This window comes from Rhincodon typus, chromosome 13 (genome assembly GCF_021869965.1).
Source record: "Rhincodon typus isolate 14 chromosome 13, sRhiTyp1.1, whole genome shotgun sequence".
In the NCBI taxonomy this organism is placed as follows: Eukaryota; Metazoa; Chordata; class Chondrichthyes; order Orectolobiformes; family Rhincodontidae; genus Rhincodon; species Rhincodon typus.
The window spans coordinates 22,081,802-22,141,511 of NC_063344.1; the positions used below are offsets into that span (position 1 = coordinate 22,081,802).

Sequence of the window (59,710 nt, forward strand, 5' to 3'; positions counted from 1 at the left end):
TCAGATTTCCAGCATTCACATTATTTTTCTTTTAAGTAAACTAGATTGAAAGATATACAAGTAACATGCTGTAACAAAAACAGAAGTTTCTGGTAAAACTCAGCAGGTCTGGCAGCCTCTGTGAAGAAAAAATTCAGAGTTAACATTTTGGGTCTGGTGACCCTTCTCAGAAGTTCTGAGGAGAGGTCACTGGGCCTGAAATGTTAATTCTGATTTTATTCTTCACAGATGCTGCCAGACCTGCTGAGCTTTCCCAGCAACTTCTGTTTTTGTTCCTGATTTACAGGATCCGTAGTTCTTTCAGTTTTTATTTAAATAACATGCTGTGTCAGTTTGAAAGTGTACCTGGGGCCTTAGACAGTGAGGAGGGATAGGCAAGTGTTACACATTCTACAGTTGGATTGGAAGGTGCCAATGGAGAATGAGGAAGTGTTAGGTTTATAGAGGAGTGCACATGAGTGCCACAGAGAGAATGGTCCTATGGAAAGTATTTGGTCGGGGTGTACTGTTGCTGGGGATGGTGGAAATGGTGGAGGATTGCCCTTTGAACGTGGTGACTAGTGGGATGGAGAATGAAGACATGTAGAATGCTGTCATTACTCTAAAAAGGAGTGAGGATAGAAGTGTGAAAAATGGTTCAAATACACCTGAGGGCCTTGTCAACCTTAGTGAGAAAAGCAGGACGTGTTGGAGGCACTCCTGTCAGAAGTGGCACCATCGGAACAGACGTCTCAGAGATGGAGATACTGAGAGAATGGAATGGAGTCCTTACAGGAAGCAAAGTATGAGAAGTTCAGTTAATTAACTATGTGATTTGTAATGGATATTTGGTGAACAGCCTATCCCCAGAAATGGAAACAGTGAAGTCACGGAAAGTAAGAGAAGAATCAAAGATAAACGTCATAAATATGGGAAAAAGTTGGAGATTTCCAATTATGAATGACAGCATGAAGGAGCATCGACGGTATCATTGATGCATCAGAGAATGAGTTGTGTTGGAGGCCGGAGTAGGACTAGAATAAGGAATGTTCCGCATACCCGTCAAAGAGAATGCACAGCTGGGACACAAGCGGGTACATTTGGCAATAACTTTGATGTGCAGAAAGTGAGATGAATTAAAAGGAAAGCTATTTAAAGTGAGAATAAGCTCAGTCAGACAATGGAGTGTGGTGATTGATGGAGACAGTTCAGGCCTTTTTACCAAGGAAGCAGCAGAAGGTTTTCAGACCATTCTGATGGGGAATGGATGTATGAGGCAGCAAGGGTTTAGAACGTTGAAATTGTGAAACTGTCATAAAACGTCAGAAGAATCATGAATACAAGTTGGAAGAGATTGAACAGGAGAAGAAAAATAAAGTCACCATAGGATTAAAACTAGTTCAGTGGTGCAGGAACACACTGAAATGATGTGCCTGACAGGGCTGATATTCTGTAATTGAGAAAATTTTATATTGTTTCATTTCTGGGATACAGCATTCCAGGAAAGCTTTCATTTATTTTCCATCCCCAGTTGCCCTGGAGAAAGTGGTGGTGAGCTGCCATCTTGAACCACTGATGTCCTTGGGGAATAGGTATACTCTGCTGTTCGGGAGGAAATTCCAGCATTTTGATTCTGAAATGTCATCTGGAAATTGGAGTAAAGAATATCTGAAGGCTGTACTTTATATGTTGCTCCTTCAAATGACTCCAATAAAGTGACCTCAGCTGATGGAATAATGGGCATAAGGTTACATGATTTGTTGTGAGAAATGTTCTGATTAGTGGAGCTGTTATTCTGCAGAATGTCTCTGCCCAATTTTGGCATCAAGTTTGCAGGGTGAACAAATGGCTCAGATCCTATTTATGAAGTTGTTAATAAGGCCACTTTTTAGCACATAGGATTGTAAGAATTTAAATACACGTATTGAAAATATTTGGCCATGCTTTTTTCCCCCAGCAATATACAGAGCATTATTAAAATTTGCTGGTTTGCCCGCTGTGACTGTACTTCAATCAGATGCTGGGACATACAGAATACAACAAAGACTGCACTAGGACTTGTTAAATGCAATATGTGCCTAACCAAAGTGAGGCAATTACATCTTATCTGTTATCATAACACTTTTTTGGGTCATTAGTGATGATTGTTGGACACACTAGTCCTAGGGTATCAATTTCCCAAAATCTTTTTTATAAAAAGTGCAGAGAAGCACAGTTCGGAACTTGCAGTTATTAGATCAATGGTTTCCATGAGTTTAGATAATCGACGCGTATGAGAAAGGGAAATGAATCAGAAGTAAACGGAAAATTTCAGGGACACCCTTTCCTGACGTGAAATTGCGTTGTGAGAGCGGGTTTAAAAGGCCAGCCGGAGAGGAGCTGTCCATATCACCAGTGCTGAAACGCCGGGCATTTCAATCTATACTTCTTCGCTTTGCGCAGTGATGTGGTGCAGCCGAGTTCACTGTGCCCTCGCCCTGTTCTCCATCGCCCTGGCAGTGCTGAGTGCGGGTGCCACTCCTACAGCCGATGGGTATCGCGAATTCCTCGAGACATCTATGGATCAGGTAAGAAAGATTCCAACACAAAGTTCTCACTATCTGAAACAGAAAAGTTTCTACAGGAAAGGTAACGATAAATCATCGAATGGTTTCAGCGCAAGGCAGCCTTTCGACTTGTCGCGTCAATGAAAGCGCATTTCACCGTCGTGTCACTCCTACGCTTTCCCTCATAGCCCTGCAAAATATTCCCATTCGTGTCCAATTCCTTTTTGAAAAATCCGATTGAACCTGCCTGGGCCAATTCTCAAGCAGCACATTCCACATCCTAACCATTCATGCCATTGCTTCTTTTATGAATTTCATTAAATCTGTATCGTCAACCATTCCATCAATAGAGTCACCTTCGTGCCCCACTGGTCATCAAGAATTTAATTCCAATCCCACTTTCCAGGACTTGGCCTATAGCCTTGTATCTTATGTTGTTCCAAGTTCTCAGCCAAATGCTTCTAAAATGTTTTGAGTGTTCCAACGTCTACCATACTTTTAGGCAATAAGGTTTAGATGTGTATCTTTGTACACCCTAACCACATACCACCTGCTCCATCCTCCCAACCACCAAGCTGATCTCCTGTAAGAAATCAACTCCAGCCTATCTGTCCTCTCTTCATAGCTGAGACACTCCAGGCCAAGCAACATTCTAGTGAATCTCCTCTCCACCCTCTCCCGTGCAATCAGAATATTCCTTTAATGTGGTGACTAGAAAGGCACACAGTATTCCGGATGTGGCCTAGATAACGTAATATAGCTCCATCATCATTTCTTTGCACTTGTATTCAATACCTTAACTAATAAATGCAAGTATCTCATCTGCCTTCTTAACCAACTTATCTACTGTCCCATTGCCTTCAAGGTTCTATGAATATGCCCACCAAAGTCTCAGTACTTCCTCAGGTCCCACCACCTAACATTCACTCTCTTGCCTTGTTATTTTAACTAACATCCATCACTTCTCTCTTTTCAATATTAAATTTCATTTGCCACTGTTCAATTTATCTGACCAGCCATCTATATCATCCTGTAGTCTAAAGTTTTCATCCTCACTATTTACCATGCCACCATTTTTCATGTTATCTGCAAACTTACTAACTATACCTCCTACATTCATGTCTAGATCATTGACATACACTACAAACAGCAAGGGAACCAACATCAAACCCTATGGTGTGCCACTGGACATCAGCCTCCAGCCACAAAACACCCTTCAATCATCAATTTCTGCCTCTAAGACAGTTTTGGATCTGGATTCATTTCAGTTTAATACTAACTACAATCTCCAAATTAAAGTGAATATTTACAAAATAAAAGCAATTATTCAGCTACCTTATCCAACAAATTCAAATACTCTGAATTGATATTTGTCTTGTTTCTCTTTTATCCCTTCTTGTCATATTCAGTTAGTTTTATAAAGAGATTGATACCTCATTCGGGCATAACCATTGTTTCTTCCCCCTATCCATTTTCCTCCCCTGCCCTCCAGACTTGATCCTTTGTCCTTCTGTCTTTTTTCTTCTTCCACTTGCTGAGTAACTTTACATTTCTAATTTTCTTCTCCATTAATGAAAAGCTAATCAATCTAAAATATTAACTCTGTTTCTGAAATATAGATACTGCATGACCTGCTGAGTATTTCCACTTTTCTCCTCTTATTTCAGATTTCCAACATCCATCATATTTCATTTGTGTAACATTTGCATTATTTCCAGTTCAGGTGTAACATCAAAGGCTGTGCATATCTGGAATGAGAGTGATGAACCAATCAGTAACAAGAAAAGATACAGAAATACTGCAGGAGGAGCATTTTGGATGTTTCCTGACTGTGGTTGGTGACTGCCTTATAGGCACATAGAATTAGGCAAGAATAAGAAAAGTCTAGGAAAAAATTAGATGACTTTGAAATTCACTTATTAGATGACTGAGAAAAATGCAAAAGGAAAGGATGAATGTAAAAAGAATGAATCTATGATGTCTAGCCCATCTTCTTTGATGGAAATGCAACAATTAGATCCAATGTCCAGATTTATTCCTAGCAGCCTACTCAGAAATTGAATCAAAACTAGTACCCAGGTGTTATTGCTTAAAATACAAAGTGTTAATAATAATACAGTGATTGATAAACTAAAGCTAAGAGACTATCCATGTTCTTAGTTTCAGAATGAAATGAAACAAAGGATACAAGTTATTCAAATAATGCTCAACAAGGAATGAAAACTCAAGCAGATGAAAAGGTTAAAGTTTAAAATTTTGTTGCAGGGGACAAGGAATTTGTGTTGATAAATTTGTTCCCTGTCCTGGGGTACCATTAAAAGTAATGTTGACTGGACTTTTTAAAACTAAAAAGAAACATAATGATGGAAATTATCTAGTCAGAATTCCAAAGAGGAGAAAAGAAAAATCACTGAGTGTCTCATGTTATTATATTATTATGGGATAGTCAGAAGGAAGAAATATTTATGACAGAAATTTCTGGTTAGTTACTTTTGTGAAGGCTTTTTGAGAAAAAGTCAGACAGTTTTTACAGAACAGTGACCAACTTCAGTACAGGTTAAACAGTAAGGACTCCCTGGAGTATTAATAGAAGATTGTTTGTTCTGTGTGGGTTTTTGACAGCTACTACCTTGTTTTTGGTTCAGGATAATTGAAGATTAGCTGCAAAACATCCAAAGGCTAAATGTTTTTAGGCAGAATAATTTTCTTGATTGTCCTGAGTTATGTATGGTAAAATAAGACTGAGTTAGTCCGGGTTCATCAAGGGGAGTTCATGTCTGACAAATCTGTTCAAATTCTTTGAGGAGGTAATGAGCAAATGAAACAAAGGAGAGTCAGTGGATTTGATCTATTTGGATTTCTAGAAGGTCTTTGACATGGTGCCACCCAGGAAGTTGCTAAATAAGATAAGACACCATGGTGTGAGGGGCAAAGTACTAGCATGGATAGAGGATTGGCTGACTGGCAGAAGGGAGAGTGTGGGGATAAATCAATCTTTTTCAGGGTGGCAGCAGGTGACTAGTGGAGTTCTGCAGGGGTCAGTGGTGGGACCACAGCTGCTCATGTTATACAATAACAATATGGATGAAGGAACAGAAAGCATTGTTGTTAAGTTTGCAGATGCACAAACATACGTGGGGGGACATATGTTGAGGAAGCAGGGATGCTGCACAAGGACTTGGACAATCTGGGACAGTGGGCAAAGTGGTGGCAGATGGAAATCAATGCGACAAAATGTGAAGTTATGCACTTTGTTAAGCAGAAAAGAAGCTTAGTCTCTTTTCAAAATTGGGAAGGGCTTCAGAAATCTGAAGAACACAGGAACTTATGAGTCTGAGTTCAGGATTCTCTTAAGATAAACATGCAGGTTCACTTAACAGTTAGGAAGGCATTTTGTTTTACTCATTTGTAGGATGTGGGCATTGCTGGCTGGCCAGCACTTTTGCCCATCCCTAGTTGCCCTTGAGAAGGTGGTAGTGAACAGCCTTCCTGAACCACTGCTGTCCTCCTGCTGTGGGTTGACCCACAATGCCATTAGTGAGGCAATTCCAGGATTTTGACCCAGCAACAGTGAAGGAATAATGATATATTTACAAGTCAGGATGGTGAGTGGTTTGGAGGGACACTTGAAGTCAGTGCTGTTCCCATTATTCTGCTGCCCTTGTCCTTCTACATGGAAGTGGTCATGGGTTTGGAAGGCGCTGTCTGAGGATCTTTGGTGAATTTCTGCAGTGCATCTTGTAGATTGTGCACACTGCTGCTTCTAAGCGATGGTGGTGGTGGGAGTGGATGCTTGTGGATGTAGTGCCAATCAAGTGGGCTGCTTTGTCATGGATGGTGTCAAGCTTCTTGAGTGTTGTTGGGGCTGCACTCATCCAGGCAAGTGGGGAGTATTGACAGACTTGTGCCTTGTAGATGGTGCAAAGGCTTTGAGGCATCAGGAGGTGAGATACTCACCACAATATTCCTGGCTTCTGACCTGCCCTTGTTGCCATTGTGTTTATGTGGTGAGCCCAGCTGAGTTTCTGGCCAATGATAACCCCCAGGATGTTGATAATGTAGGATTTAGCCATTGTATCACCAATGAATACCAAGGGGCGGTGGTTAGATTGTCTCTTAGTTGTGGTAGTCATAACCTGGCATTTATGTGGTGTGAATGTTACTTGCCACTTGTCAGCACAAGACTGGATATTGTCCAGATCTTGTTGCATTTGAACATGGACTGCTTCAGTATCTGAGAAGTCATGAATGGTGCTGAACATTTTGCAATCATCGGCGAACATCCTCATGTCTGCCCTTATGATGGAGGGAGGTCATTGATGAAGCAGTTGAAGATGGTTAGGCCGCTACCCTGAGGAACACCTGCAGAGATGTCCTGGAGCTGAGATGATTGACCTCCAACAACCACAACTATCTTCCTATGTGTCAGGTATGGCACCAACAACTGGAGAGTTTGTCCCCGTTACCCATAGATTCCAGTTTTGCTAAGGTTCTTTGATGCCGCACTTGGTAAAATGCAGCCTTGATGTCAAGGACTGTCACTCTCCTTCACTTCTAGAATTCAGCTCTTTTGTCCATGTGTGAACTAAGGATGTAATGAGGTCAGGAGCTGAGTGGCCCTGGCAGAACCCAAACTGGGCATCACTGAGCAGATTTTTGCTGAGCAGGTGCTGATTGATAGATCTGTTGATGACACCTTTTCTCACTTTACTGATGACCTGGAGTAGACTGATGGTGTGATAATTGGCTGGGTTGGACTTATCCTGCTTAAGGTTAGAGATTGTGCTGGAGTACAATTCTGCTGTTGTTGATGGCCCACGGTGTCTCAAAAATGCCCAGTCTTGAGTTGCTAGACCTGTTCAAAGTCTGTCCCATTAAGCATGGTGATAGTGCCACACAACATGATGTTTATTCTCAATGTGAAGGCGGGACTTTGTCTCCACAAGGACTGTGTGGTGGTCACTCTTACTATTACTGTCATGAACAGTTGCATCTGCAGCTATTGGTAAGAATGAGGTCAGGAATGATTTTACCTCTTGTTGGTTCCCTCACTACCTGCTGCAAACCCAGTCTAGCAGCTACGTCCTTTAGGATCCAACCAGCTTGATCTGTAGTACTGCTGCTGAGCCACTCTTCATGGTGGACATTGAAATTCCCCACCCACAGCACAAATGCAGTGTTAGCATTCATATCAAGAGGGCTACAATACAACTGCTGGGATGTTCTGCTGAGGCTGTACAAGTGTCTGTATCTGAGGAAAGATATGCTGGCCTTGGAGAGGGTCCAGAGGAACTTTTCAAGAATGATTCTGAAAATGAAGGTCTTGTCATATGATGAGTATTTGAAGACTCTGGGTCGTGTTTGATGGAGTTTAAAAGGATGAGGGGGGAATATCGTCAAGACTTACACTCTGTCCAGGCCTCTCAATATTCTGTACGTGGAGAAGACAGTTCCACTAGTATGAGAGACTAACAACTGAAAGCACAGCGTCAAAGTCAAGAAACTACCCTTTAGAACTGTGAATTTCTTCTTCCAAAGGGTGGCGATTCTGTAGAGTTCATCATGGCAGAGGTGTACGGGCACCAAGGCATTAAGTGTATTTATGACAGAGATAGATCGGTTCTTGATTAGTAAAGGGATCAAGGGTTATAAGGAGAAGGCAGGAGAATGGGGTTGTAAAACAGATCATCCATGATCAAATGGCAGAGCAGAATCAATGGGTTGAATGCCTAATTCTGCTCCTACATCTTATGGTCTTTTGAGCAGGTTCTAAGAGAACATACTATGTTATAATACAGGTATTCTTTTAATAGCCACTTCATTTCCTGATGCACCCTTTTCTGAGGATTTGTCAGTCCTTCCTACTTCTGCAATAGGTCTCCCATTTAACTTCCAGCTATTGTCTTAACTGTGTTCAATTTAGCTGCAATGGAATAAAAGTAAAATACAACAGATGCTAGAATCCTGAAATAAAATCAGAAAATGCTGGAAAATCACAGCAGGTCTAGCAGCATCCGTGGAGAAAGAACCAGAGTTAATATTTTGAGGACAATATGACTCTTTTTTTGAAATGGAAGATATTCATATCAGATGTGAAATGTTAACTCCATTTCTCTCACTTTATTACATTGGAAACATGTTCTCTTTTCACTTTTAGTTTCCAGTCCTACCCATTTTTTATTTGGAATCCTTCTGTTTGTTCCCTAAAATTAAGACTCTTTCCATCCCCTGATTTTCTATCCTTCTATATCTAATTGACTTCAATATGACCATTTCCCCAAATGTAACAATCTGCATGAAGCATCATATGCATCTGCCAAAACTACTGCTTATCAGATGAAACTCATCAAAATAATTTAATTGGAATATAGTTTCAGCTGTTGGGTGATTTGTTTCCTTTCTAAAAACAATTAGCCAGTAGATGTTGTTTACTTGGACTTTCAGAAGGCTTTCATAAAGATCTCTCATAAGAGATTAGCGTGTAAAATTAAAGTGTATGGTATTGGGAGCACTGACATGGATAGAGAACTGGTTGGTACATAGGAAACATAGAGTCAGAATAAACAGGTTTTTTTTTCTGAGAGGCAGGCAGTGACTAGTTGGATTCCAGTTATTCACAATATATATTAATGATTTTAAAAAAAAACTAAATGTAATATTGTCAATTTTAAATGGCAATAGTTTGGGAAACTGGGAAGTGTAATGGTGCAAGGAAGTGTCACTTTACACCAGTCACTGAAGTAAGCATACAGGTACAGCAGGTGGTGAAGAAGGCAAATGGTATGTTGACCTCCATAGCAAGAACACTTGAGTTCAGGAGCAATGATGACATTTTGAATCCATTATTACTCTTAATCAGAACTATAAATTGTGGAAAATAAGTTCTCTCTTATACTTTTGACAAAGGCAGACGGTGACATGAGGGCAGATGATGTAGAGGTCCAATACAAAAGACCAGGGTATTGGTAATTGTAGAGAAAGAGAAAAAAAGATGTAAAAACAATGTAAACTAAGATGTGAAAGTGAGCAAATTGGTCCTCTCAACTAAGTGAAAAGTAAATAAGACACAAACATATCATGGCTGTATGTGGATGGGTGGGGAGTATGGCGATGTGGTGGTGGTGTGGTGGTGTGGGTGATAAAATGTATGAGAAATAGAGCATTGACATAATACATCAGTTTCTGAAGTTATTGAACTTAATATTGAGACATTGAGGCTGTAATGTGCCAAAAAATGAGTTGAAGTTCATTGAGCATGTGTTGTGCTTCATTAAAACATTGCAGCAGGTCCAGGACAGAAATATTTGCATGAGCTTCTGATGATGAGCTCTTGGGAAATTGAATGTAGATGTGGCATATTAATGATTTGTAAAGGATAAAAGAACAGGTACCAGGCTCACCATATTCCAAAACCAAAATTGCATTGGAAGTGGCCAGAAGCTTTTGCAGGTGGAGGAGATATCCTTTATTGGATTATAAGCTCTAAAACCATATTAGTGGAATTTGTGGAAGCGTTCAAGGTGGATTTTCCTTAAAAAAATCTATGAAGGTAGCAAGAATTAAGATATTGGCACAAAAGTTGTGATTGATGGAAGCACAAAAGCTACAAAGTACACAAAGTAGTGAGTCAATTGAGTTTCTGAAAATTCGTTTGCAGTCAAAGAAGCTTGAGCATGAAAGAAAAATGAAGCAGCTTAAAATGGAAAAGGCAAGGGAAACTAAAACAAAAACTTGAACTTCAGGAAAGAAAAGGTAAAGGAAAGAACATTTAAAAAGCTGGGGTAGAACTGCAAAGGAACAGGAAAAGCATTTAAAAACTTAGATTTAGACCGCAAAAGAAATAAAGAAGACAGGCAAGAGAATAAAAATGAAAGAAAAGTGATTCTAGTTTAAAAGGCTGCAGGATTGACAAAAGCCCTCAGATGCAGAGGAAAGCTCTGATGAGAACAAATTGACCTCCAACCCCAAGTCCAGTAAGGAGATGTTTAAATTTGAACAAACTGAAATGAACTTTGAGGAATAGGTTGTAGATGGATTACATAGAACATAGAATAGTGCAACACAAGAACAGGTCCTTCGGCCCACAATTTATGCACTGACCCTGATGCCATTCTAAACTAATCCCAACTGATTACACATGGTCTATATCTCTATTCCCTGCCTTTGATGTGTCTTTCTAAATGCCTCTTAAGCATTGCTATCATATTTACTTCCATCACATCTCCTGGCAGCGTCTTCCAGGCATCTACCACCCTCTGTTGAAAAAACTTGCCTCAAGCATCTTCTTTAAACTTTCCCCTCTCACCTTAAACCTATGCCCCCAGTACTTGACATTTACACAGTGAGAAAAAAATCCAACCACCTACCCTATCCATTCTTCACATCATTTTATACCTTCCTATCAGTTTGTCATCATTCTTCATTTCATTCCAGAATGTAGCAAATTGATGAAGTGGCTGAAGGAAGATGGGGCATCGCTTATTCAAAGCAGGTTGAAGGTAGAACAAAAAGATTTATGAATGATTTATAGTTGAGGTTCCTATGAATTGTGATACATTAAAAAACACCATTCCTGAGCTCCAGAGGCCAAAGTTTTGAAACCTAAGGAAACATAAGGAATACAATCCTACATTGCAATTGTGAGGATATAGTATAGCAGTTTTGACCGTTGGATATGGGCTTGAGGAGAAAGTCCCACATATGAACTCTTAATGAAATTTCCACCTTCAAAGAATTTTTAAAAAATCACTTCTCTAGTAATTTTATCTGCTGTTGAAGATTAGAGGATCGCATCAACTAGACAGGCAGCAGAGATGATTATAGATTATGAGTTGATCCATCCAATGAAATCTTTTGTTCATCACCCCCATTAAGCTTAGAGGATGGAAGATGGAAGACAAATAGCCAGAAGAAGAAAGGGTCAACTGGGAATACTCTGAGAATTCCTCTTCAGATCAGAAAAGAAGATGTGGAGAGTGGAAGAAAAAGCCAAAGTCCTAAGTAGTCACAAATATAACACTGAAGGTAAATACAGTTGTGAACGCAGGAGAAGTACAGACGTAAAATGAAAGATTGAAGAATTTTTGTCAAATGGAAAGGTAACCATTTTTTTCCTGATATGTCACAGATAAACCCACTAAGGCATTATGGGAAAAAGAAGCCACTCAAACTCTTTCACTGGAGAAATACATAATTTTTGCTCCAGAGTCCACATGGAAAGCCAAGATTTTTGACAAATAGAATCAGTGGAGAGTATATACCTGTTCCTTGGTCCAGAATGCACTTAAAAAGTAGCTTAGAGACCCATAGAGTCATGCAACATGGAAACAAAGCCTTCGGCTAACCAGTTTCCCAAACTAAACTCGTCCCATTTGCCTACATTTGGCCCATATTCCTCTAAACCTTTCCTATTCATGTACCTGTTCAAATGTCTTTTAAATGTTGTAACTGTACCTGCATTTATCACTTCTTCTGGCAGTTTATTCCCTAGACAAACCACCGTCTGTGTGAAAAAGAGTCGTGAACATGGCCCAGTCCATCATGCAAACCAGCCTTTCATCCATTGACTCCATCTATATTTCCCACTGCCTCAGGAAAGCACCCAGCATAATCAAACAGCCATCCCACCCTGATTCTTCCAATCTCTTTCATTAGGCAGAAGGTATAAAGTTTGAATACATGTATGAATAGATTGAAGAATGATTTCTCCTTCCTTGCTGATATCAAACCTTTGAACAGACCTCTCAAATTATTAATTCTGATCTCTCTCTGCCTCTTCCCTGCGGCTGTATAACTGTATTCGGCATTCTGTTCTGCTAACCTTTGTATAGTACAAACTGCCTGTATAGCACACAAAACAACATTTTTCACTGTATCTCACGACATGTGACAACAATAAATCAATAAATCATCAGAATTTCATTAATTCATCCTTGAAATGAAATGCTGCTGGAGCCTGATGAAGGCACAAGTATCCCATAATTCTGGTGTTCAAACTCATTGAACATGTTAATAGGAGATTGTTCAAATAGACAACAGGTTTGACATTTCCCTTAGCATTAATGAATAAGTTATTCCATGCTCAAGCTGCCAAATTTACATTCAATCAGGACTACTCGAGTATTGGACTGATTAATGAATCTTCACCTAGAATTCCCTGGTAGAATTAAGTGCCCTGAAATGGGGTACTGTCTCCATAGTGACAACACTTGTATAGCTGACTTAATGGCCAGAACAGGGAAAATATGGTTTTATTCAGAAATTACCAGTGAATGGCATTCACTCACCTCAAAATATTGATTAGGCTGAACAAAAATTGTAGCTTTGCTCGTAACCATGGAGTCAAAGTGAGGTTAAAGAGAGATAACAGGGTTGGGAACAAATTTCTAGTGCATCTGGTGGTCAGCACAATGCCTAAATATTGTCCTTAACCAGAGATTGAAGTGATATCACAAGCAGATATTGGGATAGTTGAAACTTTGTTTAATGATTGGGATAATTCAACAAAGTGTTTTGCAAGTCTAAGTTAATTTAGGGTTGGAAAGCAGATCTGGAAGTAAACAAGTTATCACAATTAGCCCAGACTGAGTCTGAGACTGAGGCTTTGGAAATTCCAAAGTGTTAACATGTTAAGAATGGAATGCTGATGAAGAAGTGAAGACATCCTCATAAAACTTCAGACAAAGTGTAGTCAATTCTTCCTCAGATTATGGTACCACATAGATATTGTGAGTAGCACATAAAATTCCTGCGAAAGGATATTCAGAATATTAAAAACTCAGGCACCAACTTTTTACAGGACAGGTCTTCAGTATATAGTGCAACTTTATGCCATACATGCAATGAAGTGAGAAAATGATGATGTACATGATCTCATAGAGACTTATAAAATTCTAATAGGACTGAAGAGGGTTAATGCAGGCAAGATGTTCCCGATGGTGGGTGTGTCCAGAACCAGGGGTCACAGGATGAGGTTTCGGGATAGATGATTTAGGATGGAGATGAGGAGACAGTTCTTCACCCAAAGAGTGGTGAGCCTGTGGTATTAATTACCACAGGAAGTAGTTGATGCCAAAACATTTAATGTATTCAAGAGGTGACTAGATATAGCACTTGGGGAAAATGGGATTAAAGGTTATGGGGAGAAAGTAGGATTAGGCTATTGAGTTGGATGATCAGCCATGATCATGAAGAATGGCGGAGCAGGCTCGAAGGGCTGAATGGCCTCCTCCTACTCCTATCTTCTGTGTTTCTATGTTTCTATCTATGCACCTTTAGTATCCACAGCAGTTTTGAAGATCTATTCAGCAGTGTGTTTGTAGAATATTACAGAATATTGACAAAAATGAAACCTGGACAACAGTAAATCCTTACTATTATGGGTAGATAGCTCAATTCCCAGAAACAATTCCTTCAAGGACATTCACAGCAAAAACGGCAGAAAAGAAAGTTTTCAATCATTTACAACTACCAATAGAAATACGGTCAGAACAAGATTCCTACTTTGTGCTAAAACTTTTCAAAGACTATGCATAATTTAGATATAAGATGTTTAAAGTTGACCGTATATCATCTACAAATGCAGAGAGATAACACCAGACCCTCAAGGTAATGATTAAATCAAATTGTCATGAATATCCTCAGGATTGGGACAAAGGTCTGGATTTTCTGTTGTTTGCTGCCAGATATTTCCAAGTAGAGATGACAATATGTCCATTCAATTTAACATATGGTCATGAAATGAGGGTCCATTGAAACGTCTAAAAACTTCATTGACAAGGATGAAAGAATAGGCATATAAACATGTTAAATCCAGAAACATTCAAACAGGAGATGAAGTGTGTTCACATTGTTACCTTTACAAGGAGGAGCTCTTACCACAATATTCAGTGGTCCATACAAGGTAACTATGAGGATCAGTAAAGTGAATTATTTGATAGACACGCCAAATCACAGAAATGTGTTGGTTATGCCATTTTTAAAAATTACGAAAATAATATCAGTGTAGAGAGGATGATAAGAAGGAGCAAGCATATCAGGTGTAAAGTGGTGGAGGATGAGTGAAACAGTGAGAATGTGGAAGAAGGGATGGAGATAATTCACAAAGTGAACCTCTTACTGCTGGATTAGCCAATACTGAAATACTGGGATAGTTAAACATAGAAATCTCATACTTAGAGTTGGATGTTCCCCATTCTTGCCTAAGATTGATCTACTGAAAGGGTATTGGCAAGTATTGTTGAAATTAAGAGTTAAAGAGATATTGGCTTTTGTTTCACCAAATAGAAGTCAAAGATAATCAAACCTTTAAGGTTTAAAAATGCTCCGGCTACTTTCCTAAAACTTGTGAATCAAGTCCTAACTCGTGTATAAAAATTTAGTTTGAATGAATTATGATACCTTAATTTAGGGCAATACATTGGAAGAATATGTAACAGAATTGAAAAAAAAACAGAAATTGCTGGAAAAACTCAGCAGGTCTGACAGCATCTGTGGAGAGAAAGCAGAGTCCAGCGATCCTCTTTCAGAAATTCTATTTTTGTTTTTGATTTCCAGTATTCACAGTTCTTTTTCTTTTAAACAGAATTGAAAGCCTTATTTGCACTATTATTTGAGCCTACCTAGAAATAAATTTTGCCAAGAGCGTGTTTTTGAAAGCAATTAAAAGATCCAATATGTTATCAATGACAGTGAAATTGAAGGTTTTGATAGAATTCCCAATTCCCAAAACTAAAAAGGAAATTATGAGATTTCTGGGAATGTGGATTTTCTATTAAAATCTTTCATCACATTTCAGCATGGTAGCTGTCCCACTGCTCGATGTATTGCAAAATCAGGAAATGGGAATACGTTTGAAAGAGTGCTAGCAGCTTTTGAGAACCTAAAAGCAATTCAAACAAATGAACACTTGTTGGCCATTGGGTCACCAATGTTTTTTAGATGACAATTGATGTTAGTGACTTGGAGGTGGATCCAGACATATTGCAAGAAAATGAATCAGGAACAGAAAAGCCAGTAAGGTACTTTTCCGAGAAATTAAATCAGCATAAAAATAAATATTTTATGGTAGAAAAGGAAACTCTTGAATTTGCCTCACACAGAGACGGAGAGAACAATTGCACCACTGCTGAAGGACATTTGTACCAGGCAAATTTACTGTACATTACATGACATCTAAAAGAATGTGTGCATTGAGGAGGATATAAAGTGGCTTCAGGAGAATTTAGACAGATTGGGCAAGTAATGGCATATGGAATATAATGTGGAAAAATGTGAAGTTATCCGCCTTGGTAGGATGAACTGATGTGGAAAGTATTTTCATATGTTATTCTGAAGTGTAGTTGTCAATGACCTACTGAAAGCTAACATGTAGGTACAGCAAGTAATTGGGACGCTAATGGAATGTTAGCCTCCATTGCACAAGGATTTGAGTACATGAGTAATGAAATCTTGCTTCAATTGTTTAAGAGATAACAAGGTGTAGATTTGGATGAACACAGCAGGCCAAGCAGCATCAGATTGTTTAATAGGTTGGTAAGTCTGCACTTGGAGTACTGTGTGCAGTTTTGCTCACCTTTTCTCAGTAAAGATATTATTGCATAGAATCATGATCTCCAATATGTAGATAACAATCAACTAGTTGATTGCAGAGACTCTGGCAGTTTATTTCATCAACCACATTCCCTCGCTTTATGCATATCAACCAGCATGCTGCTGCAAAGATTCTGCTTCCAGAAGCTGCCTGGCTAGAGAAGAGTGTTTGCTCTTAACAGGCTTTGCCAACTTGTTGCATCTTTTCTCAGTCAGTCCATATGGACTATAATTACAAGATAAGATGAGTTTTGTTTTGACAATGAAATACTCTAGGATTGATGTATCAAGCTAGTATGTTACAGTACTAGAAACATAACAGGCTTGTTCATCCCATCATGCTCATGCAGACTCTCAGAAAGAACAGCTCAGCTAGTCCTGTTCCTCAGTTCTCTGCAGACCTGTAGCTTTTTTCCTTCAACTGATAGGTGTGCGCAGGGTGAAGAAAAATTATGTGGAATGCCGCTGTGCCCCACATCCATTATCCAATGCAAGCCACCCAGGGATTCCCAAAACAAATTGTGACCACAGAGTGTTGTCCCATGCCTCCTTACTTGAAAGGAGCCAGGAATGTTCTGGATGCTCCAAAGACGCAGATCCACAGTGTGATCTGCATTGTAGTTATGCGTAAATCTATCACTGGTCACAAAATAAAGCAATAATGATGGCCAATGAACCTGGACCATCCCAAAATAAATCAAAATTGTTTCACAGATGGTAAAGTAATTGAAGATGCAATGACTGTGTCCGTAAACTGTTTATTCAAAGATTTTATGAATAAAGACATAATAATAATTGCCATCCAGTGCATGTTACTCCGTGCTTCTGCAGTAGCAAGAAGAGTGACTCTTTGTTCAAAGACATCTTTCAGCAACTGCAGCAGGACCTGAAGGACTGTGAACACTTCCCACTGCAGTTCAATGAATCCATCTACGTGACTGACATAATTATTTCTGTGTGCATAGTTTTTAAGGGCATAACAAATAAAGAGGATCTTCTCATCCCTTTTGCCCTTAAGGACAAAACAATTGATGAGGATATCTACATCAAATTCTCAGGTTTGTGATTGATTAAGAATTAAGAAAATGGTTTTCATCACAACTGATGGTTCATCAAATATATGTGGCACAAATATGAGGTTTGTTGCAGTTTGCAGAAATGATCCTGATTTCCCTTCTTTTCTAAATTTTCACTGTGTTATCCACCAGCAAGCAGTACTGAGTAAAGTTATGAACTTTTCTCATGGAATGAAAGTTGTTGTTAAGACAGTAAACTCAATTCAAGCAAGAGCCATTCAACACTGCTTGTTTAAATTCTTAAAGAGGAAAGGTTGAGTAGATTGAGCCTGTACACAATGAAATACAGAAGAATGAGAGGTGTCCTTAGATATTCTTAGGGGGCTTGGCAGAATGGATGAATCTAGGCTCTTTCCCCTTATAGGAGAATCTGCAACCTGAGGGCATAACCTCAGAATAAGGAGTTAAAATTTAAGACAGAATTGAGGAGGAAATTCTTTTTAAGAGGGTTATGAACTGTGGAACTCTTTGCCACTTTGGCTCATTGAGTATTTTTAAGGCTGATATTAATGAATCTTTAATCATTAAATGAATCAATTGTAATAAGATAAAGACAGGTAAGAGCAACTGATCATTATCAGACCAGCCATGATGTAATTCAATGTCGGAGCAGACTTGATGGGCTAAATGGCCTGCTTCTGTTCTTACGTCTCATGGCTGTGGGTCTTCCTCAATGAACTTCATGTTGCCTATACTGAACTAATAATGCTGAAGTGAGGGTGTTAAGTCAAGAGAATTTCTTCCAAAGTTTTTTGATCTGATGCTTGAAATTGTCACGTATGAAATTAAGGAATCAAATGTGTAGTGAACTGTCAGACAATGCGTGGTTGCTCACTTCAGGTTCTTTGCAGACACAACATCTAAACTGATCAAGCTAAACTGTGAACTGCAAGGAAAGGACAGAGACTTAGCAACATGTGATCAGTGTTGTGAATACATCCAAGTTGAAACTAGGTCTGCGGTCCTCCTCATTAAAAACAAAATATTGCAACACTTCCTGAGTCTGGAGAGAACACTGGAAAAAGTCAAATACAAAAGAAAATGCCTTAGCATCCCTGAGGAAGTTTGCAGAGGAATTCAGCGGGTATTTTCAGCGATGAAATGTAATAAATTGTCATGTTTATCTTAAATCCATTCCTTCATGTAGACAATGGTGGGTTGGCTAACTATTCCATCAGGTATTGATTTATAAAGCTGTGGAGCTGAGATGGATAGAATTACTGAGCAACATGATAGTGAACTGAAAGTCAGGTCAAGGGACAGCAATTTTTGGGGAATTATAAGCAGTGAAAATAATCACTCTTGTCATCTTGTGCTTTTCAAGTGAAAGCTTATTTTGACTCCACATATCTCTGTGAAACAGAGTTCACCCAAATGATGATAAGCAAGTCCAAGTGTTGCATCTGCCTCACAGACACCTATTTGATAGGCTACATCCAACACCAGTCTCAAACTACATCTCAGACTTCAAGGCACTGGCAGATAATGTGCAGTCACAGGTATCACATTGAGGCATAGTAAGTAGAGGACAAAATAAATATTTACGTACATTTGGTTTTAGAGTTATGTGGCACTAAAAATAAACTGTTTATTTCGTACTTTCTTAGAGTAGATCCTGGCTTGCACTTAAATTCAAAAAGTGATCTTGTGTTTAAAAACATTGGTGACCTTTGCTGTAGAGTTAGTGCAACAAATGTTCTCCAGGCTTGTTCCTGGGATAACAGAACTATCCCGTGATGATAGATTAGGCAAACTGGGACAGTATTTGTGAGTTTCAAAGAATGAGAGATGATCTCATTGAAACCTACAAAATACTTGAAAGGATGGACAAGGTATATGCAGGTTAGACGCTTCCACAGTGTGACTGAGTCAAGTTACTGCAGTGTATCGTGTATTTGCACAAATGTCACTGCGCATCAGTGATAGAGTCAATATTCAAGATGGTGGGAAGTGGTGCCAAGCAAGCAGGTGCCTTTGTCCTAGATGGTGTATGTTTCTTGAATACTGTTGGAGCTGCCCTCATCCAGACAATTGGGTTGTTTCCCATCGCACTCCATACTTGTGCTTTGTGAATGAAGGATAGGCTTTGAGGAGCCAGGAGGTGATTTACTCACTTCAGGATTCCTAGTCTTTGACCTGTTCTTGTAGCCACTGTATTTATACAACTGACCTAGTTCAAATTCTAATCAATGTTAATTCCCAGGATGTGGATGGTGGGGAATTCAACAACGGAAATGTCACTGAATGTCAAGGATAACAGTTTCTGTCTTGCTGGAGATGGTCATTGCCTGACGTTTGTGTTACATCCCAATTGTTAGTCCAAGACCTAAATATTGTACAGATCTCACTGCATTTTAGCAGTATTTAAAGAGTTACAAAAGTACTGAACATTGCAATCATTAGCGGACATTCCCACTTCTGACCTTATGATGGATCATTGATGCAGTAACTGAAGATGGTTGGGCACAGGACGCTACCCTGAGGATCTCCTGTCATGATGTCTTGAAGCTGTGATGACTGACCTCCAGCAACCACAACCATCTTCGTTTGTGGCAGGCATAAAACCAACAAGTGAACATACATTGTCAGCGGATGTCAGGCTTGAGCTTGCACTGGAGCAGCTTGTTTAGGGCCATGACTTGTTCTGAAGCACAAGTCTTCAGTATTATTGCTGGAATGGTGTCAGGCTCCAAAGCCTTTGCAGTATCCATTGCCTTCAATCATTTCCTGATAACACGTGGAGTGAATCTAATTAGCTGAAGATTAACATTTGTGATTCTGGGCATTCTGGAGAAGGCCAAGATGGGTAATAAATCCTGGCCTAAGCCACGGATATCCTGTGCATGAATAAAAGCAGAATTCAGAATGTCCCTGGGATTCTATTAAAACAGCCATGTTTCTTAGTGACAAATTGTAAGACTTACCCATTCTTTGAACTAAGTGACAAGAAACAAGACAAAATTTGTTTAATTCTTTGCGGTAAACACAATAACCATTTTGTAGGACCCTGTACTTGTGACTACATGCAGCATGAACCACTTTAGTGTCATTTGTTTATTTGTCTGTTTGTGTAGCAATAGCAAAATAGAAAGCTGCACTGTACACTGTAGTTTGATTCATATCCATTGCTTGTCATCAGGATAGCAACATAAGGCTACTCAGAATTTAGATTGAACTTGGAAGATATCACAAATTACTGTGAACACTTTGTTTTCCTGAGCCAGTGTTTATTACAACGAGAAATATTCTGATCATGTCCAAAGAGGGAATTTTGCTCAAGGATGGTATCTGTTGCTGAATTGAAATTGAAACTGGGGAGAGAAGAGGAACTATCATTCCTCTAATGGGCTAATGGTAAGATTACTGGGCTAATGGTAAGACTACTGGGCTAATGGTAAGATTACTGGGCTAATGGTAAGACTACTGGGCTAATGGTAAGATTATTGGGCTAATGGTAAGACTACTGGGCTAATGGTAAGATTACTGGCATAATGGTAAGACTACTGGGCTAATGGTAAGATTACTGGGCTAATGGTAAGATTACTGGGCTAATGGTAAGACTACTGGGCTAATGGTAAGATTACTGGGCTAATGGTAAGACTACTGGGCTAATGGTAAGATTCTTGGTAGTGTGGATGAGCAGCGAGATCACGGTGTCCATGTGCATAGATCACTGAAAGTTGCCACCCAGGTTGATAGCGTTGTTAAGAAGGCATACGGTGTGTTAGGTTTTATTGGTAGAGGGATTGAGTTTCAGAGCCATGAGGTCATGTTGCAGCTGTACAAAACTCTGGTGCGGCCGCACTTGGAGTATTGCGTACAGTTCTGGTCACCGCATTATAGGAAGGATGTGGAAGCATTGGAAAGGGTGCAGAGGAGATTTACCAGGATGTTGCCTGGTATGGAGGGAAGTTCTTATGAGGAAAGGCTGATGGACTTGAGGCTGTTTTCGTTAGAGAGAAGAAGGTTAAGAGGTGACTTAATAGAGACATACAACATGATCAGAGGATTAGATAGGGTGGACAGTGGGAGCCTTTTTCCTCAGATAGTGATGGCTAGCACGAGGGGACATAGCTTCAAATTGAAGGGTGATAGATATAGGACAGATGTCAGAGGTAGGTTCTTTACTCAGAGAGTAGTAAAGGCGTGCAATGCCCTGCCTGCAAAAGTAGTAGACTCGCCAACTTTAAGGGCATTTAAATGGTCATTGGATAAACATATGGATGATAATGGAATAGTGTAGGTTAGATAGGCTTCAGATTGGTTTCACAGGTCGGCGCAACATTGAGGGCCAAAGGGCCTGTACTGCGTTGTAATGTTCTATGTTCTATGTTCTATTCCAGTTATAGTCAGGAGCCATTTCACGTGGAGTTTGGAGGTGATGAAATGGATGTGTTGAGTTAGTGATGGTGCTCAGTTTATATTTTCTTGCCACAAATTCCTCTAATTGTAATCACTAATGTTTGGAAGGTAAGGTCCAATTCAACAATGAAGCTGGACCTTATCCTTGCCTAACGTCCACACAGATATCCTATGATAGTGCTGTGAAGTGGAAAAACCACTTGGGTTTTTGCTCTTTCTATTACATGAGCATTGATCCCTCCCACTCTGATCCTGACTGTGACCAGCATAAGCTGGTGCTGGATTTTGTTTTTAGTCCAGAGCAGATAAAGCCATCTTACCCTTCATCTCCATTCTCCTCACCACCCACATGCTCACACACCTCTCCCAATCTTGCTTTATTGGGAGAAAAATTAGAATTAATTTGTTTCTTTTTAACTTTCAGAATTAAAACATGTAACTGAAGAGACTCTAAGCAATAGATAACTGATGTCAACAGTAGGCAATGCAAAGACATGTTGAATTTCCACATTTCAGTTTCTTGCAAACTTTACTTGCTTCCTTCTAGGACTTTCTGAAGGACACAATTATCCAACTTCTACATGTGGTCGCGGATGCAGACAAGGATGCTGTGGAAGTGAATGCTTCTCAAGTTGAGACTCCACCAGATAACAAGATTCCAATGAAATTCCAGCAGCGTCAATTGGGAACAAGAATGCGGAAAAACTGCAAGAATTTCTTCTGGAAAACATACACTTTATGTTAACACATTGTACTCCGCTCTACTGCACTGAGCCCTTTTCCACATTATCTCACTGTACCTCACTGCATCCTGTTTGTCCACAGTGCCCTTCTCTGTGCTCAACGTAGTGGACTTTGCCTCACTGTACCATAATGACTCCTTCCCATTGTGCCTCATCGTAGCCTATTATCCTCTACTGTACCTCATTATACCACATTGAATTTCATTGTACTTCACTGTGTCCTACTGTACCCTAATGCACTGCTCTGTACCTCACAATGTCACATTAACTCTTTCCCACTGTACCTACTATACAGTATTATACCACATTATGCCACATTGTAGTGCACTTGTACCCCACTGTTCCACACTACAGGCAACTGTATCCCACTATAAAGTATGGAGTCCTTCACACTACATCCCAATCTACCACAGTGTGTACTAATGAGCTCTTCCTATTTTATCTATTGTAATCTGACAATAGTTGCATTTAATCTGCAGTATAACTGAAGCTTCAGTTTAAACTATTTGACACACACATTCTTTACTTTTTGTTTTGCATTTGTACTCAAAGTCCTGCATTACGCTTTCAACATGCTGCAATAAAAATGGTTTCACATTTGAAGATTATGCTGCAGTCTCTGTCTAGTTGAAATTTATCATGGTGAGAATCCACAGATTGTAACCTTACCGAGAATCCAGTTATGGGAGTCCTGAGGTGGCAATTCCACGCAGTACTGAGGGAGCATTGCATTGCCATTGGTGTCATCTTTCTGACGGTCCATCTGTTCAGCTAAACGTGGAAATGTCACAGCACCAGTTGAAGAAGACCAGAGAGTCTTTGCCATTAAATGACATCATGTGTGATGTGTTTCTGTTTGAATTCCACATTCCCATCTGTACCCAGCAATCCTTTATTCCCTTGCATTATTTGTGGATATCTCCCCCGTAATTGTCCCATCTTCTTCTGTCATGCACCTATTTTCACACAAAACCAAAAACTCGCATCCAAAATAGTGAATCCATAAGCAGATCTAACTAATTAATTCTGAAATGTGCATCTAAAATAAACAGCTAATTGAAACCTTGATTTAATGCATATCATATCAAATTTGTGAAGACACTCCCCCATATCTCATTCTGAAGCAAAATATTTTGGATGCTGGAAATCTTGGTTAAGAACAAAAATGCTGGAAAAATGCAGTACACAAGGCAGGGCCCATTGAGAAAGAAACACATTTAACATTTAATGTGAAAATTAATTCCGTTTCTCTCCATAGGTAGTCCCAATTTGCTGAGACTTTTTAAATGTATGTTGTTACTGTGCAACTCATAATGAATTTGAAATGAAACTCCAAATAGTACCTTTGTTATTAAATCTATAAATATGTTGTCTAAATACATATTTCTAATTGAAATCTGAAACTTCAGCTGTCTTGATGTTTTAAACAAAAGTTCCAATAACCATAAACATAACATAGTAAGAACACTCAGCAGGTCAGGCCCTACCTCAGGAAGAGAAACAGATTTAGGGAAAATAATGTAATCCAATTTTTAAGAAAGAAGCATTTCTGGAAACCAAAATATAATAATGGCCAATATCAATTTGAAATGGAAGTGTTGCCTGATCAACTTAATTGGACTCTGAATCATCAGCAGAGTTTAGAAAAGACAATGAGGTAGATATAATAATTTATATTTCTAAATGACATTCAAAAAAGTGACATTTAATAAACTATTCAATAAAGTATGCAGATACATAGTACAGCATCAGAATGGATACAAATTGACTGTACACAGAAAGTAGAGAGTGGGGATAACTAGCTGCTCAAAGTAACAGAAGCTAGGGAAGTAGAGTTGTCTAGAAACAGGTAATGTTATTTTCAATTTACATTAATGACTTTAAAATCAAAGCACAATTTAGAAATATGCAGATGTTTCCAAATTGCGTGGTAGGTAATAGTTGATTTCAAGGCAAACAGAAACACATTTCAAGAGGATATTAATACAATTTTAGAATAGACATGTTGTAATTTTCAATACAGATTGAAAATAAAGAGCCATATATTTTGATTAAACATTAGACTAGAGGAAGCAGGATTGGCACAGACATGGATTAGTAAGAGTTGCACAGTAGCCCACTAAGGCCATAAGAAAGTAAAGTAAAATGCTCAGAGTTCCAAAGGTGAGTCATTAGACTCAAAATGTTCAATTTTTCTCTCTTTCCACAAATGCTGCCAGGCCTGTTGTGTTTCTCTGGCACTTTCCATTTTTATTTCAGATCTCTAGTATCTGCAGTATTTCGATTTTATTTAAGATGAAGTAACGGGGAGATGGTATAGGAAAGTCCTCAGTGGTACCTTGCAGGTTTCTACCACCAGAGCTATTTTTCTAGCAGCAGAAAAGATATCAAATTAAACATCTTCCCAGAACCAAACTGAATAATTGGCTAGTTAAGGGGGTGAGTGGGGTTTGGAAAGGATGCTATGTGGGGCCGTGGACCAATTAAACCTGGCAGCCTGACAGCAGGCTCTGGGATTAGGCATCAACTACTCACAGCTCAACTGGTCATCATTACGGGCGCTACCATCAATGCATCTTCATGCACTGAGTGCACAAGCACAAGTGGCCATCCTAGCAAGGTGCTGTTGAACTGCCAACCCTTTGATTTGGACATTCATTCTTGGGGTCAGGCCATTGTACATAGGAGAAACAAAAGTTCCAACATAGCTGCTTAACTGGTTGCAGAGGCCATAATGAAATCACATTGCCAACTGCACAGGGGTCGCACCAATAAAGGTAATACCTCACATCTATCAATGTTGAAATTTATTGGGCTTCATGTCAATTTCCTACCTCACTGTGTTGTACTTTCATGTCCTAAACCCTCACACCTCACTGAGCTGTAACTTAGGTTCTTATTCCCTCCCCACTCTGCTGTAACCCTGGATCTTATACTTAGTCTCAATTAGTTATAACACATGCGACCTATACATTACCCCATCACCCTCACTGTGCTGAAATTCTGGGTCTTATAATCTCCTTTATTGCATTGTAATCCTTGATCTATTACCCTCCCTCACTGGTCTGTAACTCTGGATATTATGTGCTTCCACTAGGAACTGTAACATATGCCTTATACTCTCCCTGATTGTGTTATAACCTTGTGTCCTACAAACCACCAGCCCCATTCCTCCTTCAATGTGCTCTAACCCAATTACTATAACCCTTAATCTTGTACCGTTCATCATTATACTGTAATGCTGGGTCTATTAACTTGCACATCCCCACACCCCCACCTCCCACTCAGTGCTATATCCCTGGGACTTATACCCTACCTCACTGTGCTGCACACCTGGATCTACTACACTCACTCAGTGCTGTAACTTCTGTACCTTCCCTTGCTGGTCTTATACTCCCCCCTCCCTCTCTGTGCTGTAACTCTGAATTTTGTACCCTTCCCCATTACGCTGCAATCCAGCCTCATTCAATAATTTGTGCACCCATGCCCCGAGGTGCTCTTGTTCCCCTCTGGAGTTGCATTCTCTATTTTATACTGTTTCTCCGTTCATTCCACCAGAATGAATCGCTTCACATTTTATTGAATTAAATTCGCTCTGTAACGTCTGTCAATTCCACCAGCCTTTCTACGTTTTTGGAACTTCTACACTATCCTCCTCACAGTTCGCAATGCTTTCAAATTGCGTCATCAGTACATTTTGAAATCATCTAATGTACAGAAAAATCTCGATTGTTAATATAGATCAGGAAAATTAATGGTGATGAAACTGATCAACTCGGCCCATCTGATGGCATCACCTGTTTGAAGGTGCCATTCTCTTGGTCCACTCTACAATACAAGAGGTTAATGTCGTATTCCTGCCCGTGTTCGACACCGTCTCAATGTCAAGGTTGAGAAAAATCCCAGTTGTACGACCCCAAGTGAGATGCCTCATTGTCTGCCATTCTAAAATGATGTCCATTTAATGAAATAAGCGATTCATTTCGACAGTTCCTTTCCATTTGAGACGGTTCCAGTTGACTAGAGTTTCCCCTCACTGATCAACAGTTCATTAATCTCCCGAGCCACTAGCACTGCACACTAACGGTGAGAAGACTTTCTGCCTTGCCTCGTGTCAAGATAAATGACATGTGGTATCATAGAGCTCCCTGGCGCTACTACCCGTAACAGGACAGAGGTCCACTCATGCTGATAGGTTTCTACTTATCTTGTCAAAACACACCAACTTGTAAATAACAATTACTGCTCCCTTAATATATTCATCAGCACTCAGTACGCAAGCCGCTTCCACAACCTATTTCTCAAGTTCCTTCCCATTGATTAACAGAAATATCTGCATAATAGGTCCTGGAAATTCCCTTTCACTCTCCCAATTCACTACAGGTACAATGGTTTAAACTAACATTATTCCGGTCGTTCGGTCTTTTGTGAACAAAGTATAGATTTTCCTGATGCGTTGCAAAAGAAACAAAAATTCATTGTCTAGAACATTTCATTTCATTTCTGCTGCCGGGTTGCACAGTGTCATCTGTAAACGAATAATCTCAGTTAATTGCAGTCCCCTCCAGCCATTCTCACTCAGCAGAGAATCTTCCAAAAGTCAATATTAAATAAAATCAGAATAGGCTACAAATAGTTCAGGCAGCGTCTGTGAGGGCAGAAAACTTGCCACTTGTTCATACAGCTACGGTTCAGTGGAAAACTTAACTACAGCTTACAGCAGAACCCAAACGTTGTGGGTTCTTTTGTTTTTACAAAACAAAAATCCAAAAGGTGAACAAAAGTGGACCGACCATCGAGACAGACAGAGGCAGACAGACAACGACAGAAGCAGACAGAGACCGAGACAGACAGGGAGGCAGACAGAGACTGACAGAGATGGAGTCGCAGGCAGAGATAGAGAGACAGACAGAAAATGCAACTCTTTAATCGTGATCAAGTCTGAATTATTGGTTCACTTGACTTGAATTCTCCAATGAATCTTTATCCATTGCCTTGTTCATGCAAATAAGGAAGTGTTTCCCCGGGTAATGGTATATTTAATAGTCAGCCTGGTGCTGTTCTGTTTTCTTGTGTTCGCGCGGAGATACAGATATTTAACATTGTTTGAAGCGATCAGGGATGGCGATATCATTAAAATTATGAAGGGTTGCAGGTTGTAAATCTCAACCAACCCACCAATTCAGTGTAAAAACAAAGTTAAATCTCAAGTCCACTGAGTTCGGTGTTAGCTTTAAGAAGAATACCAATCAGAAGGGATTGTAAACCCACACATAGAACACGGGGATAAAACCACAAAATACTACACAATGATTAGGAAACTAGCAAGTCTTTCCCCAGGAAACAATCCTTTACTGTGCCTCACGTAGTTTCTGCCCTCATAATCTCACACAATTCGCAGCAAATGATTTAGAAGTTGGAATCAGCTATTCTGCCTGTCTCCCCTGATATCCATTTATTAAAATTCAGGCTGAACTAGCTGTAGTCCAGTTCCATCTTGCTGTCTTGTCATAGGCTTTGACTGTCTTGACTATCAGAAATCTATCGAATTCTGCTTTGATTAATTTCAATGAGGCAGCCTGTGCTACTTTCTGAGGAAAAAATGTTCAAGGACTAACGACCCTCTGACATCTTCCATCTTAGTCTTAAGATGGTGACTTCGTTCTTAAACTGTTTCCGAGAGTTATTGTCTCCCTCATAAGTGGAAACATCCTTCGGCATCTCACACATTTTCATCTCTGGATCATTTAATTCTGTAATGAATTGGCCAGCACTCCCCTGGATTATGATCACAAAGTTTACTTGATAAGAATTTGTGCGTTGGAGAGATGTATTCCCTTTTCCGAACGAGCCCTATCGTCACTCCGACCTTTTGGCAGGATCGAATTATTAGTGGAGACCACCTCACATTGAAACCCATCCCTGACCCCCGCACTATGACCCATTCACAAACATCTAAAGAACTGATCAAAGTAAATTCATCCTCGTACCTGTAAAAAGACCCGCAATAAGAACACGGTGACAAAAAAAAAACAGAAATTGCTGAAAAAACTCAGCAGTCTGGCAGCATCTGTGAAAGAAAGCAGAGTTAACATTTCGGCTCCAGTGAACCTTCTTTAGAATCTTGCTTCTAATTTCCAGCATTCGCAGTTCTCTTTTTGTTTAGGTGTTAAGAACACTGGTTGGACGCGGAGATACAGGATGGGCTATCAACTTGAGGAACCATCCGTGTATCATGGCATCAACAAGTCCGAATTCCTCAAGGGAGGCGCAGTATTGAAATGTCAAAAACGGAACTCAAATCATGAAGTTACAGGAAAATGGAACAATTCAAGACTTGACTGAATTGACTGTATTCATTCGTGATGGACATGGCCCAATATCCAATCACAGGAGCAACTGCCAGAATGCGATAAGGTGTCCACATTGAGAGTCCCTGGCCGTTATCTCAATCTTCGTCAGCTTGGTAATGATTTGGTTGGATGATGTGACTGGGTTGTGCGTAAATGCTTGTAAATCTCCTGGGAGCCGTCCTCCTGACGTGGGTTCAGGTTGGGAAAGCGCCTTTAAAAGGAGCTGCCACTTCGAAGAGCCAGTAGGAGCGGAGCTGTCCACTGAGCTGGTGCTGAAACTCGGGCAACTTTCGAAAGCTGTAAAGCCTCTCACTTTCTTCCTTCCCTCGACGAGGTACCTCACTTTGTGCAGTGATGTGGTGCAGCCGAGTTCAGTGCGCCCTCGCCCTGCTCTCCATCGCTCTGGCAGTGCTGAGTGCGGGCGCCGCTCCCACCGCCGACAGGTATCGCGAACTCCTCCAGACATCAATGGCTGGCGCAGAGCCCCGGAGTAAAGCGGTAAGAATCCAGCAACGGGAAACCCCCATGTAATAAAGCGGATAATATGGTTATACCATTTAATTGAAATAGAGCCGAATAAAGGGAGAGACTTATTGCTGAATCTAACCTGATTAGAAAGATGTAATGCCCATCAAATGACGGCATGGATGAGTGAGTTATATTTGAGTTCCACAGATCTCTCGGTTTATAAACCGCTCTGAGCGCGCTTGTTTCGACCGAGAGAGATCACTGAGTTCCCCAGCTCCAGGGAGACAGTACTCTCCCTCTCTCCAGTCGATATCGCCACTCCGGTCAGACTGGAAACCAACGGCTTGCAACTTTCCGCAGTTTTCAGGCATCAGTCCCTCCCTGTCTCCGATCCAAACTCATTTCCTCAGATTGAAATGATAATTCTCTGAGCAGCCTCCAATCGCTCATCTAAAATAACTCTAACCTAGCAGCAAAGAGATGTTGATGTAAATGACGTTAACCTTTCAGGTTTAGATGTTCTGTTTATTAGCGGGAAGCTCAGAACCCACATTCACCAGAATGGCGAGAAAGATAAACGCGCTCTGACTCTTTCTACATTGTATCCGCCTTTCGCTAAACCCTAAGCACCTCGATACCGTCTCATCCGGGGTTTCCTCCTTTTCTCCAAAGACCCGCCTATCATGATTAATTAAGCCCCCAAAACATCCACACGGGATATGAAGGGAGCTGCACAATGGATTTGTTACATTGTGATTTAATTGTCGATTGGGAGGTTCACGGCCTGTTGGAGTCTAGAGATAGGAAATGAGGATAATTTCACCCAGTGGGATACAGGGACTGATGGGCTGACACTATAGTAAAGATTTGCCAAACTATACTTTCAGATCCAGCGTTTAGTGCTTAAATCAGCACCAATTGAGTGGATTTCTCTGCCCTAACTATCCCCTTTTCTTAATGTAGGAGCTGATCAAATACAATCTCGTCCAATTGCTCGCGGAGCTGGCAAACGCCGAGAACGAAGTTTTGGATGGGGAGGATTTGCCGCGGATGGCGAAACAGGATGAGGTACGGGTTGATCTGGAACGATCCGCCAACCCCAATTCGCCCCAGAGGGAACGCAAAGCGGGCTGCAAAAACTTCTTCTGGAAAACCTTCACATCCTGTTAACTCGCTGACACTCCAGAACAACCCGCGGGCCACTGCTTCATCCCAATCACGTACGGTCAGATGCGGCAGCACCAGAACTGTTAATTAAATAATGTAATTGATTACTTGATTTGATTTATTTGACACAAGAGTTTAAGTTTGAATTGTTCAGCAGACCAGTCCTCATTGAAACTAGGTAGGACCGGTTTGATTAAAGAGGCTCTTTCTCATTGAAATAAAATCTTTGAAAGTGGAATATTGTGTTCGTGTTTTATGTGGTGGGAACTGTGGGCAATATACCTGAGTGGGCAGAAACAAATCAAGGTTTCGCGAAGCCCAGTCGTTCTGGGAAGGTACAATGCGCGGAATTAAGCGCTCACAGTTAGAACAATGTGGCCATCAGCTAGTGGGAATCGCTTTGAGTCCCATTCCCGGAATCTGTTTTGTCTTAAGTTGCTCCGTTACCAAGAGGCAGTGACAATCAGCCTTATCTATATGAAGGGGGTTCTACACCAGGTCTTCGTGCGCATTGTGTCTGTTAGAAGCTATATGGGAGAAGACCCACAGTGCAGGCATCAGGACCCAACCGCTTCAATGTAACCAACAATCCACAAAGCGTAAATTTGCACTCCGCAAACCGGCGGCCAGTCTCTCATTTCAACGGCGGTTTCTCTTAAAACCTGCCATTTGTCTTTGTGCCGTTTGCTGCCCAATCTCAGTGCTGTAGCTGGAGGGAAACATAGTGTTCCAGCTGGGGATAGTGTTGCTGGTGGTGGTGAAGGGATCGGGGCGGGGAGTTGGGGGAGGTGGGTATTGGGAAGGGGATCCATTCCCCATTCTTCATCTAACAGGATCCAGGAAATAAAAGACACAGGGTGGTTCAATCAGCAAGTGCCCATATCAGTAATTGCAATCCTGAACTTCAGACAGATCACGGGAGCGCTGACAGTGAGGAAAGCTATCGTTTTACGAAGGGAATAACAACTGATAACAGACTTTACCAAGGGTGTCTGTGTCCCATCAGCAACGCAGACCCGTCCGGGTCAAAGTGAGATGCTAAGCGTGGGAGGGGTTGGTTTCCTCGAGGAAATTTCCGATCAAGCACCCACTTCCTGCCTTAACAAACTAAGGTTCATTATGATATACAGCGGCACGCGGGGAAATAGAACGTACACGAATGCAGAGTTAAAGTGCAACGTCACAACAACACACATGCCTAGGGCACATCTGATCACTATACCGCTGGCAGGAGGGAGAACCACGCACTCCTTAAGAATGCAAAGCATTGTCTTTAGCAAGCCTTCAAGGTGCATCACACCCACATGCTGAGTGTGTACAGACTGACGCTAAATCACCACGGTCAATGACACACTATGGGCCATTAATTTTAGAAGAATTGTAAACCGCCACAATGTCTAACCTCGTGGCGGAGCGTACCTTCCAGTCTTCCACAATCATCTGTCCAGTCGGCTGTGGAAGAATTATGGGAATGCCATCGCCCTCCCGTTCCTCTCCAAGCTACTCACCATTCTGATTTGGAGACATATTGTTACTGGGTCAAACTGCAAGAACTTCCTTCCAAAGCCATTCTGGATGACCTTACCTCCCAGGAATTTCTGCAGTTGAAAATGGCAGCTCACCACAACGTTCTTCAGAATAATTAGAGGTGGGTTATAAATGTTGGGCCAGCTACAGACATCCACATCCCATCATTCAGCAACAGGAAGGGATATCAGGAATAGCAGCAATCTCATTTAGAAAAGAGACACAGAATTATTCAAGCTGTAACATCGAGATATCTGTCAGAGCCAGCTGATCAGAACAAAGCACTGTTGTCCTATTATACCCGGTGAAGAATAGCAGTGACTAAGGAGGTAGCGAGAGGATTAGAATGAAATAACATGAAAATATCCATTCACAATCATGATGAAGTCCGGCTCATGAGTGTTAGGGACAAAGCTGAAAGTTTGTAAAATCTTTTTCTGGAAGTGAACGTGACTATATCTTGCTGAGACTCTCCGAGGATCCAGTAGGTGAATGAATCATGAGCAAAGAATAGTTCTTTAAGTGTATTGCTGCAAATTCCTCAATTCTGCTGTAAGATCTAATCTCAATTCCCGACTTTTCTAACTATTGACGGACCTTTGTTTTCACATTTCTTCAATCTTTATCTGCGATTTCTTCAATCATTTAATGCTGAGAGAATGCAGATTGCTGTCGACTGAGCAACCAGTAGGAGGTAGAATTCCAGTCTGAACTCACAATTAATGGCAATTTTCCTTCCAAGTGAACAGTACCCTTTATTTTGGACGAGCAACATCCAATGGTTAATAAAAATCGATACATCCAAAAGAAAGGATACGTTTCCCTTATCATCTGTCACCCCCACATCTTCAATTTGTGATTAAATAAACATGAGGTAGTTCACTCACAAGTAACAAACTCAGAAAGTGATGACATTGGCTGTAAAATGCATTCCTTTTACACTAATCCACATCCAAACTGTGGAAAGCAAGCCATTTACTACCCTGGAAATCTTTTTCTCCTGAGATTCTAAGAAATAGGAACAGGAGTGAGTCAGTCAGTCCTCTGAGCCTGCTCTGCCATTCAACAAAATCTGGGAAGATAAAAAAAAACTGTTTAGCTGATTAAGGTTTGGCTCCATTTAATGTCATTTCATGTACAATTGGATATGGGCAATTCGTAAATCAATGAATTCCCAACATAGCCCACCTCCACCCCATCTAAATAATGGTGCTTTCCTAACTTTAACCACTGACATGTGGTTCTCTACTCAAGGTACACTGCAGTGTTCCAATATTTTAATCAGTCACCAATTCATTGATTTCAGTGTGATTGCCTGTGTGGCTCAATATTTCACACTTTTCCTGAAACCAATGAAGATTATGAATTCAAGTCTGACTTCAGAGGCTTCAGAATAATACCCAAGCAGGAGCTATTCTTTTGAACCACATTCATTCAAGAAAGCAGCTGGAATTCACTTCCACTGACTGCAGATATCAAATGAAAAAATGGCGTCAAATTTGCTCATGATCAAAATCTGTCTTTGGTATACTGAAATAAATATGCCAACTAGATTCAAAACATTTTGATTCAGATTATACTGACCTTAGAGAGCTCATCTGTTGCCTCCCCGCATCAAATCCCAGTGCTCCACTTAATATTCCAAATCACCCCATCTATTAGCCTTGGCAGATTTTTAAAAAAATAGATCACCTGATAAACCAAAGATTCATCTCCATCTAGTACCTGCCCAAACTTGCTTCTAGGATTATTCAATGTCCTCTGAAATCTAAAGTTCTGATAATGTGCAATGAAATCTAATCAAATATCTTGTAAAACGTACTGCTGGTCTCATCAATTGCCACCAAAAGATAGTCTTGGTTAGTGGAACTTGCAGTTAGAATCAGTGTAATTTGTAGTTTGGACAGAGTAACTCTTCAGACTTAGTACAACTGAATGCTAGCATAAGCTGTTGTCTGTGTAACTCAATACTTACACAATGTGTTGCCAGTGTAATTCTGTGGCATTGTATTTTGGTGTCAGATAAGTCCTGTGCCAGAATAAGTTGGTAACAATGTGACTTCATGAGGTGTAACTTGATGCTGGTGTAACACAGTTCCATTGTAACTCAGTGTCAGTGTAACTCTTTCCTGATGTAACATGTTACCAGTGTATTAACAACCTGGTGCAACTCAGTGTTAATGTAATTCTGTGCCAGTGAAATGCAGTGATAATGCAACTCCAGTAACAGTGTAACTTGTTTCCAGTGTAATTCAACATATGTGTTACTCCAAACTAACAGAATTCAATGCCAGCGTATGCGTAAGATAATACCAATGTAGCTCTACGCTAATGTATCACATACTGGTGTAACTGTGCACCAGTGTAATTCTCCATCTATGTTCTCATGTTCAATATTAAGTCTGTGAGTGTAACTTAGTGCCACAATGCCAATAATAAGTTGGTGCTAATGTAACTCTGTGCAAGTGTAAATCTATAATCATGCATATCATACTGTTACACTGGTACCCAGTTATACCAATACAGAGTTTTACGGGGAACAATTCATATTGAAAATGAGTTATATCACCACAAAGGTACACTGGCACTGAGTCACTTTGGCATCCAGATGCACTGGCATGAAACTGGACCAGCACCAAGTTATACTGACATTGAATTATACTGTCATTCAATACTGTTACAAACTGGCAGAGAGTTACACTGGGACATAGTTACACTGGCCCAACTGGGGAAAAACCATGATGAGATAACAAAGTGTGGAGCTGGAGGAACACAGCAGGCCAGGCAGCATTAGAGGAACAGGAGAGCTGACGTTTCGGGTCGGGACCCTTGACCCAAATGTCAGCTTTCCTATTCCTCTGATACTGCCTGGCCTGCTGTTTTCCTCCAGCTCCACACTTTGTTATCTCTGACTCCAGCACCTGCAGTTCTTGCTATCTCAGTAACATCATGATGCCTGTTTAACTCTGTGTCATTGTAACAAGGTGTTATTTTTGACTTCGATAGGGCATTTTAAATAAATTGGCTGTCTTGCCAACTTTATACCAGTGTAACACAGTTCCACTAAGTTGAACTGGTACTGTTTCACTGGCACACTGCCACCCTGTTGTACTGACACTGAGTTACCATTGGCACTAAGTTACAAAAACACCAAATGCCATTAGTGGAGGCAATAGCCATGTGGTATTCTTACTGGACTAGTAATTCAGAAACCCAGTTAATGTTCCATCGGTGACTGATTGTGGAATTTGAATTCAATAAAAGTCTGGAATTAACACTTAATAATATCCACGCAACTATTGCGAACTATCATGAAAAACCCACCAGCATCAGTAATATCCCCTAGGGAAACAGATCTACTGTCCTTACCTGGTCTCGTCTACATGCAACCCCACATCCACAGCAATCTGGTTGAATCTCAATAAACTGGCCAAGCCAGTGATGCCCACATTCCTTCAATGAATAAAAAAAAAGCTAGTGCACTGGCATTTATTTATACATGCATCATGTTTCACTGGCATGGAGGTACTCTTGTTGGGCCTGTGTAATTAAGTCCCAGTCTACAGATAAAAGTAGAAATTGCTGGAAAATCTCAGCAGGTCTAGCAGCATCTGTGGAGGGAAATCAGAGTTAACATTTCGGGGTGCGCGACCCTTCCTCAGAACATATCAATGGAAGATGGTGCCAATGTGCCAGTCCCAGTCTAAATTACTGAAAGTGAAACATACGCCACTGTAACTGGGTACCAGTTTAATGCAATCCTTGTGTAAATTGTGCAACATTTAGTGCCGCATTACTCAGTGCCAGTGTTAACTCCATGCTGCTAAAACTCGGCCTCAATATGAATTGTTGCCTGTGAAACTCGGTACCAGTGTAACTGGGTGCCAGTGTGATGCGCGCCAATGTAAGTCTGCGCTGGTGTAAATCTCATTAGCTTATTTCACTAGTAGTGTAACAGGGTGGCAATGCAACATGATCGCTGATTAGAGACAAAACAACTGCAGATGCTGGAATCCAAGGTAGGCAAACAGGAGGCTGGAAGAACACAGCAAGCCTGGCAGCATCTGGAGGACTGGAGCAGACAACGTTTCTTCAGGACTGAAGAAAGGCTATGCTCGAAACGTTGACTGAGCCTTTCCTCCATGATTACTGATTGTTCAGTGTGTTTTTTGGCTGGTCATCTGCAGCTGACTGAGCATCTCTAGCAACAGAGAGGTAGCAAGAGGTTGAAAGATGATATCAAGTCACTGTGAGTTTGTCCGCTGACCTCAAAACTAGCTGGTAAACTGGTCACTCGTTGCAGCCGGGATCCCGGATAGAGAAGCTGCTCACTCCCAGCCCTCATTTTTCATCTCTGTGTTTCAATGTTAGAGAATTCCCAACAGAGCAGGGGGAGATCATGCTACGGGGCTTGTTTCACTGCATGGATCATACTCAGTTTAAACAGTCTCAGACTAACAATGATTGTGTCTCCGCTGCTGCTAGACCGAGTTCCAATGCAGTCTATACTTGCTTTTAGAAAGTTCCTGAAAAACACTCCCGAAAGTATTATCCCGGTGCGCCTTCCCATTCCAACAGTTCGGCAAGTCCCCGTGATTTTTTTTGTGTAAAGGACGTTTCTGCAAAAGCAAACACAAAAAGTGAAAACAGAAATAGAAACTAGAAAATCAGTGACACTTCCTTGAAACGTTAATTTTGTTATGAGACTGTCAGAGCAGCTGAGCTTTTCTTGAAGTTTCTGTCGAAGTTACAGCCACAGAACAGATGCAGCTCCAAATGTTTGCTGCAGAGGGTGTGGAAGAGATTCTGCCCGAACTGATTTGTGAGAAGGATAGTAAGGAAAATCAAACAGGTAAGAACTTAGGGCGATAATCAATTTTGTGTCCATTGGTTAGTCAGATATTTATCAGCTTTGAAAAGTGAGAATACCATCTTTCAGCATGAAGCAGGAGAAAGTAGAAGGTGGTGGAATTACTTAGGTTGGACCTAAAGGATATCAGCCTTCTCTACCCAGTCTGGCCTACAAAAGACACCAGACCCACAGCATCTATGGTAACACTAGACAAGTCAGACCCCAGAATGAAATAAAACAAAGAACTGCTGATGCTGGAAATCTGAAACAAAAACAGAAATCGCTGCAGAAACTCAGCAGATCTGGCAGCAACCGTGGGGATAAAGCAATGTTAACATTTGGAGTCCAGCAACTCTTCTTCAGATCGCAGAGTGAACCTGGTTTGATAGGTCATAGATTTTAACATTTGGTTACTGTGTTGCTACTGAACATATCTACAAGAGACTGCCAAATAAAAGTTTGTTGCAGACAAGGAGAAAGAAAAGACATAAATTAGTATTCACCACATAAGAACTATTTGACACAATCTTACTTCAAATATCAGAAATTAAGATTTGACCTTTCTACCTTCAACCACAACATTGCAGGTTCACCCTAGTTCTACTTTAAAGTTTCTTGCTCCGTTGACACTACATTGGTGGGTTTCTTCCCGGCAAACATTTGTGTTCATGCAAAGTTTCATTAGTTAATGTCTCTTCATAGGGATCTTAACTGCTTATAAAGCTCACTTATTTCTTAACATGAATTCCTTAAGCTTCCTTTCCATAGTTTGCTGTTTCTGCAGTTTTCTCTTCCTGATATAAAGCCAGTCAGGTGGCTTTTCAGCTCAAACTGCTTTGGACATTGATAAGCTAACAACCATCTTGTTGTCATAAGCTTGTTCTCTCTGAAAGAAATTTTTGCACTGCCTAAATTTCTGGATGATAGCTCTTTCTAAAAGAAACTGCTTTTGTCTCCGTCTCCTTGTATCGTGGTCCATATTGTTGCTAGGCAACAGTTAGATTTTCCCTCCAATTCTTTTACACCTGTCTTTCTATGCACTGAATAATTCACGTCAATGCACTTTTCTTTAAAAACCTCATTTAAGTACACGTAAACACATTTCCAGGTACACTGGCACCGATCATAGAATTCTTAGAGATGTATCACAGGCTGCTGTTGGAGGCAGAGGAGGAGATTGCAAGTACTCTGACATGAATACAGATGCTCTTTGTTTACAGATGGGGTGCCATAGGATGGCTAATGTGACACCATTATTCAGGATAGTTGGTAGAGATAAACTAGGAAACTGCAGGCCAATGAGTCTAACATCTATGGTATGGAAAAATTGGGAAAAAAATCAGCTGGACAGAATTAATCTTCACTTGGAGAGACAAAGATGAGTCAAGAATAGTCAGAATGGCTTTGTCAGGGGGAGCTTATGTCTAACAAAGTTGATTGAATTTTTCAAGGAGATGACTGGTCGTCTAAATGAGCAGTGCAGTTGATGTAGCATGAATGGACTTAAATAAAGCTTTTGACAAGCTGTCATATAGCAGACTACTAAAGAAGCTAAGAGTCCATGAGATCCAGGGCAATTTGGCAAATTGGATCCAAAATTGGCTTCATGGCAGGAAACAGAGGTTGATGGTCGAAGGGTGTTTTTGTGACTGAAAGTCTGTTTCCAGCGGCATGCCACAGACTTCAGTTCTAAGTCCCTTGGTGTTTGTTGTGCACATTAATGATCTAGATATGATTGTAGGAGGTATGAACAGTAAGTTTGCAGATGGTATGAAAACTTTGTGGGGTGATAATTAACAAGATGAAAGCCTTGGACAACAGGATGATACAGAAGGGCTGGTCAGATTGGCTGAACAGTTGCAAATGAAATTCAATCCTGAAAAGTGTGTGATGCTACATTTTGGGAGGACTAACAAAGTATGGGAGTAAACATTGAATGGCAGGACCCTAGGAAATGCAGAAGATCAGAGGGACATTGATGCACATGTCCATTGATCCTAGGAGGCAGAAGGACAGGCAGATAAGTGCTTAAATTATATGGAATACTTGTCTTAAATAATCAAGGCATGAATACAAGGGCAGGGAGGTTATGATGGAGCTGTACATAATGTTAGGTAGGCCACAGCTAGTTTATTGCATGCAGTTCTCTTTTCCACACTATAGGAAGGATATGAATACACTAGAGAGGCTGCAAAAGAGATTCGACAGGAAGTTGCCTGGACTGGAAAATTCAGTTGTGAAAAGAGGCTAGCTAGGTTGGAGTAGTTTCCATTGAGCAGTGAAGACTAAGGGGGGCACATGATTGATACGTACAAAGTTCTGAATGGCATAGACAGAGTAGACAGGGAGAAATGTTTACCCTTAGTAGAGGGGTCAGTAACCAAGGGACACAGTTTCCAAGTAAGGAGTGGGAGGTTGAGGGGATTTGAGGAACATGTTTCCACCCAGAGAGTTATGGCCATTTGGAAGTAACTGCCTAGGAGGGTAGTAGAGGTGGGAACCATCAAGACATTTAAAATATATTTAGATGAGCTCTTGAAATGCCATAGTATACAAGGTTATAGTCCAAGCGCTGGGAAATGGGATTGTAATAGACAAATGGTTGATGAATGAAGTCAATTGCCTATTTGTACTGTAAAAATGATGTGACTCTATGAAAGTGGATAGATTTACATTCACTATTTTTCCACACAATGGAGCTTTACTTGAACCTGAGGAAATTTACACAATTAAAACCAATGTATCAACTATCACACCAGCCACTTCTTTTAAGCCCCAAGGATGAAATTTGTCAGAAGCAAGGGACTTGTCAGCTTGCAGGTCCAACAATTTGCTCTCAATTTTCAGCTAGAAGTGCTAAGTAGACAACTCTTCTTGGCCTCCCACTAAGGTCTCCAGCATCATAAATGCAATCTTCAGGCAATTTCATTTACTTCACATGATATCACATGTTATCAAGAAATGGCTGAAAGCACTGGATACTGCAAATACTATCAATCCTGACAAATATTGACCATAGCACTAAAAATGTTTGCTCCAGAACAAGCTTCACCCAAAGCCAAGTATACCAGTACATTTACAGTACTGGTATCTACCTGGCAATATGGAAAAATCAAGACAGGTCCAACCTACCAATTATCATCCTATCAGTCTACTCTCAACAATCAGCAAAGTGATGAAAGGGATCATCAAGAGGCCCAGCAACTGATGCTTGCTCTACAATTACTTACTCACTCACGTTTGGTTCTGGTTGCACCATGCCTATTTAGCTCCTGGCTTCATTATGGTATTTGTCCAAACATGGACAAAAGAGCTGAAATCCAGAGATGAGTGACAGTAATTGTCCTTGACATTAAGGCAATAGTTTTTACCGAGTTTGTCATCAAGGAGCCCTAGCAAAACTGGGCTGAATAGCCTTCTTTTGCACTATAACTTTCAATGGTCCTGAAACAAGCTTTTTGTCAGCATATAAAGGGAGTGTATTTATTTTTCTGCATTTTTTTATTGTGAACTGAAATGAGAAAAGAAGTATTTTAAAAGCCAAGAAATGCTGAAGGATTGCTGCACTTTTTAAAAGTAAATAACCTGACACTCATTGCATGAGCTGTTTACCCATTGTTCACGTAATATTGGAAGACCAGACTCCAGATGAGTTAAGGACAAGGGGTAGGTATAAACAGATTTTCAACTGGCAACAAGTAGCTGATTGGTCTGTGGACTAGTGACCAGTTACCAATTAAAACGGACTTTTGCCTGCCCACCACTATGTAATTAGTTCCCATATAACTGAACAGTTTGGGGCTGTGAACATGGTGAAGCCATCAGATCTCTATGAGGACTGGAGCTGCCCCTATTCTCTGCAAGAAAAAAGACCCTAAGACTGAAGAAGAGCAGTTTGTTTTGCCTCAGCAGTTTCTGTAAGCTGTGACATTTCAATAACAAGTTAGAGACTTTTATACCAATGAACCAGCCATCCTGCAGCTCCTGCAAACAAGTGAAAGCATCCAGAGAAAGAAGATGAAGAAGCAGTGTTTTGATCAGCAAAAGAATCATTTCATCAAATCCTGTGAATGGGGACCACTTTCCATTGCTTTCTCATTCTTACCCTCCACCCATAATACCCATGCTTTTTACATCTGCGTGTATATGTGTGAGGATAGGGAGTTCATTTGGGTTGGAGTTTTAGCTACTGGAGTTATATATCATCTGTTCATAATTGTTTATCAGTAGTTAGAACTTATTTACTTGCTAAGTAAGAACATGACCCATGCTTACTTGTCAATCTTGGTATAAAAGATAGATACATTGGATAATTCTTCATATTTTTTAAAAAAAACTTTAACCTTTGTGAACACTCTGAATAGTGGATCTTTATTTTAAGTATAATGCCCTATGAGATATAATTAGTTCAGTTCAGTCAACTCAGAGCCGACTTAATCCCAGCTCCTAATGTAGCATCGAATCAAGTTGATCTAAGTCTGATGTTGAGTTTAAAAAGCTGCAGAATGCTAACTGGAGTTGCTGCTGGGGTGAAATTGTTTTGAACTGCAGAGATTTACAATAGAGACAGAGGTTTCATTAACTGTATAAATGTTAATAACAGTTACAGGGAACTAGCTTTGCTTTTGAAATGAACATCCCTTCCCCAAGGAATAGCAATCAGTTTAACGATTAAAAAGAATATTTCTTTTGCATAGAATCAGTGAAAGAGAGATGAACCAGAGGGTTCACAAGTTGAAGAGAGTAAATTGTAAAATATTGTTTGTAATTCATGAACAAGGTTCAGGATTCTTATTGGGAGGTTTGGGGAGAAATAAGAAGGAACGTTTTATATGAAGATTATTGAGGCAGATATTTTACTGTGTGATTTGATTTATCCCGAGCTTTTGTTCATGACAGAGTGGTCAAGGAGATGGTAAAGTCAAGAGCTGTCTTCAGTCGTGGACTTCAGTCAGAGCAGCAGCAGGGGAGAAGCAGAGCCGAGTGGATGAACAGCAGCAGTAGAGCTTCCAGATAAAAACCTGAGGAGCAAGACCCAGACTGAGTTCAGTCAGAACAGCAAAGGGAGAGGAGCGGAGTAAACCTTCATTGAATCCAGAAGCAGAGTTGCTGAGCTGATGTTAAAGTTCAAAAACACGGGGGAAGAGGATTGGCTGCTTAGGAATCAGATTTAGGGACTGAGAGGGTAGTACCTGGGGAGAGACCGAGTGTAACGCCCTGATTTTTGTAGTTCATAATTTGTTAGGAATAGACAGAGAGAGAAAGAGAGAGAGAGAGAAGAATCCAATTTGGTGAGTAATGGGGTAAAGTTGAGTAATTAGTTCCTAGTTTATTGCTTGTAGTTGGTAAGATTCACAATGGCAGGAAAATGTGGCCCTGGGAATGTTCCTCCTTTAATATATGGAAGATCAGGGACACTTCCCGTATCCGTGGTGACTGTGCATGCAGGAAGTTTTCAGCTGAAGCTCCTGATTGGCTGAGTGGAGCAGCTGGGACTGGAGATGACTCACTACGGGGCATCCATGTGGCTTAGGATATTGTGGAGAGCATGTTAGTGAGTGGGTGACGTCACAAGTAAGTGCTACAAAGGAAGAAAAGCATTGGGTGTCCACCAGGAAGACTAGTAAGTATGGGCAAACAGTGCAGGGGTCCCTGTGGCCATTCCCTCTCAAACAGCTTTACCGTGTTGGATACTTTTAGGGCTCAGGTGTGGCCTGTCAGGGAAAAGCTGTAGCAGCCAATTTGATGGCATCTCGACTGGCTCTGCTGCACAACAGGGGAGGATAAAAGGCTGGGAGATCTTTAGTGATAGTGGACTTGATTGTAAGAGGAACTGACAGGTGGCCCTGTAGCAGCAAATGAGACTCTCGAATGGTATGTTGCTTCCGTGTTAAGGATGTCTCAGAGAGGCTGCAAGGTATTTTGAAAGGGGAGGGTGAACAGATGCTGCCAGACCTGCTGAGCTTTTCCAGCAAATTTGTTTTTGTTCATGGTAAATGTCAGTACCAATAACACGCATTAAAATAAAAGTGAGGCCCTGCAGCAAGGGTTTAGAGAGTTAGGTAGTAGATTAAAGAGGAAGACTACTAAATTTTGGATTATTTCCAGTGTCATGTGCTACCAAGTATAGCCATAGGAAGGTCGGTCAGATGAACGTGTTAGTAAAAGGATGGTGTAAGAGGGAAGGCTTTAGATTTTTGGATCACTGGGATAGTTTCTGGGGGAGCTGGACAGGTTGTACCTGAACTGGAATGGGTCCAATATCCTTGCTGGGGGGTTTGATCATGCTATTGGGAGGTTTTAAACTAATTTGGCAATGGGATGGGGCACAAAGTAGAGATAAAGTCAGGAGCAAGGTCAAATCAGATACAGAAGGCATGCTAGGACAGTCCAGTAGGCAGAGAAGACATGAGCAGGAGAAGACACATGGGAGGTCCAGATAGTTAAATTGCATCTATTTTAATGCAAGGAGCTTGACTGGTAAGGCTGGATGAATTTAGAGCGTGGATCAACCAGTAGGAATATGATATTGTTGCAATCACTGGTTAAACATTGAAGGAAGGACATGATGGGCAGCACGATATTCAAGGGTGTAGAAGTTTCAGGTGTGATGGGGGGGGGATGTAAGAAAGGTGGGGGCATTGCATTATCAATAAAGGAAACAATCACTTCAGTAATGAGGGAGGATGTATGAGGAGGGTTTTCAAATAAGGCCATCTGGGTACAGCTTAGAAATAAAAAGGAGGGTGATTATCTTTCTGGGATTATACTACAGGGTTCTCAAAAGTTAGAGGGAGATAGAGGAGCAGATCACAGAAAGGTGTGAGAGAAACAGGGCTATAGTAGTGAGGGGATTTCAATTTTGCTCATATCAACAGGGATAGCCTTAATGTGATAGGATTAGGCTGGGTGGAATTTTTAAAGTGCAACCAGGAGAGCTTTTTGTGCCAGTAGATAGACAGATGAGGCAGTGCTAGACTGAATCCTGGACAATGAAGCTGGTTAAATGGTTGAAATTTCAGTGGACAAGCATTTTGGGGATAGTGACCATAACTCTGTAAATTTCAACATCATTAGAGAAAGGGATAAGGATAGTGCAGAAGTTAAGTGTCCATATCAGAAGGCCAATTTTAATATCCTTATACAGGATCTGGTCAACGTAGGCTGGGAGCAGCTATTTGCAGGTAGGTCTACATTTAGAAAGAGAACGTTTTTTTAAGTATTAGAAGTTGTAGGGGGAGGTAATAGCCTAGTGGTATTATCGCTAGACTTAATCCAGAAACATAACTAATATCCTGGGGACCTGGGATGGAATCATGCCATGGCAGATGGTGGAATTTGAATTCAACAAAAATAAAATCTGGAATTAAGAATATTCTGACAACCATGAAGACATTGGCAATTGTTGCAAAAATCCATCTGGCTCACTAATGTCCTACAAGTAAGGAAATGTGCCATCCTCACCTAGTCTGGCCTACATGTGACTTCAGACCCACAACAATGTATTTGACTCTCAACTGCCCTCTGAAATGGGTTAGCCATTCAGTTGTATCAATCACTATGAAAACTCCACAAAAGAATGAAACGAGATGGACCACCTGGCATCAAAATTGGCACTGGAAAAGACAATGCCAGGAGCTGCTCTGGACCATGCAAAATCCTCCTGTCTAACATCTGGGGACTAGTGCCAAAACTGGGAGACCTATCTCACAGACCAGTCAAGCAACAGCCTGAAATAGTCATACTCACAAAATTATACCTGACAGATAACATCCAAACATCAATATGACCATCCCTGAATAGGTATTGTCCCAATGGCAGGACAAACCCAGCAGCTGTGGCAACACAGTGGTATACAGTCAGGAGGGAGTTTCCCTGACAATCCTTAATATTAACTCTGGACCCCCATGAAATCTCATGGCTTCACGTTAAACATGGGCAAGGAGACCACCTGCTGGTTACTAAGTTACAGCTGATGAATCAGTACTCCTCCAAGTTGAACAACACTCAGAGGAAGCTCTGAGGGTGGCAAGCGCACAAACTGTACTCTGGGTGGGGAATTTCAATATCTACCACAAAGAATGGATTGACAGCAACACTACTGTTCAAGTTGTAAATGGTAGTGGACAAATAAACAACTCCCTGGAGGAAGAAGCTTCACAAATATCCCCATCCTCAAGGATGGAGGATCCCAACAAAAGTTAAGAGCAAATGATAAGGCTGATGCATTTGCAGCAATTTTCAGCCAAAAGTGCCAAGTGGATGATCCATCTTGGCCTCCTGTAGTGGTCCCCAGCATCATCACAGAATCCCTACAGTGTGGAAGCAGGCCATTCAGCCCATACTGACCCTCTAAATAGCATCCCACCCAGACCTACCTCCTACCCTATCCCTGCATTTTCCACCTTAGACACTATGTGCAATTTAACATAGCCAGTCCACCTAACATGCACATCTTTGGACTGTGGGAGGAAACTGGAGCACCTGGAGAAAGCCCATGCAGATGGGAGAACGTGCAAACTCCATACAGACCCCTCCCAAGGCTAGACTCGAACCCAGGTCCCTGGCACTGTGAGGCAGCAATGCTAGCCACTGAGCCACCATCCTGTCCGTTCTTCAGCTAATTTGATTCACTCCACATGATATCAACAAAGAAATGGAGGCACTGGCTACTGCAAAGGCTATGGGCCCTGACAACATTCCGGCAATAGTACTGAAGACTTATGGTCCAGAATTTGTCATTGCCCTAGCTAAGCTCTTCCAATACAATTAAAACGTTGACATCAATCCGACAATATGGAAAATTATCCAGGTATGCCCTGTACTCAAAAAAAAGGTCAAATCCAACACAGCCAATTACTGCCCCATCAGTCTATCCTTGGTTATCTATAAAGTGATGGACGGTGTCATCAACAGTGCAATCAAGCAGCTCCTGGTCAGCAATGACTTGTTCAGTGGCGCCCAGTTTGGGTTCCGCCAGGGCCACTCAGCTCCTGACCTCATGACAGCCTTGTTGCAAACATGGACAAAAGAGCTGAATTTCAGATGTGAGGTGAGAATGACAACCCTGGACATCAAAACCACATTCAATTGAGTGTGGCATCAAACAGACCGAGCAAAACTAGAATTAATGGGATCAGGTGACAGAATTTCTACTGGTTGGAGTCATACCTAGCACATAGGAAGATGGTTGTGGTTGTTGAAGGTCAGTCACCTTAGTTCCAGGACATCTCTTCAGGAATACCTCAGGATAGTGTCTTAGGCCTAACCATTTTCAACTACTTTTTTCTTAAATGACCTTCCCTTAATCATAAGGTTAGAAGTGGGGATATACGCCGATGATTGCAAAATGTTCAGCGCCGTTTGTTACTCTCAGATAATGAAGCAGTCCATGTTCAAATGCAACAAGATCTGGATAATAGCAGGCTTGGGCTGACAAGTGGTAAGTAACATTCATGCCATACAAATGCTAGACAATGACCATCAGCAATAAGAGACAATCTAACCATTACCCCTTGACATTCAATTGTGTTACCATCACTGAATCCCCCACTATCAACATCCTGGGGGTCACCATTGACCAGAGTGGCTACAACAGAAGGTCAGAGGTTAGGAATACTGTAGCAAGTAACTCATCTCCTGACTCACCAGTGTCTGTCCATCATCTACAAGGCACAAGCCAGGAAGGTGATGGAATAGTCCTCTCTTGCCAGTGCAATACCAGTACTCAAGAAGCTTGACACCATCCAGGACAAAGCAGCCTGTTTGATTGGCACCACATCCATAAAAAATCACTTCCACCACTAGCGATGCTCAGTAGCAGCAATGTGTACTATCTCCAAGATGCATTGCAGAAATTCACCAAAGGTCCTTAAACAACACTTCCGAACCCACAAACACTTCCACCTAGAATGATATGGCCAGCAGATACATAGGAACACCCGCATCTGCAAGTTCCCTTCCAAGCCATACACCATCTTGACTGGGAAATATATTGCCATTCCTCCACTGTTCCTGGGTCGAAGTCCTGGAATTCCCTCCCTAAGAATATTGTGGCTCAAATTACAGCACGTGGGCTGCAGCGGCTCAAGAATCCCACCGCTGCCACTTGTGCTGCTTGCCTGTTGTGTTGGTTCACTGTTACGCTGACGCTGGGTAGGGATGAGCTGTGTTTAAGTTGAAAGCAACAGCATAAAACATTTGGGGTGGCATGGTGGCATGGTGGCTCAGTGGTTAGCACTGCTGCCTTGCAGCACTAGGGACCCAGGTTCAATTCTAGCTTCAGGTGACTGTGTGGAGTTTGCAAATTCTGTGTGGGTTTCCTCCCACAGTCCACAGATGTGCAGGCTAGGTGGATTGGCCATGCTAAATTGCCTGTAGTGTAGATTAGGTCATCTATAAGGGAATGGGTCTGGGTGGGGTGCTCTGAGGGTTGGTGTGGACTTGTTGGGCCAAAGGGCCTGTTTCCACACTGTAGGGATTCTAAGGCAGCTTACCATTGATTTCTCAAGGCCAACCAGCAATGCCATGACCCATGAGTGAATTTTTGAAAAAGTGAGAATTCAGGGCCAGTGTGTTCCTCTAAGAGTGAAGGGCAAGGGCAGCAAGTCCACTGAAGCCTAGATATGAAGGGATATTGAGAATTTGATAAAGATAAAGAAGGAAAAACAAGGGAGGTCCTTTGGAAATCTAGAGGCTGTAGGAGGTTGCTTAAAATGAAATTAAGAGGGCAAAGAGGGGCCACAAAATATCTTTGGCTAATGGGAACAAGGAAAACCCTAAGTCCTTTTATTAGTTTATTGAGAGTAATAGGATTACCAGGGAAAGAGTGGAGCCTATTAGATACCAAAGCGGCAACCTACATGTGGAGCCATTGGACATGGCTGAGATCTTAAATTAATACTTCTCATTAGAATTCACAAAGAGAAAGTTGTTGTAGCCAGGGATATCAGTTGGAATGGTGCAGTTCTAGAACACATTACGATTAATGAGGAGGAAGTATCAGATGTTTTAGTGCACATAAAGGTGCATAGATCTCCAGAATTTGATGAGATGTATCCCAGACTGCTGTGGCAGGCAAGGGAAGAGATTGCTGGGACCCTGGTAGAGATATTTAAGACTTTATTGATTACAGATGACATTCCACATGACAGGAGGACAGCTAATGTGGTTCCTTTTTTCAAGAAGGGCAGCAGGGATAGGCCAGGTAATAACAGGCCAGTTAGTCTGATGTCATTGGTAAGGAATTTTTTGGGAAAAATTCTGAAGGACAGGCTTAATCAATACTTGAAAATGCAGGGACTGATCAAGGATAGTCAGCACAGATTTGTTTGAAGAAAATTCAGTCTGACAAATTTAATTGAGTTTTTTTGAAAAGGTGATTAAATATATTGGTGAAGGTAGTGAGTTGTTGTGGTTTACATGGACTTCAGAAAAGCTTTGAACAAGGTCCCACATGGAAGGCTAGTAAGAGCCTTTGGCATCCAAGGCAAGTTGGCAAACTGGATCCAAGATTGGCTTATGAATAGGAGGCAAACCGTGATGGTGGAGGATGATTATAGTAATCGGAAACCTGTGACTGGCAGTGTAACACAGAGATTGGTGCTGGTATCCTTGCTGTTTGTTTTGTACATTAATGACATGGATGTGAATATACAAGGTATACTTAGTAAGTTTGCAGATGACATGAAAATTAGTAGTGTGTTTGGGTAGTGAAGAAGATGATCTCAGGCTACAGTCTGTTATTGATCAATTAGCAAACTGGGCAGAGTAATAGCAGATGGAATTTAATCCCAAAAAGTGTGAGGTGATGTATTTTGGGAGATTTCAGAAAGAGTTGGATATACATAATGAAAGGTAGATCCCTAGGGAGTCCTGAGGAACAAAGGGATCTTGATACAGAGGCCATGGATCCCTGAAGGTGTCAGCACAGGTACACAGGGTGGTCAAGAGATAAAGGATGCTTGCCTTCATTAGTCAGGCGTAGAATATAGGAGCATGGAAGTCTTGTTACAACTTTATAAAATATTTGTAAGGCACAGATGGAATCCTGCATGCAGTTCTGGTCACTATACTGTCAGAAGGACTTGAATACAGTGGAGACAGTGCAGAGGAGATTCACCAGAATGTTGCCTGTGATGAAAAATCTCAGTTATGAGGAGAGACTGGACATGCTGGATTTGTCTTCCGTGGAGTAGAGGAGGGCGAGGGAGGTATCTGATTGAGGTATACAAAATTATGTGAGGCATAGACAAGGTAGATTATTAGAATCTTTTCCACATGGCAGTCATGTCTAAGACCAGAGGGTGCATGTTTAAAATGAGGCGCAAGTGGTTTAGAGGATATCTGAGAAAAAATTTATTTTTTACCCAGAGAATGGCAGAAATATAAAATGTGCTGCTTGGGAGGGTGGTGGAGGCAAGTACTCTTGCAACATTTAAGAAGCATCTGGATGAGCACGTAAAATGCCAGGGCATGGTTGGCTATGGACCAAGTGCAGATTAGTAGGAGTCATGTAGTTTGGTGCTTGTTGGTTGGCATAGACATGATGGGTGGAAGGCCTGCTTTTATGCTTTGTGGTTCTATCAATCAAAGTAACACTATCAATGATACATTAATACAACATACTTCTATACACAGTAATCCTAGATATGCCAGGCTCTGATTTATAGTGTTATTAGGCAAGGACTTATCTGCAATTATTGTGTGCTCATTTAAAAGAGAACTTTGATAAGCAATTGAAAGTGAAGAAAATGAAAGTTTTCAAAGAAGAGAAGGAAGATGTGATTACTGGATGCTATTCCTGTTAAAGGCCCAGCACCAGTGTAATTGGTGGTTGCAACCTCGCAGAGCAATTTTCTGATGTTGTTGGGGTCTTTAAACTAAGCGGGAATTTTGAAACAAATAAGGATAATAGATTAGAATACATAAAGAGGGTTCATTTTCTAAATGACTTGAAAACATCTCCTTAATGAAAGATTTCATCATATTCCAAATGGCTACTAGATGGCTTGCCATCCCTTGTATCCGCTGCTCCCAATGTGGCCTCCTTTACATCAGTGTGACCAAGCGTAGACTCGGAGACCGTTTTGTAAAGCATCTGCGCTCTGTACGCGACAAACGACAACACCTTCCGGTTGCTATCCATTTTAACTCCCCCTCCCACTCTCTTGGTGACATGTCCATCCTGGGCCTTCTCCAGTGTCATAATGATGCCACCTGCAAACTGGAGGGGCAGCACTTCATATTCCGCTTTGGAAGCCTACAGCCTGGTGGCCTTAACATGGAATTCACCAGTTTTAAAATCCTCCCTCCCCGGCCTCATCCCATGTCCAGCCCTCCCTCTCATCCCTGCCTCTTTGACCTGACACAAACTGTCCATCTTCTCTCCCACCTATCTGCCCCTCCCATCCCACTGACCAATCCCCACCACTCCCTACCTGCACTCACCTATCACCATCCCACCTAACTTACCCAGTCCCACCCCTCCTCTCTATTTATTTCTGAGCTCCCTACCCCCTCCCCATTTCTGAGGAAGTGTCCCGACCTGAAGTATCAACTTTCCTGCTCCTCTGATGCTGCCTGGCCTGCTGTGTTCCTCCAGCTCCACACTGTGCTGTCTCTGACTCCAGCATCTGCAGTTCTTACTATCTCTGCCATTCCTTGCTTGCTTTCTGTCTTCTTTCTTGAAATGCTGGAATATATTTTCTGCTTCCCAATCCTGAGATCTTCCTTTTACCTACGGAACTTTGGAAGATTACAAACACAGATCATATCCGTTATTTCTGTAATCACCTCTTTTGGAACCTTTGGATATAAGGTATCGATGGCATACTTTGCTTCTTGTTTCTCTGCAATAATTTTCCTCTCTTAGTAGTAATTAGTCAGAGGGCCGTCTTGGACAAAAGGAGCTGTTGTATCCATACTTCCTTTGAAGTAATCCCATCAATACCATTCACTATTCCACCTCCATTATCTGGCAAGTTTATTTCCTGCAAGGACCTATTCAATTTCCTTGTGAAATCATCCAGCAGCTTTGCTTCCCCCTTCATGGGCAGTAAGTTCCAGTTCATCTCTACTTGTTGTTAGAACAATGTCCTCCTCATACTCCCCCTGCCCACTCCTGCCTCAGTTGGAGTAATGTGCCAAACTTTAAGAAGGATGTGAAGATGTTGGAGAGACAATGCAGATGAGGTTTCTTATCCCAGGGATAAGAACTTTAGTTAAGTGGATAGATTGGAAAAGCTTGGACTGTACTTTATGGAGAAGAGAAGACTGACAGGAGACTTAATCGAGGTATTCAATATCATTGGGAGTCTGGACATCATTAACATATATGCTAATGAAGCAGTTGCATCCATGAGATGTGCACTTGTGGTGACGAATTCATTGGAAGCTGTGATATTGCTGTTACATAAATTGGAACAATGCCTGGAATAACCTCCGTATCCCACAAAAGTCAATAATCCTATTCATTTACAGCTTCTCTTGGTTATATGATTCATTTTGGCAATATTTATTACCCTACTGATGTCATTACAATTCCACTGATTATTATTAATCATTAGCAATGCAGTAATCATCTTCTGACAGCATTTCTTTCAGTTCCGTAATGAGCAGTGCTCCCTGTGCAGATGGTAGTGGGTGGGAGCAGAGACAGCCTCTTGCTTCATTCTCCTTTCCTGTTAAGAATCATTTATGGTTCAGTCACATCCGAGACTGGTTGAACTATTTGTGGTGAATACTTGTTCGGGTGACTGAGTTAGTTCTCAGCTCTTTGCAGCTTGTCCTAGCCGACAATCCATTTTTGTCACAAACCTGATAGTTATTTGTTGCTGACATCACTCCTTCATTATCATCAATACCTAGACAGCATAGCGCATAACACATAGCCCAATGAGGCAGAGAGAAATTGTGCACAACAAACACAGTGAGAGCGACAATAATAGGGGCTACAGACGGAGAGTGATCACAGGGTGGGAATAGAGTGTACAGAAGGTTTGAGAGAGACTGACCAGAGGGTTTTAGAGAGGGTGACAATTGGCATTATGAGGATCGCCCCATATATACATCAAACTTGTTTTAATACTTGTTATTCAATTGAATGGCTGTATGAAATATCAACAGTTGATTCAATTTTGAGTAAATTTCTCCTCATTTACCTGAATCTCTGTGATGTCTGAATAGTCACTTGAAGATGTGAGTGAGAAGGCTCTCAGCCGGTAAGTTTTATTTAAGGCTAATTTGCATTATTATCTAAGTGATTTATGCCGTAAACAAAGTTTAACAGTGATGTGTATACCCCTTGCAATATATTTCTATTATTCAGTGTGTGTTTTTACATTGATTAAATGGACATCTTGATTATCTGGAATACTCGATCAACTGACACACTCCTGTTCCCTTAGGTGCTGGTTAATAAAAAATTTGCTGTACATAGATTTAGAGAGCATGACTGCAAGGCAAATACAGAGAAAGTTATAACACAGTTGATCCAGTGCTTGTGCAGGAAGATAACAAAGATATGCAAAGAGCCTCAATGTCATTCCTCTATTATCACTCATTCTATTTGCGTTCTGTCTAACCCCATTATGTGAGTTGCTTCATTGCATTGACTGTTGAGATTCAGAGGATTTGCCAGCAATGTAGAATGGGCAATCAGCATGGTCATGCTAGCAACACCCACACCTCAAGAACAAATTATTTGAAATAGAGTTAAAATTGAGACACATCTAGTCTGGGTCAGACATTGAATGATGGTATGTGTGACAGGTGGTAATTGCAGAAAGTTCACTTGATGAATAAGAGCTGTCCATGATTCAGGACATTCACAGGGTGAAACAATGGAGAAGTGACATCAAAGTCATCACTCGATGGAATGGATATCAATTGAGAGGAATGCTGCTCCGAGCAGACACCAGCGGAATTAATCCCAGTGTAGTTTTGTTGACCACTGTTATATCTTGGCATTGCTTAGATTAAATTCTTCCTAGAATGTTCTTCAACTGATTTTAATCAAAAGCATTATTTACCAGAATGATCATTCATTCAGAATCCCTATTGTTGACATTGCATTCTGCTGTGGCTTCACTTATTTGAGTTTGATTTGGAAGCTTTTCAGAAAGATGCAAGTGGAAGATGCAAGAATACTGCAATATTATGGAGAAATTGATTACAGGAACTAAACTCCAGATTCTGCGCAACAGGTGGATCTGTTGAGAATATGTGGTAACTAATAGTAACAAAAACAGAAATTGCTGGAAAGTCTCAGCAGGTCTGGCAGCATCTGTGGAGAGAAATCAGAGTTAACAATTCAGGTCCAGTGACCCTTCTTCAGAATTAATAACAATGTCCCTCACTCTCCATCCAGCTAACTCGTTTCAGCTCATAGTTTTTCCCTGCACCTCCAGGTTGCTCATTGTAACTCTTGATTGCAATCTGTAAATCCTAGTCAATCACTACTTCCTGGTTCTCACTGTAAATTCTGGTTGAATTGATGTACAGTATATTTTGGGTGAGACTGCACATTGAGGGAGGCTGCATTGAGACAGTCTGCAGTTTGAGGGAGACCACATTGGGACAAACTACACACTGAGTGCAAGTATATATTGAATGTGATTGTACATTGAGTGAAAGTAGACATTGAGAGAGTCTGTATATTCGTGAGACTAGAATTTGAATGACATGATACATTGACTGCACATTAAAAGACTGTAAATTGTGTGATGCATATTGCACGAGATTGTACATTGAGAGATATTGCACATTGAGAGATATTGCACATTGAGAGATATTGCATATTGAGTGAAACTTCAAAATTATGTTAGGCTATATATTGAGTGAGGCTATTCACTCATGGGATATCAGCAGGCTGTACTAGCACTCATTGCAATACTTAGTTATCCTTGATGGTGGTGATAAGCTGCCTTCTTGAACCACTGCAATCCATTAGCTGTAGGTAGATCCACACTGCCATTCAGGAGAGAGTTCCAGGATTTTGATCCAGTGACCAGTGATTTTATTTCCAAGTCAGGTTGGTGAGTGGCTTGGAGGGGACTTGGAGGTGGTGATGTTCCCATGTATCAGCTGCCTTTGTCCTTACAGATGTACTGGTTGTGGGTTTGGGAGGTGCTACCTAAGGAGCTTTGGTGTATTTTTGCAGTGCATCTTGTCAATGATACAATGAATCGCTAAAAGTAGGATTGCAGGTGCAGCAGATAATTAAAAAGGCAAATGGAATTTTGTCTGTCATTGCTAGAGGGATGGGGTTTAAAAACAGGGAGGCTATGCTGCAGCTGTATAGGGTCCTGGTGAGGCCACACCTGGAGTATTGGGTGCAGTTTTGGTCTCCTTACTTGAGAGGGATATACTAGCACTGGAGGGGGTGCACAGGAGATTCACTCGGTTGATTCTAGAGTTGAGAGGGTTGGATTATGAGGAGAGACTGAGTAGGCTGGGATTATACTCATTGGAATTCAGAAGAATGAGGGGAGATCTTATAGAAACATATAAGATTATGAAGGGAATAGATAGGCTGGAGACAGGGAGGTTGTTTCCACTAGCAGGTGAAACTAGGACCAGGGGGTATAGCCTCAAAATAAAGGGAAGCAGATGTAGGACTGAGGTCAGGAGGAACTTCCTCACCCAAAGGGTTGTGAATCTGTGGAATTCCCTGCCCAGTGACGCGGTTAAAGCTACCTCGCTGAATGTGTTTAAGGCAAGGCTAGATAAATTTTTGAACAGTAAAGGAATTAAGGGTTATGGTGTGCGGGCGAGTAAGTGGAGCTGAGTCTCAAAAAGATCAGCCATGATCTCATTGAATGGCGGGGCAGGCTCGAGGGGCTGAATGGCCTACTCCTGCTCCTAGTTGTCATGTTCTTATGTTCTTATGTAAGAAAAAAGAAAGTCAAACACACCCCAGCTGAAAGTTTAATATTAATTGTTTTAATCAGATGCATGGGGACTCCATATGCAGCCAGGTTAATTGAGGGTATTAATAGGTTGAGATGAGGTTCCAAATGGCAATCAGTGAACAAAAGTTGGATCCTTTTTGATATCCGAATCTGACTGCGGTATCTACTTCTGGCACTTGCATTGCACATGTAGGTTCAAAGCATGAAATCATGGCACATTTACGTTTGTGTCCTTCCAATCACTTTATGTCTGTGCTCACACCTTTACAATAACATCATGCCAGGTGCCACATGGATGTGGGCTATTGAGGAAAGGTTGACATTTTAGGAATTTTGACTTTCTTTCTCAGCAACACCAGCTGCGTGATGGAGCCAAATTTTCAGCCTCTCTCTTTTGCTCATTTACTTGATTTGTTTGCAACTTTTTTCCCTTTCACTAACTTGTTCATAGTATTTCCATGATTAACATAATTAATTCCATCCTGTTTTGATGGAAGGTATGTGATTTATTTATGTTTTAATGTCATTTAGTTCGGAGTTGGATTCGAGCTAGTGGTCTGTGTGTCTGAAGGGGGTTTAATGATTAACTTATAAGTGTATCTGTAGCCATGGTGATTTCTTTGTAAAAGCAGTCAGAAAGAGATAGTTCTTGCAGGTTAATGGGAATTTGATTTATTTGGAGGAGTTTTTATGAGCAAACAAAATCAACAATTGCAGTTTGAGTTCAGAATGTCAGGGATTGTCTTTTTACTTATTGATTAGGGAAAAAATATGTTTGGGTTTCAGTTTGGTAGAAGCCTGTGTTGAATCTACATACATACAATACAATCCTTACAGTGTGGAAACAAGCCATTTAGCCCATCAAGTCCAAACCAACCCTTTGAAAAACATCCCACCGAATCCCTGTAACCCTGTATTTCCCCTGGCTAATCCATCTAGCGTGTGCATCCCTGGACACTATGGGCAATTTAGCATGCCAATCTACCTAACCTGCACATCTTTGGACTGTGGGAATAAATCCACACAGACACACAGAGCATGCAAACTCCACACAAGCAGTTGTCCAAGGGTAAAATCAAACCCAGGTCCCTGGCACTGTGAGGCAACAGTGCTGACCAATGAACCGCTTCGCTACCTTGGATGTATGAGTCAGTTACATCTGATAAAAGGAGATGGTTTAGAACTGGTTAAGAAATAGATTACCTCTGTATTTGCAGTCGATATGAAAGCCTTACATCAGAAATGTTTGGTTATACCACTGAAAAAGTTATTTGAAGATGAGAAATTCCAATTTCAGTTGCATGAAGAAATTGAAACCACAATAAAATTAAGCCTGAAGCATGTGAAACAGAAGGGAATTCTCTCTGGCGTGAGTATTGTAAAGAAGTCCTTTTAGGATTAATGGAATTGTATTTTACTATGTATTTTGAATCTTTAAATTTGAGTTATATGTAACTAGTTTGGTTTATTCTGTTTTGATTTTCTTTGTACATAATAAACTCAGCTTTATTATTAAAACCAAATTTACAACATTACATGCTTATGTTTCAGTGAGAGATGACCTCATTAAAACCAATCTAAAACAACAATATGAACGTAAGAACAAGGAACAAGAGTAAGCCATTTGGCCCATCAAGCCTGCTATGCCATTCAATACAAACATGATTATTGATTTTAACCTCAGCTCTACATTCCTGCATACTCCATAAGTCTATAAGATGTAGGAGCAGAATTAGGCTTTTCAGCCCATTGAATCTGCTCGATCATTCGATCATGATTGATATGTTGTTCAAACCCATTCTCTTGCATTCTTCCCGTAACGTTTGATCCCCTTACGAATCACAAACATATTTATCTTTGTCTTAAAATACTCAATGACTTGGTTTTCACAGCTTTCACAGATTTTCACAGAATGACTTTCACAGATTCACCACCCTCTGGCTCTCAATTCTAAAGGGTTGTCCTTTCGCTCTGAGGCTGTGCCCTAGTCTCTTCTACTAGTGGAAACATCTTTCCATGTCTATTCTAAACAGGCCTCTACAAGTTTCAATGAGATCCTGTCTCATTCTTCTCAACTCAATCGAGTACAGACCCAGAGCCCTTGGTCGTTCCTCATATGATAAGCCCTTCATCCCTTCTTGTAATCCTCCTATGGACCCCTCCAATGCTTAGATAAGGTCCATAACTGCTCAAAATATTCCAAATGTGGTGTGACCAGAGCCTTATACAGCCTCAGCAGTACATTTCTGATTTTATATTCTAGTCCTCTTGAAATGAATGACAACATTGCATTTACCTTCTTAACTGAACCTGCATGTTAACCTTAAGAGAATCCTGAACTAACACTCCCAAGTCCCTTCACATTTCAGATTCCATTTAGAAAATTGTTTACACCTCTATTTTTCCTACCAAAATGCATAACCTGATACTTTCCTACATTGTATTCCATCTGCCATTTCTTTGCCCACTCTCCTAGCCTGACCAAATCCTTCTGCAGCCTCTCTGCCTCCTCAATCCTACCTGTCCCTCCACCTATCCTGTCATCTAAAAATGTAGCAATAATTCTCTTAGTTCCTTTGTTCAGATCGTTAATGCATAATGTGAATACTTGTGGTCCCAAAACTGACCCCTGGGAATTTCCATAAGTCACATACCACCATCCTGAAAAAGACCTGGTTATCCCTACTCTCTGCCTTCTGCCAGACAGCCAATCCTCTATCCATACCAGTACCTTTCCCCTAACATCATCTTACCTTATTTAGTAGCCTCCTATATGGCACCTTATGAAAGGCCTTCTGGAAATCCAAAGAGATCATGTCCACTGGCTCTCCTTTGTCTAACTTGCTTGTTACCTCCACAAAAAGTTCTAACAGATTTATCAGGCATGACATCTCCTTAATCAATCCATGCTGACTCAGCCCTATTTTACCATATATATCCAACCACTCTCCAATCTCATCCTTGATAATGGACTCTAATGGAGACTAATGGAATCTTACCAATAACCGAGGTTGCCAGCCCATTATTTCAGGTCTTCTACTTACCTCCTTTCTTAAGCAGTTGTGTTACATTAGTCAATTTTCAGTCCTCTGGATTTTCCCTGACTCCAGTGATTCCTGAAAGTTCATCATCAATGCCTCTACAATCTCTTCAGCTATGTCCTTCAGAACCCTGGGGAGTCTAGTGATTTATCCACCTTCAGATCTTTTGGCTTCCGCAGCATTTTGTCCTTAGTGATGGCCATTAGTAATCACCTTTGCCCCCAGACAATCTTAAAGTTCTGGTATGCTATTGGTGTCTTCCACTGTGAAGACTGATGCAAAGTACTTATTTAGTTCCTCTGCCATTGCTTTGTTCTCTATTACTACTTCTTCAGCCTCATTTTTCAGTGGTCTAATGTCCACTCTTGCCTCTCTCTTACCTTCTATACATCCAAAAAATACCTCTTGCAATCTTCTTTTATACTACCAGCTAGCTTACTCTTATATTTCATCTTCTCCCCCTTATTGCCTTTTCAGTTGTCCTCTACTAGTTTTTAAAGGCTTCCTCATTGTCTGGCTTCCCATGATATCTTCACCACATTGCATGCTTTCGCTGTTGCTTTTATGTTGTCCCTGACTTCATTTGTCAACCATGGTTGCATCGTCCTCTCCTTAGTATGGTTCTTCTTCCTTAGGATGAATTTCTGCTGTGCTTCCAAAATTACCCCCAGGAGCACCTGCCGTATTCCTTGCCAGGCTCCCTTTCCAATCAACTCAGTCCAGCTCCTCCTTCATGTCTCTGTACCTTTACTAAAGTTACCTTTACTCAACTGTAATACTGTTACATCTGATTCAAGCTTCTCCCTATCAAACTGCACAGTGAATTCTATCATATTATGCTCACTGCCCCCTAAAGGTTCCTTCACCTTAAACTCCTTAATCAAGGTAGCCTCATTACACATCAGCAAATCAAGAGTTGCCTGTTTATAATGGGTTCCACCACAAGTTTCTCTGAAAGAGATTTGTAGACATTATGCAAATTCCTTTTCTTGGTATCTGCTACCAACCTGATTTTCCTAGGCCAACTGCACATTGAAGTCCCCCATAATTATTATAATGGTGCCTTTCTTACATGCCTTTTCTATCTCCTAATTTATTTTCCGCCCCGTTTCATGTCTACACCTAGGGGACCTGTAACATAATTCCCATCAGGATGTTTTTTTTTAATCTTCACAATACGATATGAAAGATTAAGAATCTTTCTGCGACGACCTTAAAAAAAATTAAAATTCTGCATCCAAAGCCTTGTGAGGAACAGAAATCCAAAGACTCAAAACTATCTGAGAGAATTTTATTTTCCTCGTCTCTGTCTTAAATGGGCAACTCCTTATTTTAAAATTATAATCCCTCATTCTAGATTCTCCCACAGGGGGAAAATTCCTTTCAACATCCATCTAGTCAAGTCCCATCAGGATCCTATATGTTTCAATTAAGTCACTTCTGAATCTCCTAAAGTCCAAAGGATACAGGACTAGCCTGTGCAGCCTTTCCTAGTAAGGTGCTCATACCTGCTCATTCCAGGTACTTAACTAGTAAAATTTTCTGAACTGCTTCCAACACATTAACATCCCTACCATGTATGGTGACTAGTGCTGAATACAGTACCCGGGATGCAGTCTTACCAGTGCTCTGAATAAGTGAAGCACAATCTCCCTGAACTTGCATTCAATTCCCCTCACAATAAAACATAGTATTCTGTTACCTCTCTTGATTTCCTGAAGACCTACATCCTAATCTTTTGTGATTCAAGCACTAGGATACACAGATCTCTCTGCATCTCACAGCAGAGTGAGTAGCACATAAAATTCATATAGCAGAATGTATCAGATAATGGAAAATGCAGATATCAATATTTTATATTGCCAAGACTTCACACGACATAGTACAGTTCTGAAAAATAAGTTATACTTGTCAGGTAGTGGGAAAGCCTCAGCGTTCAATCAAACCAGCATCTTTGATATCCAAGATAATAGGAACTGCAGATGCTGGAAAATTTGAGATAACAAGGTGTAGAGCTGGATGAACACAGCAGGCCAAGCAGCATCATAGGAGCAGGAAGGCTGACGTTTCGGGCCTAGACCCTTCATCAGAAAG

The 59,710-nt window shown here is 40.9% G+C and overlaps 2 protein-coding genes across 2 annotated transcripts; both read left to right on the plus strand.

The window, feature by feature from the left end:
* The first annotated feature begins 2,383 nt into the window (after positions 1 to 2,383).
* LOC109910561 (somatostatin-1A-like) lies at positions 2,384 to 22,904 on the plus strand. Its single transcript, XM_048604790.1, has 2 exons — positions 2,384 to 2,546; positions 22,101 to 22,904. The coding sequence occupies exons 1-2, from the start codon at positions 2,424 to 2,426 to the stop codon at positions 22,296 to 22,298; spliced, it is 321 nt and encodes a 106-aa protein (XP_048460747.1). The 5' UTR covers positions 2,384 to 2,423; the 3' UTR covers positions 22,299 to 22,904.
* Positions 22,905 to 28,875: 5,971 nt separating this feature from the next.
* Positions 28,876 to 30,522, plus strand: LOC109910560 (somatostatin-1A-like). Its single transcript, XM_020509773.2, has 2 exons — positions 28,876 to 29,147; positions 30,081 to 30,522. Exons 1-2 carry the CDS (start codon positions 29,004 to 29,006, stop codon positions 30,285 to 30,287), a joined length of 351 nt encoding a protein of 116 aa, XP_020365362.1. The 5' UTR covers positions 28,876 to 29,003; the 3' UTR covers positions 30,288 to 30,522.
* Positions 30,523 to 59,710: the final 29,188 nt, after the last annotated feature.

Coding starts and splice junctions, on each gene's coding strand:
- LOC109910560 (XM_020509773.2), top strand. CDS start 29,004: ATGTGGTGCAGCCGAGTTCAGTGCGCCCTCGCCCTGCTCTCCATCGCT. Junction 29,148..30,080: donor CAGAGCCCCGGAGTAAAGCG/GTAAGAATCCAG, acceptor TTCTTAATGTAG/GAGCTGATCAAATACAATCT.
- LOC109910561 (XM_048604790.1), top strand. CDS start 2,424: ATGTGGTGCAGCCGAGTTCACTGTGCCCTCGCCCTGTTCTCCATCGCC. Junction 2,547..22,100: donor TCGAGACATCTATGGATCAG/GTAAGAAAGATT, acceptor GCTTCCTTCTAG/GACTTTCTGAAGGACACAAT.